This window comes from Paroedura picta, chromosome 6, assembly GCF_049243985.1.
Source record: "Paroedura picta isolate Pp20150507F chromosome 6, Ppicta_v3.0, whole genome shotgun sequence".
Taxonomy (NCBI): Eukaryota; Metazoa; Chordata; class Lepidosauria; order Squamata; family Gekkonidae; genus Paroedura; species Paroedura picta.
This window is the reverse complement of record NC_135374.1, coordinates 45,948,030-46,020,118: the sequence shown is the minus strand read 5'-3', so window position 1 is coordinate 46,020,118 and position 72,089 is coordinate 45,948,030. Positions and strand designations below refer to the sequence as shown.

At 41.4% G+C, this 72,089-nt stretch overlaps 1 long non-coding RNA gene across 1 annotated transcript; it reads left to right on the top strand.

Moving 5' to 3' along the window:
• Nucleotides 1-20,300: 20,300 nt before the first annotated feature.
• On the top strand, nucleotides 20,301-69,533 carry LOC143840673 (uncharacterized). Its single transcript, XR_013232302.1, has 3 exons — nucleotides 20,301-20,335; nucleotides 36,397-36,473; nucleotides 69,504-69,533. It is a non-coding gene; the product is annotated as an uncharacterized LOC143840673 (long non-coding RNA).
• Nucleotides 69,534-72,089: the final 2,556 nt, after the last annotated feature.

Genomic DNA, 72,089 nt, shown 5'->3' with positions numbered 1-72,089 from the left:
AGAAACAAGAAAAAGACAAGGAATCTGAGAGGTAAGCAAAGAATGAAGATGTCTGACAGGAAAACTTGGAAACCTTCTGATAGAATATAAATCCTTGTTAACTAAGTACAGGGGAGTAGCTCAACAACTAGAAATGCATTTCCCTATGACAAGGGAAGATCATTTACTACACTCAGACCCATCAATAGTGATTAAACCCATGAACAGCATGGGTTAGCACATTGGCAAAGATATATATATAATTATTTGATTTATATCCTGCCTTTCTTGACTAGGTCATCTCGAGTTGGCTTACAAGCAATACAAACAAAATACCCCATAAAACTGAATAAAAGTTAAAAGCCACAGTGCCATACAGCAACATGTATCATAACCAATTTCCACAAATGGTGTTACAAAAACAGTTACCCTCTATCCCAGTCAGGTGTTACAATCTTCTGCTGCATCTTCAAGAACTAACTCACTGACGCACGGCTCTTATGCGCCAGGTATGCAGTGCTCAAAATTTGTAACTCTGGGCACTCCCCCACACACCCTCAACCAAACCCTTGGCAGACGCGCTCTGTCTTACAAGCCTTGTGGAACCTTGATAGCTCCATCAGGGCCCATAGCTCTTCTGGGAGCTTGTTCCACCAAGTTGGGGCCAGGGCCGAAAAGGCCCTTGCCCTGGAGGCCAGTTGAATGTCCCAGGGACCCGAGACCACTAGCAGATTTATACCTGCAGAGTGAAGAGCCCTGTGGGGGGCATAAGCAGATTAAAACAATCTAAACAGGAAGTACTAATCAAATGAAAGTTCTATGTGTTGCTGCAGCCATTTATTACTGCATGCACAAGTGATGCATTAAGTACATGTTTTTCCTCTCACACATTACTCTGAAGAACACATTACAGCTACCTGCTATGTGTAGCTAAAGTCCTTCTTAAAACAAAAGATGTCAGCAAATGAAAGTATTGGAAAATACTTCCAATACTTCATTGGAAGTATTGACTTCATTGAAAAAGCTCATATTACCCAGTGACCAGAAATAGATGATGCAGAAAATAATTAAAAATCTACTTCAGTCTTTTTTGATAATTCCCAGTGTAGAGTGATCATTGTGATCCCTGCAGCAGTGTGGCACTATCTTGGACTATTTTCTCTATCAGCACTAGACGACAAAAGTCATGGACTGCTGCTAAACACTGATAACATTTACTCAGAGTTTCTGAAATGAGGCCATCCAAACATTCATTTGTGGCTTGCCCGGTGTTTAATGCAAGTTATGAAAGAAGGCAAGCTTCCAAATACATCCCAAACTATTGTTTTTCTGAAGCCAAGGAATGGTTCACATAACATGATGAACAGCCATCTGATCATTGCTACTGTGACTTTGTATAAAACCAGGAATAGTGTTAAATTTTAATTTTCATGAATATTAAAATAAACTAGTATGAATATAAAATGGCATAAAACATTCTTCATTCTGTTATGTGGCAGAGACTATAGTTCCAGCTGGCCCTTAGCTTGGCTCTTGGAAACATTAAGCCCCTTCAAGTCAGCAGTGGTCTGTTATGCTCAAATGTAATGTGAGTGAGGTGTGCTAACATGGTATGGACTAAATTGGGGACATTTCCGCACATCTGTAAAAATAGCGTTATGTCAGCCAAATGGTGTAATACTAAATATAATAGCGCCTCCTGGCCCTTCACCATATTTTTCCTGTCTCTGCTGCCTTTTAACACCTTCCATATCGCCTGTATGAAATGGTGGAAGAGAGCAACACAAGTTAATATGACACTCTCTTCCACCTGTCAATCAAGCCAGGCAGCCAATTCCCTTTTATCAAGCTTTAAAGGTCCCGCAGTGCCCGCTTTTTTAAAAAAATGCATACTTCTCCTTTGCTATGCCTATGCATCTATCATAGATCATAGTGCTTTTTGAATGTCACCCCTTCATGAATCATGAGTCTTGTTAATTTTAAAAATTAATCTCAATCCCGATTTGGGGGAGGAGGCTTTAGAGAAGCATGCATTGTGCTACAACATTTGGAAAAAATTCTTCTGGCATCACCAGCATGCTTGTCCACCTATTCATTGTTCTAGGATTTCAGATATTTTAAAAAAGGCGTTCCCATTCCCAGGAGCGGGGGGTGGGAGTGAGGGCAGGACAAGGCAGATGCCTTTCATGCATTTGAGCCTCCATAACTTCTCTCTGCTGGTTGCCTGCTTGTTGCTCTCCATAAGGTAGCACTACATATGTTGGTGAATCCACTTTTTGGGATTCATCAACTAGCACGTTAAAATGGAGGATGTAGATGGCCATCTACTGCCCGGATGCTGCATGTTGGCAATGTCATATGGGGGTGGGTGGAATTTAATGACAATGAAAGGTAACCATTTCACTATTTTTAACAGGTGCAGAAATCCCCTGGGAGTTGAAGTATCTGCAGCATCACAGAATGGACCAAACATACTGTCACAAATTAGGGGGGAAATGATTTCCTCAGAATTCCAGAAGAGGTTTGGGTCATTTCAGATACACACAAGGTAAAATTTAAGTTGAAATCAACTATTTGGATTGGCTTAGGAACACCTGAAACTAGAGGCAAAGCCCATTGCACCCAGGAATATAGCAGGTGCTAACACATATACCTGCTCTGTGATCTTCCGGAGTTCTGCCCCCCCCCACTCCCTGGTCATTATTGAGAGGTGAAGTGGTTAAAGAGTCACAGACTCTAATATTAAGAACTGAGTTGGATTCCTGACTACTCCCTCCATATGCAGCCAGCTGGGTTGCCAAATTTCTGCCTAGAAACCTTTAAAAAGATGAAAGGAAGAAAGGCAGGATAAAAGAGAGAGAAAGAGAGAGAGAAAGAAAGAGGGGGGGAGGAGGGAAAGAAGGCATCAGTTCTCCTGGAGGAAACAGCTGCTTTGGATATATACTGGCCCTCCTACCCCCTCCCTGATACAATAGTGTCTACACGGGTCATCACTGTCCCCACCTTTCCATCAAAACCCACAACTTCCAAAGGCAAGGCCAGACTGAATGGGGAGGGGTGGGTTGCCACTTTCCCACCCCCCACCATCTTCCAAAGGCCAAGCTGGAAAGGCTGCGGGTGAGGGGGTGTGAGCTGCTACCTTCCTGCTCCCTACATTTCCCAAAGGCAGGGAAGGCTGCAGGGGATGCCTCCTTTCAGCCTCTTCCTCCAAAGGCCAGGCTGGGTAGGGAAGACCATGGGGGAAGTTGCCTTTCCCACCCACCCCCACATCTCCCAAAGGCTGGGCCAGTCAGGAAAGGCCATGGAAGGGAAGCCTTCTTCTCACCCATCCTCCACATCTCCAAAAGTCCAGACTGCTTGGGAAAGACCTTGGGGGGGGGGGGCTGCCTTCATCCTACCCCCATCTCCCAAAGGGTAAGCAGGGCAAAGAAGGCTGTGAGAGGGGTGGGTTGCCTCACATCTCCCAAAGCAAGGCCAGGGAAGGTTGTGGGGAGCAGCCTCCTTCCACTCCCCATATTTCCCAAAGGGCAGCCTGGACAGGTAAGACTGTGGGGAGGCTGCCTCTCCATCCCCCCACATCCCCCAAGGACCAGGCTGTGTGGGGAAGGCTGCTTAATTTCCCAAGCTCTCTGAGGAAAGGGATGAGAGGGTAAAGCAAAGATTGCTCAAATGGCCAGTTGCATGGCTAGGGGAGGTGCTGTGAGCCTGGTCCAGGTAGAGGGTGATTTTTCTGCAAATAACTTGAATTTTATAATGTTTAGTGATGAAGCAAATAAAATTCCAAAATGTTGGGATTAAAAAAACATATCCTGGAATGTTCTTAATGTTTCAGTTTTTGAACACAAGAATCTGCTTTATATTGAATCAGATCCTGGTCCATCAAAGCCAATATTTACTCAAACTGGCAGCAGCTTTTCAGGTTCAAATGTAGAGGTCTTTAACATCACCTTCTACTTAGTCCTTTCAAAGGGAGGTGATGGAGGATTGAACCTCAGACCTTCTATATGTTTTGCCACTGAGCCACAGCCCCTTTGGGTCAGGTGCAGGAGGAAGGAGAAGGGATGAACATGAACTGGCTAATGAACTAAAAGATGTTGTGAATTTTAGCCAGTTTGTGGCTTGTGAAGTGATTTGAGAACTGAAAAACCACCATAAACTTGAATGGCATTTGAAGCAATTTGTGAACAGTAGAATGTAGGGGAGGGAGCTGGGAGGGAGCTGGCCTACCTAACAACTGTTGGTTGTCATCTCCATACTTCTACATTTTAAAATTACTAAAGTCTTGCCTAACAACTGCTGACAACTAACTGATAGGAAGTCAGCTCTACTGCCATTTGAAATAATGGGGCCAGTATTTCCCATGGGAGCTACAGAGAACAAACCTACCCACATGAAATAATGGGGACAACAGCATCAGCTGTTAGGTGAAATTTCAAGTTCCATCAATATTTACAGGGATGTGATTGAGTGGCCAACAGCTGTTTGGCGGGACTCAGCAACATACCAAGACTTCTTCTATGATAATTTTTTAATTTATTTTGCAAATACAATCCCAGCACTGGTGCTTATTTAATATCATACTGCCCCAGGCAGACTACTTATTTATGGGCATCTGGATGGAGGGCAGTCTCCTGAATTCTTGATTTCTGTCAGTGGACATCCTACTCGGTTGTTTGTTTTAACAAAGGGTGCTCATCCTCTCCCAAATATAGTTAGGCAGTCTTTTTCAGTCATTACCCTGCCCATATAACTGTAATGAAAAACTGGGAGCAATTGCATGACCATGCTCTTAACTCAGATAGGGCCTTAAACAAGAATGAGAAAGCATACATTGTTTGGGTTGGGGAATTTTTCTAACTTTAATTATACTGTTGTATATGATACATATTAAGCCTCTCAAGAGTGAGTTTTCCTGTGTGCATGTGTTCAGAACATACAAAGCAGTCAACACATCTTTCAAAGAAGTTCCCCTGTACATAGTTTACTTTAGAACCAGGGCCTATCATAGGGAGGACCCAGCAAGTCTCAAATTTAGACTTTTAATGTTATCTCCAAATTACATTATACATACAATTGCAGAGATGTGTTAAAATGATTAAAATGTGCTACAAATTTATAATACTGCTTTGGCATATCTTCATTTTTTGATCTATGGGGACACTCATAAAATAGAAGTGACCCAGTCCTGTCTTGACCTCTGACAGGCCCTGTTGAAAGCAGCACACTCAGGCATAGTATATACAGTTTCAGAGATTGCACAAAGTCCTTGTTCCAAAGGCTCAAGAGCCTCTTTGACTAGCAGAATGACTGAAAGATTCAGATCTGGGGCACGTTTTGTGCTACTCTGTCAATTTATGAGATGTACAAAAGGAAAAAGAAGAGCCACCCAACACAGTTAAAGTTGCACCCCCTTCACAGTCAAAGAAACACATATATCACAACTATCCTACTGCAGCACTTGTCCAGGCCCCTACAGATCCCTGAAATTTTATACTCCAGGTAGAGTTGCCAGCTCCTCCCTGATCCCCTGGTGTGGTTGCCACATTGAGATTGGGCCATTCCTAGAGATTTCAGGATGGAGTCTGTAAATGACAGGGACCCCAGAGGGATACTACACCATAGAGTTCCCCCTCCAGCATATCAATTTTGCCCAGCAATATTTATCTCTGTAGTTAGGAGATGAGTTGTAATTCTGAGGGGATCCCCAGATCCCACTAGGAGACTGGCATTCCGCAGTCCAATCCTTTCCCCATGGCAGCTAGGGACAGAAGACAAACATCATCATCTGTTACTCATATTGGACACAGTGAGCATTAACAAGTAAATATATCTTGAATAGGATTTCTTTTATTACCTGAGTGAAATAATTAAGGACACATACATGTACATGCATATATATATACACACACAAAAATATTCAGAGATAACAATCCCATCCCAATATGCTAATGTTCTGTGAATTAGGAACCATCCTTATCTTATTCCAAGTATGTGGCATTTTATATTTTCTCTCTCTCTGTCTCCCGCTCTGTGTCTATCTCTGTGACTTATTTACACCTCTTTTTCTGATAAATTTAGAACAAATTAACATCTTTTCAAAGTGTTACCCTCTCATCCTTTTTCTGGAAAAAGAAGCAAACTTAGAATTTTACTTCTGATTACACTCATTCATGACTCGTTTTTAAAGTGAGTGTAACCCAGCCTTTAATTATAGCTGCAGTATGTTCCTGAATGAATATCACATCCCATCTAAGCACCACGTTATGGTCTTCCAACCCTTATTACCATCCAATCGTTTTCACTCCTGTTGTAAGCCTTAAAAGTTTTGTTCATATCAGTTGAGAATAGAGAAGTTAGAGAACAGACAGGTAAATATTCTAGGAGGATTTTATTTTTGTTTGCTTATGTTTTTAATCATTTTTTTCCTGAAAAGCCAATTGCACACCACACTGCATGAATAATGCAATAAAGACCCTGCCCCCCCTTACAGAGAACACTCGGAAAAAGTTATATGTATCAGAGAATGGATGGGATGGAATAGAGTGTATAACTAGTCTACTGTATGCCCATTTTCCCGCAGAAACCTCTCCTTGTGCTGTTTTTTGTTTTTGTTTTTTTTAGAGAGAGCTGGTGTGTTAGTGGGGTTTAAGTATCAGAGTAAGGCTAGAATTCAAATATGTACCTGGTCCATAAAGCTCACTTGGGTTACTCAGTCACTCCATCTAACACCATTGTCTCTGCCTACACTGGCTCACAGAATTGTTGTGAGAATAACATTGGGAAGAGACAACAATGAATGCTGACCAGAGAACCTTGAAGAAAGGATAGTTCAACAGTAGGAGGTAGATTGCTTCAGAACTATGCTTTCTAAATAAACATAGGGCAGAATAAATAAGTACTAAGTTAGACACAGATGCATAGAGGGGAGCAATTGAGGGAGAGGAGTACTAATGCAAAATGGAAATTCTGAGGATAGATTCCCTCCCCTACTCTAATTCAAACTTCTATCCACCTGGAGGTTCTTGAACATAGAAAAGATTACAGGAGATCTAGTATGGTGCAATGGTTAAAAGTGTGGGAATGTTATGTGGAAGACAAGGTTTGAATTCCCAGTTGTGCCATGGGAGCGTGTTCAGTGACTTTGGGCCACACACACTCTCTCAGACTAACCTACTTTACAAGTTTTTGTGAGGATAAAATGAAGGCGAGAATGATGTAGGCCACTTTGGTCCCTACTGGGGAAATAGGGAAGGGATAAATGAATTAAATAGAAAAGCAAATATTGTTTCATACAACTACAATGTAATGTGTTGCTTGCCTCTTATTTATGTTTTAGAAATGTATATTCTGAAAATAAGCATCCAAGTTTCACAGGTCCATAAGCCTCAGAATGATATTTTATCCAAAGGGGAAAAAAGAACCATGACATTCTGATCTGAATAAATTGGACAAATCTGGACAAATTTTTTAAAGTTCATCTCAGTTGGAAGCTGTGCCATGTTTTCATCTTTTCATTTTCTTATCTTATTATGAAGGACATAAGGTATGGTAGTGACTCAGTATTACTATTAGGCATAATTTCCAACAGTTATGTAGGGGCAAGTTCATAGCTTTGGACTGCTGCTAGACCCAGGCCTATGTGTGAAGGCTCATGTTTCTTTAAAGGAATGAGGCAGTTTATCAGATCCAGCCAACACAATAACTATGACTGCTCCCTGAAAAGTGTGATCTGACCACAGTGATCCATGCTGTGATCAGATATTGAGCTTTAAAATCTTTGTAAAACACCTCAGAGCTACGATTGGTCCAAAATATGGCAACATGTTTATTATCAGGGGTTGGTTCCAAGATTGTATCATCTCTGTGCTGAAAAGAGCTGCATAACCTACTTGTTTCTCTGTACAACTGAAAATGATGGTTCTTTCCTTTAAGGCCCTAAATAGCATGAGCCAAGTTGGTTGTAGAAAGTGCCATCAAGTGGTGACACCTCTCTTTTGGAACAGAAGTCAGAATGTTTTTATTTATTTATTCATTCAAGTGTTTAATTGAAAATTTCCATCTTTTCAGAGGTTGTTTTTTTTAAAATAATTATTGCCTTCTCTAGCCTGTGACTATATGTATGGAGACTATTTTAGGGGGCTGAATATTATTCTGTACTGCCCTGGTAGGCTTTGGCTTTACTTTAAGGCTGTTCTTCTTTTTCTAGCATTGATGACTGTATGCTTTTGTTTTATGATTGTATTAGTTTATTTTTGCTTTGTGAACAATTTAAAGCAGGTGACTAGTGAGGCATCATATACATTTTTCAGAAAAAAAGGACCAAGCAGAGCTTTGCTCCTGTGTGCATTGTACAAAGTCATCACTGGCCAATGCTTCTGTGCACAGCATTTCTGCCAACTACATTGCTTGTTCTCGAACTTGGCTTCTATTCTGTGACACAGTTCAAAAATAGTTTGTTTTAATTGCCGTTGTTTAATGAAACCATGACTGACTTTCTCTCGCTGAAGAGTTTGCTTGCTTTTCCATTGCTGGTTTCACCACCTTCACTTTGTCCAGACATCTCAGCAGCTGAGGAAGGCAAGAGGGTGCAGGGTAGAGGTGGGGGCATGGTGTGGGTGCTGTTGTCAGTGTGATGATATCACTTCTAGAGAAAACATTATTGCAGGTGAGGGAACTGCATTTTCACAGTTTCAGAGCCACGGGATTGTGGATGGGGAAAGGTGCTGTGCTGCTATTGAATGACAGTTGTGTGCTGCAAATGCAGACAGCAAAGCAAGTTGGCTCCTGTGTTTTTTTGCCTCATGAGTTTATTGTTGCTCTCTGAGACCCAACTTCTGTTTGGGATATGACATTTTCCCCACTTTCATCTCATCCTCTTGGCTCCAGTTCCTTTCTTTTCTAGGTTGGCCTTGAGAATTATGCTTCAGATGTTCCAAAACTGGTAAATCCAGGGCTTTCCATTTGGGTCTATGGAACACACATTATATTGTTTTCACCTGGCTATTCTCTCTCACTTTGGGAGTGGTGGGGTCATGGGTGCTGGAACCAGATCTTGAGTTGGGTTTGTCCTCTCCCACTCCACTGCTAGACTACTGCTGACCAAGTATTAGGTTAACTTTTATTTTAACTGGACTGTAGCATTTACTTTTCAGTTTTGCTCTAGTCTGAGTTTCATACAAGGCTGCGTTGATTATTCTTTCTGTGTCATTAATAATTCCAGCCAGCTTCTGGTTCTTGTAAGCAAAAAGTCCATGTGGCATCAGCTTAATCAATAAACATTTACTTGAGAAACAGAGAAGGAGATCTTCCACAACCACAGGATTGGCAACCTTAGGAGGACATCACTGGAAAACAAGGCAGGATTCATCCAGTTTGCATGGGTTTATACACTGAGAAAAGTGGTTAATAAAACTACTTCAAATCATGGATACAGATACTCTAACTGCCCATAGTTAGTGTAGTAGCCTGCATTTGAAATATTATACAGAACATAGTTTAATGACTTTGGGTTATTTCTGAACTTATTCCATGTGGAGCTTTGTGCTAGAACCATTCCAGATACTGTACTGCTAAGCTTGATTACAAGAACAAGGAAATGTTTGCTGGTACACTCTGGGAGCAATCAGCAGAATATGATTGTGCCTAATCCCTTCCCCACAAAGCTTTGTGCCAGAGGCAAAGGCTTTGCTTCTATCCCCCATAAGGTAACAAGGCTGCAGCATTGTAGGTGGGAAGGCACCCCATAAAGCTGACAAGTCAATGAAGAGAAACAAATTCTGCATTGTCTGCCTTGTATCACTGTGGCCTGTTGTTTGAAGCATTTAAATTTCACCAAGCAAGGCTCCTGGCTCTTCAGTGGATGCTGGAAAATAAACTGTGGACTGTAATAAATATTTTGCATGAATAGTACGGGAGCTGTGCAAATATATATGTCTACAAAGTACAGTACTCCCAGTTCTCCAACCACTGAAATGAGTTTCCTAGGCATCACCGAAGCAGTCAGTACGAATTAAAATGAAATCCGGGGAATAGTAGACAACAGGAAGGCCTGGAGGATCATTGTCCATGGGGTCGTGATGGGTTGAACATGACTTTGCACCTAACAACAACCACAACAAGGCATCATAAATGACTTGAACAGCTGGTCACAGAGCCAACTAGAGGGGTAATGACCTCATACTTGGTTCTGAGCAAGTCTCAAGACCTAGTGAGTGATGTCAACCCATGGTGCTCTAGCAGTAAAAAAATTCCACTATATTAGTGATTATTAGGAAAGGGATTGAGAATAATACAGTCAATATGGTACTACCCCTTTACAGATATAGGGGGTGGTCTCATTTGGAATGCTATGTCCAGTTCTGGTCACCATATCTTCTAAAGGACATTACACAGCTGGAAAAAATGCAGTGGAGAGTAACTAAGATGATAGGGGGTTGGAGCACCTTCCCTATGAGGGAATGCTGAAGTGTTTGGGACTTTTTTTTCAGTTTAGAAAAGAGACAACCAAAGGGCGACATGATAGAGGTTTATAAAATTGGCTGCAGAGGAAAGGGCACGCAGTAATGGGTTTAAACTACAAGTACAACAATATACGCTAGATATCAGGGGGGGGGGGAAATCACAGTCAGAGTAGTTCAGCAGTGGAATAGGCTGCCTAAGGAGGTGGTGAGCTCCCCCTCACTGGCAGTCTTCAAGCAAAGGTTGGATACACACTTTTCTTGGATGTTTTAGGATGCTTAGGGCTGATCCTGCTTAGGGCTGATCCTGCATTGAGCAGGGGGTTGGACTAGATGGCCTGTATGGCCTCTTCCAACTCTATGATTCTATGATTCTAAAACTGGGGTCCATAGGTGCCCTGGGGCCCACCCTTTTCCCAGCTGGGAGAGTGGGTCCCTTGCCTTCAGATTCCCTTTTGCAGGAGGTGACATACCTGGAGCCCAATAGATACCTCTTTTTGGTGATCCCAGTCTCCTGCCAGAGGCAAAGGCTTCCTGCCTCCTGGCTATGAACTTTTGGTTTCCCAGCCAGGCAGGCTATGCTCGTTAATGGCTCGTCTCTTACAGAGACCCCCATGTTCCAGGCAGCCCAGTATACAAACTGGATCTCCCTGACCAACAGACTTGGTCTTGTGCCCCCTTAAACTGGCTGTGACAAGTGACTTTTTATAAACAAACATAATTTACATAGGGTTAGGGACAGGGTGGAAGGGATGTTGCTCTGTGAGGCTGCAGGGAGTAAAGAGGGTGTGCGAGGCACATGGTGCCTTAAATAGGCACCCACATGCCTACCTGCGTGCCTGCCCAACATGCCTGTATGCCTCCACGGTTGTGCACGCTGCTGAGCCCCTCCCCCACCATGTCCTCCTTGGCTGGCTCCACCATGGTGTCAAAAGGCAGCCCTGGTTTAATCGGGGCCACACGTTTTCTTCACTCAAGTCCTTGGACTGAGCAAACATCACAATAGAATAATGTGGCAGGATGAGCCAGCCATAAACTTTCAAATAAGCAGCAAATAGAAAGGAAGAAATACAGAGGGATAACCTTGTGTGTGAGGGAGGAAAGAGGGTGAATTTGACATAGGTCCCAACCCATATCCAGTCCAACTTCAGCAAGATCTTTCTTTAAAGGTGACAGGTTGCAGGCAGAGAGGACTAGTCAATATTTACTGGAAGATAGATTAAATATTTGTTGCGAAACCAAAAGAACTTTCTGCCCTCTCCTTGCACAGACTTAGGCACTATCACACTTACCAAGCTGGTTTATGGAAACCAAACAGGGTAATCAAGGTGATATTCTGATCAAAAGCAGAATGAGAACAATTAATACATTCGTATCACAAAGCTTAAAGCCCTGCATTGATCATTGATTTGAAAACATACGCTTAACAAGCCATACGTTCAAGCTGTTCTTCTCACAATGTGCCAAAATGATTTTCATAAATCTGAAGAAAAAATGTTACTAAACAAAATTTGTGGAAGCTGAATAATATTTTGTAGACAAATGTATTATATTTTGAAACCTAGGCTCTGCGTGAATCCACATGTAGTTTTTAAAAGTTTTCCTCTGAGATCAGATGACAGTCAGGATGGGACAAAAGAATAAAAGGAGGAGAGAGAGAGAAGGGAGGGAAGGAGGGATGGAGGGATGGAGGGAGAGGTAGGGAGAGAGAGAAGAAGAAGAAGAGAGAGGAATATGGAAGGGAAGAAAAAGAGATGGTGAGATGGAGGGAGAAAGAGAGAGAGGAAGGTAAGATAGAAAAAAGAAGGAATGAGAGGGAAGAAAAAAGAGTGGGAGAAAGAAAGAGAGAAAAAGACAAGAAGAGAGGGGTAAGGAAAGATAGAGGAAGAAAGAGGGAGAAGGAGAGAAAGTAACATAGGAAGAAAGGAAGGAAAGAAATAAGGAAGGGAAGGGCAAGAGAAGGAAGGAAGGAAGGAAGGAAGGAAGGAAGGAAGGAAGAAAGAAAGAAAGAAAGAAAGAAAGAAAGAAAGAAAGAAAGAAAGAAAGAAAGAAAGAAAGAAAGAAAGAAAGAAAGAAAGAAAGAAAGAAAGAAAGAAAGAAAGAAAGAAAGAAAGAAAGAGGGAGGGAGGGAGGGAGGGAGGGAGGGAGGGAAAAAGAGAGAGTAAAAGAAGGGAGAGAGGAAGGGTGAAAATAGAATGAAAGAATGAGACTGGGAGGCCTGGGTTGTGGACCCAACTTTTTAGCTACCTGTGACCTGCTCCTTCAGCTGATGCCCTTGGACTTCCTGAATGAACCCTTAACTCACTGGACTAAGTAAAGACATTCATTGCATTCTGTCTATCCCTTGGCATTCTGTTTTTGAAATACTGATTCTCTCTGACTTCCTATCAGCTCATCTCTGCTTTCTTCCATCTGAGGCAAAGGAAGCAGCTGGCTTCCCTCCCTTGCTTGAGGGAGATGAAGGGTGGGACAACTTACCAGTAGTAGGGTCTTACAAAAAGGCTGACTCCTCTTCCACCCAGCAAGCAACAGGAAGAGGAAGAAGAGAACATTTAAGTCCCACAATTGGCCATCATTGGGAAAGTGCTCTCTCCCTAGTGGTGGCATGCACTCAGGGAGGACTAATCAGGGAGGGAGGGAGTTCTCGGCACTCAACTTGAACGTTATTATGGTTAAAGAAAAGATAGTGTTTATTAAGTGAATGTGAAGGGATATACAATATAAGAGCATTTAAAAATCTTGGAGGGTCCATATCCAGCCTGTGTTGAGGCAGCTGCATTGGTTGCCAGTTGCTGCCTGGATCAGTTTCAAGGTTTTGTTCTAACCTTTAAAGCCCTTTGCGGTCTGGGCCCCACATATCTGAGAGACCGCCTGTCACCCTATGCCTCCTGCAGGGCTTTGTGCTCTGCGGGTACTGACTTGTTGGTGATTCTTTGCCCTAGAGTAGCATACCGGGCCTTAACCAGCACTAGGGCCTTCTCGGTCCTGGCCCTGACCTGGTCGAATGAGCTCCTGGGTGAACTGCAGGCCCTGCGAGAGCTTTCTGTGTTCTGTAGGGCCTGCAAGATGGACCTCTTCTGCTGCGTCTATGGTTGAGGGCAGGGCAGTAAGGAAGATCACTGCCCCCCCTCCTCTGTTGGATGCTCTTAGGGTGTCCCTTCGAGTGCTAGTGTTATGGTCTCCTAGCACTGAGCTATGGAACATCAATGCCCCCCCCCTCCTGGCACACATGATTAGATATTGGTAGGAGGGTTCGGATAGGTTTCACCATCTGTGGTTTTTTGTTTATTGATGGATGTTTTAATGGGGTTTTTATCTGAGTTGTATGATGGACTATTGTAACCTGCCACAAGCCAACTTCGGGAGTGGTGGGGAATAAATCTCATAATAACAACAATAACAACATTGACAACAACTATAAAATGATAAAGCTAAATACCTATTTTACAAGCATTATTTCTCCAAATTCAGATGTTATCTGACCAAACTGAGTCAAAGTCCAAGGCACATGTTTCTGACACAGCTCACCTGGTCCCAAATCAAGAGGTGACTGATATAATGCAGATGTAATCCAGACAAAGGGCACAGATTAGAATAAAAAATCCTGTACGTGCTGCTAAGCAGGTGAGCTCAACCAGTTAGGCACGTTTCTGGTATAAGACCAAGTACTTTGCTACTGTAGAGGGCCCAATTAGGCATGCCACCTTCCCTCATTCAAAGGCCCTTACCCTAACAAGATAGAATCTGTAGGCAAATTTCCCTCCTGGTTCTCTTTGCTTTGTAACCTGTAGGCCCCATGACTTCACCAACACTTGTCTCTTACATGCCTCCTACCTTTATTCTCTAAAACTGCAATCAGCATGACTTCATGTTCTCAGACATTGAAGCTTTGGTGATCTTTGCTAAGCCAGAAGCCTGAACTAAGCCAAGAGACTGCTAGGCAAACCAGTGAGAAATGTGAACCCCACTAAGAATTGGAGTGGTGCATCACTGGCAGAAATTGCTGCAACCTGAATGCCTTACAAAGCAAAAACAACATGGAGTCTACAGCTCAGCAAAGCTATTTCATCACACGCTTCTACGAACATCCCTACTACAGTCATTAGGATAACAGTGTTAATCCCAAATCTTCAACAGGAATGTACCAAAGGTGCTAAGAAGCTGAATCCAGAGTCTAGACTGAGCTAATATAAATGTCATGGGAAATTATGCTTGTATCACTGAGCTTGTGTAATCTGAACCGGAAGAATCCAATTATTTTTCAAAGCAGTTAGAGAATCAAAGGTTTTTAACGTATCTAAGTTCTTCAACCTTAATCACTTCTCATCCAATGGACTTAAAAGTCTGACCAGCTGAGCCACATGTTTTCCCTAGGAATATTATCTCAGTGTAAGATAAATCTTGTGAATGAAATGGACCCTAAAGTCAATATGGCTCTTTCCAGCTTCATAGAAATTAATGTGTGTTCAGTGAAAATATGTTTGAAAGAATGGCATATGCCACTCTGTGGGTACATTAATTGGACATGTATCAGGTGCTCATATTTATGATATGAAGAAAATAATTTGTACCACAATGCACATTATGGTGAAAGTCATATTTCCTGTACAATAAAAGTGGCAAGGATTAGTTTAACTTTTTTATGTTGATATCATTGCCAGCACACAATAGATGTTTCTGACTCCACACAATGTTCACAATCATAACTGTTTCTAGTAGATAAAACTCTGAATTGCTGCTTGAATGCCAACAAAACGCAAAGCTCCAATTAAAGGAACAAAGTCTGAGTCCAATGGTACCAACTAAGTTTGATTCAAGGTATAAACCTGGGTGTGCAAACACACTTCTTCAGTTATACTCATAAAGAATTTCCTCAATCATTAAATAAAGGAAAGTGGGGGGAGGTAATTTGCCAGGAAAGGCTAGTTATAGTCAAGATGCTTAAGTAACTGGGTGATTATAGCTGAGATTGGATTAAACTGGTTGATAAAATGTGTGAACGTCAATAAATGAGCATACAAATACAAGAATTAACAAACAGATGTGAGAATGAAGTTTGAGTCCAGTGGCACCTCCAAGACCAACAAAGTTTAATTCTGGGTATAATTGAGACTTACGAGACTTGGCATATATAGATCCAAACTCCTTTATGTACACTGAAACATATTTCCTCAAATGTTACATATAGGTAGGAGAGGTATTAACTAGGAGGGACTAATTAAAGTCAAGATACATAAGTAACCGAGCAATAAATACAAATAAGATTGGAATTACACATTTGGTAAGAAATGTGAATAGTGGCAAATTGGCAATAAAGGAAACAGCAAATTAGCATAAAGCTTACTGAAGATGTTCAGGGACTAAACAGAAATGACAAGCTAAATTTATAAAGTTACCATTTGTCTATGATAACCACTAGGCAAGCTAATCTCCTGAAAGCAAATTTAATTCCATTCAATACTGTGATGTATCTAGAATCATAGAAAAATAGAGTTGGAAGCGACCTCCTGGCTCATCTAGTCGAATCCCCTGCACTATGCATGCATAGATGTATATATATACATATCTATAGGTGTCTTCTTAGACAGTCTACTGATCTGAATTGCTACCTTTTAAATCTGTTGACAATTAAATGTCGATGTCATTAATTATTTCAGCATTGGTAAAAAAGACACATGAAAGCAGAGGGAAGGTGTAGTTTACCAAAGAGAAGGTTGGAAGGGGAGAGAATGTGATAATTTCATTATGAATGTTTATACCTTGTATTAGTAGCACTCAGCTGTACAATCTCAACCGGCATGCCATATCCCTACACAGGTTTGGATACTACTTGCTTTTCTATTTACTAAGCTTCAGTGAATCAGAATATCCTCTCCCTGTATCCTGTTTGCTTCTAGTGTTTTAAATCTGTCTGAAGAATACGTTAGTCAAGAATGCGGAACCTCTTAGCACTGCTGCCCACATTTGAACTCTCCTCCTTTCACTGCATGATTATAAGAGCCACTCCATTACTGAAGTATCTTCTAAGGCTTTATGCCTGAAGTGTTCAGTTAAAAGGAAAAAAAATACAGAATGGAAGTACTGTTTCCAGCTCCTCTAAGCAATATATCTTGCTTCTGGAACTATCTGTAGAGTTTCTTCCTTTACCTGTTCAGAGTAATGAATCCATAGAGATGATATGTACAATGGGAGCCAAACTAGAAACACCCATCTTCTACTTAGGAATACTTATTTCTCTCTTGATTTCAATTCAAGGTGCAAGAACCTGTACATGTTTTTGGTTCTTTTATAGTTTGCCTGTTTTCAAGGATGCCAAATAATTCCCTTGTGAATTATCAATGTATCTAAATCTTACCACAGCCATGTGAATGCTTAAATCTAGAGAGAGGGGCCACGGCAGACAGACAAGACAGATATTTCTCTAAACCTAAGAAACCTCCCAGAAAAATCTGAAATGTAAAAAATAATAAAATAATTAAATAAAAGGAGCTCCTGACTTTAAGAAGAAAATGTCCTCAGTAACTGTTATTGTCATGTAATGGTTAGCATTTCAGATTAGGTTTGAGACCCTAATTAGGTTTGAGTTAGCATTTCAGACCTAGGTTTGCATCCCCAGTCTGGGGAAGCCTAATGGGTGCTCTTGGACAGTCATGTACTCTAACCACAAGCTACCTCACAAGTTTGTAGTGAAGATAAAACAAAAAAGAAAAGAAGAATATAAGCTTTTTTGGTACCATTGTGGATAAGGGCAGAGTATAAATGAAATATATAAATGTAGCTGACTAGGGGGCAGATAAAAGGTAAGCAGGTAGGTGGGTAGGTGTGAAAGCAGGTAAAGGAGAAAATATGGAGCCTTCTAGCAAATTCCTGAAGGTCTCATTGCCAAGTCTCTCTCTTTGCCTCAGCTTCTTCGGGTCAGTAACCCTAGCCTCAAGGGATCAAATTGGCTCCCTGAGTGAAAAGCTTCATGCATCAAGCATACATCCATGGGTTCTGCCCAGTGAGTAGATAATCATACATATGGCACTCCTGAATTTACCCTTGAATTCACCTGACCTTTCTCCCTCTCACTGAAAAAATATGCTGTTTACTTTTGAACATTTTAAAGCCTCTTGTGTGCCATTTTCAGTAGCTTTAAGAGAGCAAGCTTGCCTCTTCCCTCAAGTTCCGAGGCTGAGTCAGCATCAAAATACAATAAATTGAGACAACGTTGTTTTTTGTTTCATGGTTCAGCCTTGAACCAAACCTAAGAAATGTGATCCATGCCCATCCCTATCTATTTCCATAGCAGGAAAGATGCAGCAACACATCACCCTCCATGTTGAGGTGGAGCTTGTATGGCCTTTCTTGGGAAACTCAGATTGGAGATGTGATCTTCTGCTCTCCCTTGCACTCTCTGGCTAAACTCACAAACTAAACTCCCCCTGTCTGAAATCGTATTAGAAGCACAGGTCACACACAGGTCTCAAGGAAAAATCCCAATATACATAGGTGGAGAATCCCAGTTATCCTCTCTGTCTCCTTTAAACTAATTCCCCCACCTATTTGGGTAACACATAATAGGAAATGTGTTCTGCCAGACCCTGTTTCTTTTACATGATTCTCTGCTTTTTTAAAAATATACAATTGACACAAAAACAGGCATCAGTGTTAATGACAGTTTTTTTTTTTCCTTACTGCATTTTATTAGCATTTATTAAGCAAAAGGCAAGCCAAGTGTGTAACTAGAACTTTCAAACTGATCCAGAGGTGTCTCAAAACTTGGTAACAGATATTGATGAAAATCATCAGAGGGCAATCAAAGTGCTCACAAGCATTATATTGGCAAGTGTTCGTTGTTAATGCTATGAGAAAAGGCAGATTCTTCAAAGCTCCTGATGATGACCAGCCTGCCCATCTGAGATTAGACTTCTGCCTTGGAAAAGCTTCCATGAATTTGAAGAAAAGGGGATTTGTTATGGAAATCAAATCTGGTTGTCTTGATTTGTGCACGCCTTGCTTTCTTTTATATGGGGTGTCATATGCTTGCGTTCATTTGTAATTTATGTAAAGAAGTTCCTTTCCTCTGAAAATTTGAATATAAAACATTTTTATAGAGGACAGAAGTGAAAGAAAAAGGGACTGAGACTGAAAGACAAAATGGTCTGCTGAAATGATGCAGCAGCAGGATCTCAGAAGGGAAATTGCAGCACTTAAATCTCTCCATCCTAGCAAATTTGACAGAATTGCAGAAGACACACAGATGTTATCAAGTGATGATTGTGCTATTAAACAAAGGCCAGAAAATATTGAAGATGCATCATTATACGAGAGCGTGTGTGCATGTGAAAGAGAGAGGGGGAGAGAGAACTGAGGCGGGTGTGGAGAAGATGAAAGAAGGAACGAGATATTAAGATGGACCTGAAGATAAATAGAGCATAAAATGGGATAACCATACTGGATGATTTTCCAACACTAATAATAATTATATTTGTATTAAAATGAAAATATAGTACCTAATTAGGAATAGAGAAGTTAATAATCTGCAAATGACAATTTGTCCAAGAACAGCTGAATGTTTGGATAGTTGCATTTATCTACCTTGCCAGTAGCAATTATTAGGGCTGATGACAAAATTAGAAATGACTTATGAAGTATTGACTGCATAATATTTGACTGCATCTTGTGCTATATCAAAGTATCTCCTTAAATCAGTGCCCTAGATTTCTACCTTATCAAATCAGAATAGCTCCCCTGAGCAAACAGTGCTATGCTGATTTATTATATCACCTGACATGCTTGACCTTTATCACTTTTCTAGAAGCTAAGGAAGCAATCCACTTAATGCTTTTCCTGTGCAATTGAAATTAATGGGATTTGCACAGGCAAAATGCTTTGTGAATTGTATCCTTGGACAGTTTAAAATTGGAGAGGGGGGAAGGTAAGTGATTGATCAGCTACTAGAAGGACAACTCCATTTGGGGGAGTAATTATGCAAAGAATTTGACCATGAAGCAAACACTGGCAAGTTTTCAATGTTGTTAAATGCCAGGAAGTGCTGCAGATATCAATGTTTAGTACAAAATGTAGGTATAAAGGGAAATGAGTAAGTGTAGCTGCCATGCCTGTCTGCTAGACAGCTATCTGGATTGTATATTTACAGTTAGCATAGCACTAAACGCAATTAGACATAACCTGCCTATGTTTATTTGTGTTTTGCTTCATTATGATTCATAGTCTGATTAACATCGTTTTTGGATGCTTTTGATTTAAGGCCTCCTATGTGAAAGCAGATTCAATAGTTCTTTGAATATGCTATCTATTCACTGGCATTTGTTTAAACTCTGCAATCAAGTACTTTATTAAAAAGGCGAAACCCCAAGGTTCTAGGATGTTAATGATCTCATGTGGAGCACAAAGCACATTTTCAGCTTTTATCTATTTTTATCAGGAACAGTAAGTTACTATCAAGCACTGGCCAACAATAATCTGAATCCATCTGGAGATGAAAGCTGTCTCTGTAGGCAAGGAGAATTATAGGTTAAGTAACATGGGTGCTGAAGATTTTATTATACTAATTAAAGATGTGTCTTCTCTGCCTGAACATTTCTGCTCTAGATTCTAAAACCTTTACTGCTACAGCTCTCTAGATGTGAGAACGATTGGCTTTGTATCAGACATGATAAAGTCCATTGTCCAAAGATTTCTTTTTAGTGGATATTTCAATGACAGTGTGCTGCAACAGTGAAAAAGGCATTAGGGATTGCAAGGAAAGAGTTTGAAAATAAAATGAGTAATATCATAATGTCCCTTTATAGATCCATGGTCCAGCCTCACTTGGAATATGGTGTATAGTTCTGGTCACCACATCTCAGAGAACACGCAGAGAGCTGGAAAAAGTACAGAAGAAGGTAACCAAGGTGATTAAGGGCTTGGACCATCTTCCTTATGAGGAAAGGCTGGAACTTTACAGTTTAGAAAAGAGAACTAAGGAGGGCATGATAGAAGCGTATAAAATTTATGTGTGGGTAGAGAAAGGTAACAGATTTTTTATTCTTCCTCTCCAAAAACACAAGACTGTAAGAGCATCCAATGAACTTGGTGGGCAGTAGATTCAGGATAGACAAATGGAAATACTTCTTTCCACAGAAAGTGAGTAAAATATGGATTTTGTTGCCAGAGGATGTAATGATGGTTACAGGAATAAACAGCTTTAAAGGGGGATTAAATAGATTCATGGAGGATAAGTATGTCAGTGGTACTAGCCATGGTGACTGAGGGAAATCTCCACAGTCAGAGGAACTAAATGTTTGAACCTCAGAGCTAGAAGGCAAAATTTAGGGAAAGTCTCAGCCTCCATCCCCCTCTCTAGAGGAACTGATTGGTTACTGGATGCTGGGACCCCCCCCTCCCAATTTGGTAACATGTCAATATATTGGCAGCAAACCATTGCACATAAACATTGTTTAAAGGCTCAAATGTTCTGCTCCAAATACAGAGAAAGTCAGGTTACATCTGTACAAAAATTTTAAATTAGCATACGCATGTTACTCAAACATTGCAAACTGAACTGTAAATACTTCAGTCATTCTCAAATTGCCATATGGGTACTGAAGTAAATTCTGACCATACACCAAAATAATAATTGCCATGAACTGATAAATGCTGCCAACTTCACAGGTGCCAAACAGCACAGGTGCTTGAAATGTGGCTGTTTAAAATATTGTATGTTGACTCTGGATCATATGTAAGCCCATTGTGAACTATGGTTATGCCAGCCGGGTTCCAAGTTGGTCATTGTTAAAACAAAAATGCTCGTAATTCAGCTCATTTCAAATAGTGAACAAATAATAATTAATGTAATCATATGTAGTACCTGAGTCAAGATAAAGTGATCATTACTAGCAAATTAAATTTGAATTCATTTGCTAAAATTAAGTCATTAATACTTGGAGCAACTACAACATGGTATTCCTTACATCCAGTTGAGCTATGTGGCCCAGAAAGTTACCAAAGTGGATGGTACTGAAGTCATGCAGAGAAAATATCACTATGTATCTCCATAGATAATTAGCTAAGGAAACCAAGGAATTTTAGAAGAAAAAATCAAACTTGAAATCAGATATTAAAGGATGCAGGTATCATTCATTCAAAGATATCCTTCATCTTATTTGAGTTATGTAACTAAATTGGAATAAAGAATTTCACTGAAGTCTCCATAAGGCAATTTTGATTTTTTTTGCCATAATGTAAAAGACTATTAACCATATAGAATAATTAGATACAATTGTAAGAGATTATCCGAATGTGGCGAAGAAGAAGAAGAAGAAGAAGAAGAAGAAGAAGAAGAAGAAGAAGAAGAAGAAGAGTTGGTTCTTATATGCTGCTTTTCCCTACCCGAAGGAGGCTCAAAGTGGCTTACAGTCGCCTTCCCATTCCTCTCCCCACAACAGACACCCTGTGGGGTGGGTGAGGCTGAGAGAACGCTGATATCACTGCTCGGTCAGAACAGTTTTCTTAGTGCTGTGGCAAACCCAAGGTCACCCAGCTGGTAGCATGTGGGGACCACGGAATCAAACCCAGCTCACCAGATTAGAAGTCCTCACTCCTAACCACTACCCAAATTGGAAGAAGAGATACACAAAACCTTGACCATGGCAAGAGCCTTGTCTCCTGGCTCCTACCATGTTGAATGAGCTACCAGAGGAGATAAGGATCCTGATGGGACTAAAACAGTTCTGGCATGCCAGATTAGAAGTCTGCACTCCTAACCACTACCCCAAACTGGCTCTCTGTCAATAGTGGAAACGAAGGATTCATCCTCTACCACAAGGGTCCCGAACATTTTTGAGTCTCTTGACTCAATATTAACATGGGATCTGTGGGATAACCCCAAAATGGCTGCTGCAGGAGGTGGAGCCAATCACAAAATGTCAGGGGAGTAAAGGTATGCATAACTTTAATAGCAAGTCTTCAGCATTTAAGGAAATGCTGTATTTAACAGAATGTTTTAAAGAGAACATATTGGTTAAAATATTTTCTTACAAAACACACAATTTGCCTTCAGTTGTGTTTTAAAGATACATATGTTGTTGTGGCAACTTTATAAAAATCTGTACAGTCAATCAGAAGCACTGCCGGACAAAGGCCCCACCTGGCCCCATCCACTCTCTAAATATGTTAGGGGCAAATATAACTTGGGCAGTTGAACTACCACTTTGCTTTGTATGTTTCCCTATCTCAGGCGGCAAATGCACCTATATGGACAAAGTACTGTGGAGCAGAGATTTTTCCAAGGGAAAACACTGAGTGGAAAAGAGTTAAGAAATTCTTGCTTCTGCTTCATCGCTTCAGATCATGTTTCCATCTTCTACCAAAGGATCAACTACCCCAGTTTACTGCTCTGACTTTCCACCAAGCACTCACTGTGATATATAGCGTGGCAAGTTAATAAAAAGAACAAAACTTGCTGGGTATTCAAAAATAACCTCCTTTTCCCCAAGGAACTTATGGAATTGCTCAAAATCTGAACAATCCAGTTTATATTTCTGAAAAACAACTTTTAATAAAATTATACACCAGTTGCTTTATTTTATTGTTCTTAATTGTGATAACCACAGCATGTATCCCTATGGAAAATAGAAGCTGTTGGAAAATACATTACTGTTGCTTTCTAAGAGAGATCCCCCCTCACACAGCAAAGCTTAAAAGAAAATGAAGAGCTTCCACATAGCTACTATCCTAATCAGAAATATCTAAAAAAAACATCATGGGAACTACATCCCTAAGGCCCATTCTGCATGGTGGTGCGGTGCTGTGCAGTAGAAAGTTCCGCAATTTACTGTGTCCCCACGGGGGACATATTTCAGCTCTATAATGGGAAGATCTATCTTGGTGGTCAGCATTGTAATGACTTTTAGAATATAGAAAAATGAAAGCTATGGGGATGATCCAACTGAAATGATCTAACTCAAATTATCATAAAGATAATTGAAGAATGAAGCATATACTCATTTGTTTTCCTTAAAGATCCATAGGACCTAAAACTGCCTAACTGTTTGGATTATGCCTGGTCATACAACCTCTTCCTTTGCAATTCTTAGTATCTGTATTGTATTCCTAGAATTACAGAAGTAGATGTTATGATGCTATTTAACATGTATAAATTCTGTAAGTACAACAATAATTTGATGGCTTTATTTTACAAATTACATGAATTTCTATAGTATTGCAAGATTGTATTTGTTTTACAAATTGATATTGTCTGTCAACCACTACAGCTATTTTTTTTTTGCTGGCATTATTTGATGTTCTAAAACATTTAACAGAAATATTAACAGAAATGTTTAAACACTGGTCAAGAAGCACCAAAAATATACTCCTGCAAAAAGAATAGAACAGCATTCTGACTGCATGGGGACCTTGCTCTAATTATGGGAACTATTTTTGTTAAACTATTAAGTCTTTGGTTCAAGTTTGAAAATATGCAGAATTGTATAGCTTTACACTAGGGAAAACATTGATAGTACTTCTAACTCTAGATTGAGAATGTGTGTGTGTGTGTGTGTGTGTGTGTGTGGAATTGAGCAGAGTATATTGACATAGTCTACCTTCCAAAGCAGCCATTCCCTTTATAGTCTGGAGAGCAGTTGTATTTTGAGTAGATTTCTAGGCCCCATCTGCAGGTTGGCACCCAAGCCTTCTAATGATAACTCTGTAAAAAAATATTTTAGTCAGATGATTATAGTATTATATTGTGAGAAAAATTCAGCAATGACAAAAGGGCCAGGGCTGAGCAGGGTACAATGGTTGGAACCACTGGAGAACTCGGAAAGCTTAAGGGACAGGGGGAAGGGCTGTCTTCAGGGGACCAAAGGGGGGCAAGCACACCCAAGGCCCCAGTTTGGAAAGGATGTGGAACACGTAAGGCCAGGTATCCAAGGGGATTTGACTCCTTGGTGGGGCAGGGCAGGAGGCTTCTGGAAGGAGGTTGGGGAGGTACTGGGCAGGGAAGATACTGATGTGAACTACCTCATGGCTGGGGTGAAGGCATTGGACAACGATTGAGCTGGGCCTATTCTGAGACCTCTGGAGTCTCCCAACAGGAGAGAGGAATTTGCCAGGATGGCAGAGGGTAGCACAATCCCAGAGGTGCTTGAGAGACCTGACACATACACCCAGGATAAAAATTATGTCCATAAAGTGTGGACAGCATTTTGCCTCCTCTTTCCCTGTCAGTGGACCCCATGCACGGGGGAGCCTAGGTAGGATCAACATAAATGATGAGGGGAAGGAGCCTGAAGATGCTTTCCAAAAGCTGTACTAGCCTCACTAATGAGAACAGCAATGGTTAAGGGGTATGAAAGAAGACATATTGGGACCTGCAGGAGCAGTGGTGATGATGTGTGTTCAGGTGACCAAGGTGGTGTCAGAGAGAGATAAAAATGCAGACAGTGATGATACCACTCTAATGAAAAGCGAAGAGGAACTAAAGAGCCTCTTGATGCGGGTGAAGGAGGAAAGTGCAAAAGTTGGCTTGAAACTCAGCATCAAGAAAACAAAGATCATGGCATCCGACACTCTCAATTCCTGGCAAATAGATGAGGAAGAAATGGAGGTAGTGACAGATTTTATTTTCCTGGGCTCCAAGATCACTGCAGATGGGGACTGCAGCAAATAAATTAAAAGACACTTGCTACTAGGGAGGAAAGCTATGGCAAATCTAGACAGCATCCGGAAAAGCAGAGACATCACCCTGCCAACAAAAGTGCATCTAGTCAAGGCTCTGGTCTTTCCAGTTGCAATGTATGGTTGTGAAAGTTGGACCATAAGGAAGGCAGAGCATCAAAGAATTGAGGCTTTTTTACTCTGGTGCTGGAGAAGACTCTTGCGAGTCCCTTGGACTGCAAGGTGAACAAGCCAGTCAGTCCTAGAGGAGATCAGCCTTGCCTGCTCCTTAGAAGGCCAGATCCTGAAGATGAAACTCAAATACTTTGACCACCTCATGAGAAGGAAGGACTCCCTGGAGAAGAGCCTAATGCTGGGAGCGACACAAGAAGAAGGGGACGACAGAGAATGAGGTTACTGGATGGAGTCACTGAAGCAGTCGATGCAAATTTAAATGGACTCCGGGGAATGGTAGAGGACAGGAAGGCCTGGATGATCATTGTCCATGGGGTCACGATGGGTTGGACATGACTTCGCACCTAACAACAACAACAACAACAACAACAAAAACAAATATATTTCAAACCAGGAGGGAAGGTGGTATGATATAATCTACTTTGCATTCAGCTTGCGTTCTGTTTACAGTTCCATACTTTTATGAGTGCTTTTGATGCAATGTTTATGTTTTCTTCACCTCCAACACAAAGCTAATTCAAAAGCTTAACAGTTCCATCAGAGTTTTTGGCCTTATGCTTTCCCCACCTATGGGAGACCAGTCCTTCACTTTCCTACTGTCCACTGTTAGCCCTCTCTATCTGCATCTTCTGCCTCTCCTCAACTCCCCATTGGTGTACCATCTCCACTGTTGTTCCAGTTTTCCATCTTTTATTTATTTATTTATTTTGCATTGGGCTGAAGGTCTAGTGAAAAGACTTGTGGAATACTAAGCTTGTAACAGTGAAGTTTAAAGAGATGTGTGCCCTCTGTTGAGAATGCTTTCTACAAAGGAAACAGACCTTCAAGCCAATCTGCCTACTTGTCCCACCCCTACCCAGCCCAGTTATATTTGCCACCAAGGCACAGCTTCTTTCAGGATTTGAGGAAGTGAGAAGTTGTTCAGGATACAGACAGTTTTAAAATATTAACTTTTCAAAAGCAAAAGAAGAAAAAGAAGAGCTGGACTGGCATGAAGGCAATCTGGTGGTAAATTTTTCTGCTTTGACTTTTAATATACATAGTTCAGTTTTGAGGGCATTAGGCTGAAGATTACTGGCTTGATCCCAGGTTTAGATGTTAACTTCCTCCCCTTCCCCCTTCTTAGTTCTGTATGTTGATTCGTTTCACATTATCTGCCCTGTACAATATTGGAAGGGCAGGTTAAATATGTTATTATAATGATTATTATCTGTAATTTGGACTTCATTATTTAAATTGTCTAATAACTCACTGGGTTTTAGATAAGGAGTCTGTTTTATATTCTGGGGTTGAGACTTGCAGGGAAAAAGTAACTTTGAACCCAGATAGACTGCCTTTCCCTCCACACTGAATAACTTCACACTTCCATCTCCCTATCTTTAAATAGGACAGGGTCCTATTAAATAAAAGAGTAAGGCCACCTGGGGAGGAGTTAGGGCGGGCCCTGTCCAGGATAAAAACTCAGAGGGCCCAATCAGTAGCCGCAAAGTGCCTTCCTATTGGCCCCTCACCAGGACAGACCAAAATTCCATTCACCCAGCCCAGTCTGGCTGCCAGTCTGCTCCTGACCACCAAAGGGAGAGGCAGTCAGTAGGGCTGCAAAGGGGGATGAGAACAAAGGCTATTCGCCCCAAGGCTGTCCTAACTGTCAAGTCCAACTGTAACTTCCCTCAGAACCCTGACAGAGCTGGCAGGAGGCTGCAGAGTGCTCCCCCTCCCCCCCTTCAGGCCTGCTGCGAAGGAACCTCTGACAGGCCCTGACTGAGGGAAGGAGGCCTTTCCAAGAGCAACGCAGGGGAGCCTGAGGGCCTTCCTTTTGAGGGGGGGGGGACTTTCCCCTTCTGCCAAACAGTTGGCTGACAGGGAGGCCACAGAAAAGCCCCTTCTCACTTAAAATACCGCTCTGGCCAGGGGTTAGACACAGCCAAGCCATGTGTCTTTCTTCTTTGCAACTCTCTGCAGATTTGAGGCCACTGCACAGCGTTATTCTGTAGAGGAAGCTGGCTCTTTTGTCTCCTGTTTCATCTGCACAACAACCCTGTGCAGTAGGCCTCAAGTCTTTCAATTCAACAACAACCTGTGTGGGGAGCCTTAAATGTTTCTTCTCTACCACAATCCTCTCCAAAGTAGCCCTTTCTGCCTGGGGAGCTGATCTTTATACTCTGTAAGTGAGCTGTAATTCCAGGAGCTCTCCAGGCCACACCTGTAGGTTGGCTACCCCTGGGTTGGAAATATTCCTGGAGGTTTGGAGGTGGGACTTCAAAATCGTACAATGCCTCAGAGTCCAGCCTTCAAATGAGCCATTTTTGCCTGCAGTTGGTAGGGAGTGGTGCAGGAGTGTCCCTCCTGGCCTATGGGTTATGGCCAGCCCTTATCAGCAACCGTTTGTATTCTGGGGCGCAGACAGTCAGACCAGCATCAGTCCTGTGAGTCTGGAAAGTGCAGGAAGATCTAAATAAATATTTACAGCCTGAAACTAAATAGAGAACAAGTAAATGTCTGGAGACACATCGTAACTGAAATAGTAACTGGCAAATAACCTTGGCTGGGCAAATAAAAAAACAGTATTACAAACCTTACTAAGGTCAAGACTGCTGTATACAGACAGTCTTCCTCTTAGGGTTGCCAGCTTCCCTGTGAGGCTCGCTACCCCACCTCCCTCATGGGGAGTCTGCTATGGGGAGAGAAGGGGAAGACGATTGGAAAATGCTTTGAGACACGTGAGGCCTGCTGGGTCACTGCGGCCCATTCCCAGTTCTCTCAGATCTCTCACAATGCTACATACCTCACAGGTTGACTATTGTGGAGAGACAAATGGAAAAGGTGTTTGTAAACCGCTTTGAGACTCCTTTGGGTAGTAAGCAATAGGGTACAAAAATCTGTAACCATGAAAGAAGCATGTGGGCATATAACATTTTACCAACAGTGAAAATATGGGAGACAGAAGGAACAGGGTGGACACCTGTGTACTGTGACTACCCCATGTGTATTAGGGCAGAGGGGCATTTCGGTGAATGTGGCCTAATTCACACAAGAAGGGAAATGACGCAGAACTGGGGGGAATTGGTTGCCATGTAATCTTCCCCTAAGAAGAGTCTCCAGTCTGATTTTCCCTTCACATATCTGAAGACATGGCTCTGGAAAGCTCATCTGTAACCACTATGCCACAATTCCCAAAGGTCAGTCCTCTCCCACAATCAATGAACATTACACATCACAGGTTCTTGACACCCATATCTCCACACCCATGGCCTCATTTGCCACCATGCCATCACAACCTCCCACACAACACACATGACAACCCCATGCCCTTACAGACTGGACAACTCCTCCCCTTCCTCTTCCCACTGCCAAGCTCTAGCGCCCGTTGTATTCTTGGAGACAACGGGCTTTGCCCCTAGTTACAGTATAAAACGGCTTATCTTTACACAGCCCGCGGTGCCGCGGGCGCCGTGGACTGAATAAAACTGGAAGGGCTTAGGATGGAGGAGTTAGGGCGGGCTCTGTCCGGGATGAGGAAGGGTGCCGATTGGCCCCTTCCTCCGGACAGACCATCGCCTGCCGATTGGCCCGGCCGATTCCCGCCCTGCCGGCAAGGGAGCCCCCGGCAGGCGCGCGGAGCGGGGCTGGCGGGGGCTCCCTGCCCGGCGGCCTGACGCGGCGAGAGGCGTGAAGTGCCTCTCGCCGCGTCAGGCTGCCAGCCAAGGGAGCCCCCGCCAGCTGCGCTGCACGCGCCTGCCGGGGGCTCCCTGCAGGGAAAGGCTAGCGCCCATTGTATTTCCGTATACAATGGGCTTTGCCTCTAGTACATTTGATAATTTAGAAGCAGGTTGTCTCAAGGATCAGAGGGGACCTTCACATGCAGGGGCTGAACCCCCGACCTGTTTCCTCAAGGCAAAAAAAGACATGAGTCCTAATTTTCTTTCCACCTCCCTTCTGCCCAGCTGACACAATTTAACAGAGCAATGAGTTAAGGCAAATTCATTTTTAATATTAAGTACTTTATCAGTAAACACTAAATATTGGCATTTAAAAAGCCCCCCCCCCTTTATTAACCTGATTCCTCCTATTTTGCATCTCTAGAAACCCCACTTTAGATCCTCTCAAGCCTCCTAAATATTAGAACTCAGGAGAGAGAGGTAGCCAACAGTAACATCATCTAATTTACATTAAAAATATAATTTCTGGGAGCACAATGGGAGGGGGATGAGCAATTTGGATAATCTCAAGCCTCCCTCCAATTCTCAACAGAGGGAACACATCTCTGAATTTTAAACAGCACACACAAATACACATACTATATAAAGCTTTCCCCGAGGCACCAATGCATCGCTAGACTTAATCCATCCATTCCCTAAAAATAAAAATGAACTTGACAAGATGGGGAAAGCAAGCAATGATGGGTGGTGGGGGGGAACCTTCTGCTAAGATGGCTACTAGACAATAAATACACTTGGAAGAATCTCTTCTTAGAATGCAAAACTCAATGCAAAACTGACCAATAAGGGGAGACAAACCATGCTGTCCCTCCCAAACCATCAGTGCTGCCTGACTGTCCATTATTTCTCATTGGTATGCAGAAATCATGTTCCACAGTTCCAAAGAGAAAATTGGATTTTAAAAAGATGCAGATTTCAGGTACAGGATTTGAATTAAAGGCAAACTGCTGCAAATTTAGTGGTAATCAGAAGTAAGATGTATGTGTAGAAAGGGCCCGACTGTCCAGAGTGTTCAAGAATGAATATAAACAATGGTGGTTATATATTAATACTGGGAATTGTAATGTCACATCTGTTATAACTTCCATTACATTCATTTTGGCTGTATGACACACCTATTAAAGCCAAGGAAGTATTCTATCCATCTATCCGTCTGTCTTTCTGTCTGTCCGTCCGTCCGTCCGTCCATCCTTCTCTCTCTCTCTCTCTCTCTCTCTCTCTCTCTCTCTCCCCATCCATCCATCCATCCATCCATCCATCCATCCATCCATCCATCCATCCATCCATCCATCCATACATACATACATACATACATACATACATACATACATACATACATACATACATACATCTAATCTTCTATTAATGCAGTATTTATTTTAAGCCTTTACATAAAATAGACCTTTAAACCTTTACATAAAAACCTTTACAGAATGATTTCTCCTTTTCCAAGTTTCATTCAGTAAAATGTAAAACCCAGGGACATTGTATAGGCAATGATCACACTGAAGGCTTTTCTCTTTCAAGAACTGCCTTGGATTTCTATCTCCTCTCCCTTTATTTTATACCAAGAACTTTAGTTTGCATCTCTGTGTCTCATGTAACTATCACTAGAAGTCTAATTGCTCTAGAGGTATATATTGGCTTCCAATTTGCTTGAAAAGGCACAAGTTCTTTTGTAGGAAGGACAAATAATTTATAGCTACGATATCATTTAAGGATCAGTTTGAGCAGGTCATTAATAATGCAGGTATGTTATCGCTTTAAGTCAAACATAAGTACTTTTACTGAGGTAAAGAAAAAACAAGTCAACATGCTGCAATGAGAAAGAGATGACTTGTACTTCCTTCACTCTGCTTTGATTTTAATATAAAACATCTAATCAACAACACATCTTTAATGCTTTAAAAAAAATTACAACCATACCATTTGTATTATGTACCTCAACTGCCATCCCTCAAAAAAGTGGGTGGGTTTGGAATATTCAGCTAAGCTTAGAATGCCACAGCCCATCTCCTTCAAGCTGAGAAGAACACATCAAGTGAGTGGTTGTCTGCTGGTTAGCTTCCTAGGACTAACCAAGGCACTGTTTTTGACCTTTAAAGGTTCCATTTTTCAGTGACAGCCTCTCCCTATGTCAATCTTACCAGAGAGTGACTAGCCCAGCTTGCCCAGAAAGTTTCATGGTTAAGAGGAGAGTTTTTGAGACTTCTCTACAGTGGCTTACAGACTCTTTGAGGACTCACACTGCTAATGGCATGATGTTTTTTTTTGTGTTCACATTCTATTTTAGGGGAAACTACAAAAACCTACCTTTTTAAAATCTTGCTTTTGAGAGGCCTGCACAATTTACAAGCTGCAAGCCACATAAAATCCATGATGCATCAACAATCAAAGTGGTTAATCAGGAACTCAATACAGCTTTGGAGTTTTTATTTGTTTTTACTTCTTGGCTGGGACTGTGTGGAGAAATCAGTTCTCCACCAAGAAAAACAAATACTGTTTACAATAATTTTGGAATATATTATTATCTTGCAATTGTTTGGGTATACAGGTTTGATAAGGGCCTAGCAGCAAGGTTTCAAATTGCAACAGTGGATTTTCATTTGATGAGGCAAGTGACTGTTACTAAGTGGAGGTTAAAAGATGATTAAAGAAGAGCTTTCAAGAACAGAATATGGTTTCAGTTAGGAGGAATGCTTTGAGGGGCTCTTAAAGTTTGGATTTCAGAGCTAATGAGAACAATGCTTGACCAAGCATTATTTATTTATTGTATGCTGTGTATATTGTAGCCAGGAGATCCAAGGATTGTCTGATAGCAAGGTGAGGAAAATTCAGAGATGGTTTGCCATTTCCTGCCCCCATGCACTGACCCCTATGGTTTCTTGGAGGAACTACCCAAATCCTTGGAGGTCTACCATTAGCTTCTGAGATTTGATTGATTTAGGCTTGACCAAGTGACAGCAGTTGACTGGATGGGACCTATCTTAGAGTGTACATGAGTGGCAGTTGAGAGAGAGGGGAGAGAGGTAGCAGAAAAGCAGCTGGAAGGCCAAAGATCTTCAGGAATAAGAAGTGAAGAAAGCTATTAGCTGAGACCTTCCAAGAGCTGGACAAGTGAGAGGCAGGAGAAAATACATAGTCAAGGAAGAGACTAAATGATCTGTGGCAGAGTCTGTCTGACAACATGGGAAGAACAAGTCAACAGTGCCAGAAGAAAGACTGTAAAGTGCCCTGAGGCAATCCTATTCAGCATCAACAGGAAGCTGCCACAACAACTGGGATAGTCTTCAGCAGTAAATGTATAAATTACAGGCTGGGGTGAAGGAATACAAAAATCTTTGATTTGCAGTTGTGTATATGGCGAGTATGTGATTGAGCATGAGTGTGTCTTTCCAGGGGATCTGATTGAAAGTGTGGTGAGGCTTGCAAACCTTTGGGGTTTTATTTCAGGTCATCATAGGCCAAACCTAAGAAGTCTGTATATTTGTTAAATCTCTATGCCGCCCCTCTCCAGGTTATGTATGAGTTGCATCTGGGGATTAGTTTTATTTCTTTTTATTGTGGTTAATTCATTATAGATTTTATTTCTGCTATTTTACTGGGTACTCTGTTTGGGACTGTAGTATTAATGACCTTGAGTATGGCAATAAAGCAGCATCAAAATGCAGGAGTGAATATATGAAGGCAAGCTGATATGAATAAAAGAAGAGGGCAAGAAATATTCTTTACCTCTTCTTGATAAAGAAGCATATTGTCATTTTAAGCACATCTATGCTACCTGACCTGATGATGACCCATTGGTATACTAGGGTCAAATGCAACAGCTTTTACCCAGATCAATTACCAAAATTCAGACTCAGAGAACAAAGTATCTCCTTGAGCTTCATACTGTTATTTCATGACAAATCTCCCTGTTTTGTTGTTGTTGTTGTTGTTTGTTTGTTTTTTAAAGTATCAGTCATTTTTCTAGCCAGGGGGTACTCATGGAAAGTTACACCTTCAATGAAGCTAGAGTACTACAACAATGTTATGGGGAAAACTTCATAAAATAATGATGTAATAATGTAGAGTGCTAAAACATAGGATTATTGCCTATGTCATGAACCAGTTCACTATCAGTCCTAGACAAGAAACTCTCTCTCAGTTCCCTAGCTGCACTATGTATGTCATATCAGCCTTTGTTGGAGGACGGTTATGAGGATTTCAAGAGGATTTCAAGTGAAATGCTTGGAACACTGTAACATTATATATTTTAGATAATTTGAATTTTTCTAATCCCAAAGTGAAAACAAGCATAGGTGATGCTCTGTGATACTGCCAATCAGGAATAGGGTCCCACTCAAGATCCATTGTGTTATGAAAGGTTCCTTCAGGGTCTGCTGTGAACTCATCTTTTGATCACTAGTCCCAATACAAATCCCCAAGGGACCCCCACTGCTGACATCATACCACTGTGAAAACTGACCACTTATTCTATTTTCTACTTCCTGTTTTTTAAAATCAATTTCTAATCCATAAAAGCTTTGTCCTCTGATCCTATGAATTTTGCTCAGGATAGGGTTGGGCGATTTGGCCACCGAAGCAGCAAGTTTCCGCCCATAGCAGCCAGCGCTGTGGTGCAGGCATGGGGAGGCATGGGTGACAGCATGGCGGTGAGTGCACACACACAGGCACAGAGCTCTGCGCCTGCATGTGTGTGTCAACCAGGGAGCCAGCACCCACACTTTCCCTCCCACCCACACCGTGGCACGGGCTGCTATGAGAGGCAACGGCCACTTCGGCGGCTAAATCGCCCAACCCTACTCAGGAGTTCTTGGTGAGGGGCTTTGTCAAAAGCCTTCTGAAAGTCAAAATCATTTTTGTCCCCATATTTATTGACACTTTCAAAGAACACTAAAAGTTTCATGATTAAGGACTTAATTTTGTAGAAACTCTCTTGATTTTTATTCAGCAGGGCTTGCCTTCTATAAGCTTAATAATTTTATCTTGTTCTTCATCAGTTTACCTGGAACAAACTGGCCTGTAATTTCCCAGATTCCTCCCACTCCAATCCTTAAAAAAAGAAAAGAAAAGATTATTGCATCGGCCACTCACCAGTTCTCTGATACAGAGGCCAATCTTATGGTCATGTTGCGTATTTTAACTAGAAGGTCAATAATTTCACAGTTTGAGTTCTTTAAGAACTTTAGGATGGATACCATCTGGTCTTTGTGATTTGTTAATTTGCAATTTTATGAGCATCATGAGAAAGGCAGGGTTAGATGAGTCACAAATTGGGATCAAGATTGCAAGGATAAATATCAACAACCTCAGATAGGCAGATGATACCACTATAATGGCAGAAAACGAAGAGGAACTAAAGAGCCTGTTGATGCGGGTGAAGGAGGAGAGTGAAAAAGTTGGCTTGAAACTCAACATCAAGAAAACGGAGATCATGGCATCTGGCCCTCTCAATTCCTGGCAAATAGATGGGGAAGAAATGGAGGTAGTGACAGATTTTATTTTCCTGGGCTCCAAGATCACTGGAGATGGGGACTGCAGCAAAGAAATTAAAAGACACTTGCTCCTGGGGAGGAAAGCTATGGCAAATCTAGACAGCATCCAAAAAAACAGAGATGTCACCCTGCCAACAAAAGTGCACCTAGTCAAGGCTAGGGTCTTCCCAGTTGCAATGTATGGCTGTGAAAGTTGGACCATATGGAAGGCCGAGCGTCAAAGAATTGAGGCTTTTGTACTCTGGTGCTGGAGAAGACTCTTCCGAGTCCCTTGGACTGCAAGGCGAACAAACTGGTCAGTTCTAGAGGAGATCAGCCCTCTTTGTTGGTCTTAAAGGTGCCACTGGACTCTGATTTTATAATGGTGACAATAGTAATAGTAACAGTAATGCTAATCAAATAGTATAGATTCTGGTACATGGACTCCAGGGAGGGAGGTTCAGGGGTTTATTGGTGTTGTAGATTCTAGCTGGTGGAGAAGCTCCCTTTTACAGGCCCTGTGGAACTGTTTTAGTCCCATCAGGATCCTGATCTCCTCTGGTAGCTCATTCAACATGGTAGGAGCCAGGAGACAAGGCTCTTGCCATGGTCAAGGTTTTGTGTAACCCTTCTTCCAATTTGGGTAGTAGTTAGGAGTGAGGACTTCTATTCTGGTGAGCTGGGTTTGATTCCGTGGTCCCCACATGCTACCAGCTGGGTGACCTTGGGTTTGCCACAGCACTAAGAAAACTGTTCTGACCAAGCACTAATAGCAGGGCTCTCTCAGCCTCACCTACCTCACAGGGTGTCTGTTGTGGGGAGAGGGAAGGGAATGTGACTGTAAGCCGCTTTGAGCCTCCTTCGGGTAGGGAAAAGCAGCATATAAGAACCAACTCTTCTTCTTCTTCTTCTTCTTCTTCTTCTTCTTCTTCTTCTTCTTCTTCTTCTTCTTCTTCCTTCCATAGCCAATCACACTAATGGGGCCTATCTACTAAAGCAGGGTGTCTAAGTCAGTTATTCTATGACTGAAGCATGGGAACAGTTAGGACACAAATGGGTGGAGAGTACTCCTATGGGACAGAGAGATTGCTTTTTCCTGCTATGGCAGTGATGAGAAGATACATTACTACAGGAATTCTTCCTCACCCACTAGGGTACAAACCACTGTTAAGTATCATAAGTAAATATAAGTAACACTTCCCCACACCTCAGTCAGTTGCTTTTGTTTGTTCTTTTCACCAAAATCTATGTATATTCACCTAGGATTCTTAGTCCATTTCCATAGGTGATCTGGTACTATTTCCCTGTGACAATAGGGTACTTTACTTTCCAGTTGCATATCTCGATCTAGTTCTGAAAAACAAAAACAATTCCTAGTTATATTTTTCATTTTCACTATACTGTGGTGCTGCTCATGTTTGACTAGGAATGTGCATTGGGGACTATTCCCTGTAGTACCCAGAGGAATCACTTGTTTTATACAGAAAATTCCACTTTCTGAGAAAGATAGGGATGGAACTCCATTTCTGCTACATGAAGTAACCAGTCTGCAAAAATGTATGAATTATTTTGAACAGAAAAGGCTTTGTGTGTGTGTGTGTTCAAAGCCACTTCTCTAGGAAAGACAAGGTGAACCAAGAATCTCCAAGTGAAGTGGCAGCTATAAGAATATATCTATATTGTTATACTATTGAAATACGTTTTATTTTATACTGGCAAGAAGTCAAAATTAAATCACATCTTTGCACTTTGGCTGCTGCTAAAGAGGGAATTTCTATCTTTGGCCCCAGTTTTTGATTTTTTTAAAAACAAATAGCTTATGGTCTGTATAGAAAATGAATCTTCATGAAATTTGATGAACCCCCAAATAATAATCAGTGCTTCCTCTTCAGTTTGAGAATAATTTCTTTCTGCTTTTGAAAGGGTTCTGCAAGCAAGAGCACTAGGCTTTGTAGTTCCATCGAGGCACACATGGTAGATTACAGCTGCTATCCCCACAGGTAAGCCATCACATGTGAGAACCAAAAGAAGTTCTGGATCAAAGTAAATGAGCAGGATTGATCTGATCAGTGTTCTTTCTTGCTTCCATCAAAACTGACTCTTCTTTCTTTGTCAAAGCATAACCAAACTGTCTGATGGTTGCCAAGTTTGAGATGAATCTTCTGTAACAGTGCAGTAGAACTAAGAATGACAGCAGCTCAGACACATTCTGGGAATGCTGGGGCACTGCAAAATGCTTCAGCTCTTGTCTTTATGCAATGTATATGCTATGTGTGAATACATTGCCTCAAAATAAGAAACTTTCCAGGGGGAAAGTCTTTAACATGAACCCATATTTTTGTATACTACTGACAATTGTTTTTGGTTTTCGACATAATTTGCAACATTATTTTTTAGGTTTTCTGTATGATCTGCAGCAGTATAAAAATGACCATGCTGCTCTATTTAAACTCTGCAGCACTATAACAGTTCCTTTATAATAGCAGGAGCTTCTCTGCTTCTTAATTGCTTTGTGAGTCACTTGCTGGGGTTGCCATAAACCAGCTGCAGCTTGATGACACTTTTCACTCACACACACACAGTTTGGGAACATTTAACTAGGGGTTTATATAGGATTGACAACATCCAGATGGGAGATGCAACTCTCTAGAATAAGGGGCGGTATACAAATTGAGGAAGAGCCTCTTGTGGTGCAGAGTGGTAAGGCAGCCATCTGAAAGCTTTGCCCATGAGGCTGGGAGTTCAATCCTAGCAGCCGGCTCAAGGTTGACTTAGCCTTCCATCCTTCCGAGGTCGGTAAAATGAGTACCCAGCTTGCTGGGGGGTAAACGGTAATGACTGGGGAAGGCACTGGCAAACCACCCCGTATTGAGTCTGCCATGAAAACGCTAGAGGGCGTCACCCCAAGGGTCAGACATGACTCGGTGCTTGCACAGGGGATACCTTTACCTTTTATACAAATTGAACTAATAAATACACTAATCTCCTAACTACGGAGATCAGTTCCTCTAGAGAAAATGGCTATTTTGGAAGGTTACCTTTATGAGATTATACTCTGCTGAGGTCCCTCCCCTTCCCAATACTTTGCCTCCCACAGCCCCCTCCCCCCCAAATTTCCAGGAATTTTACAACCTAGAGTTTATAATGGCATGACTACTCCGAAAGGGCCTTTCAAGGCAAGTGAGAAGCAGAGGGTGTTTCTCATTGCCTTCCTTGGAGGTTGCCCATCCAAATACTAACCAGGACTGACCCTGTTTAGTTTCCAAAATCCGATGAGATTGGGCTATACCACGCCATGTTCCCATGATGACTCTGTCTTTTCCACATATTCTTACCGTCCCATTATTCTGGGAATATAAACAATAGGAGTTGCCCCAGTTACTGAAATTCACCAGGGAGATTACTTTTTGCTTTTGCAACCCTTCTGGTGACCTTTCTAGTGGCTCACACTATACAAATGGTACAGTGTGCAATTTATAGAATTTGGGAATTACATGTTCTGTTACATGCAGCCTTTTATCCTTTATACCAAGTCTACTTTTTTGTACTGCAATCTTTTATTAATTTGTGCAGCCAATTTCAACCAAGCAAATGGGCCTGCACATATACCACACAGCTTCCCTAGTATCTTAATCTAATTAGTGAGACTCCAAAAATATTGTTTATATTTCCCTTAATGTTGATACATAGACTTCATTTGTTTTTGGGTCAAGTTCAGCCATGCATAGGTGGGAGATGTTGAATCTGACTCTCAGCATGGAAATAGCAGTTATATGGCTCTTTTAGAGACACATGGCTTCTATGCAATGGCTGCCTTGTAAATGGTCAGTTATTCTTCAGTTGTCTTTGAATATCTTGAGGTGCGTTTTAACATACATGGGCTGCATGTCCTTTCTTCTGCACAGTTATAGTACACTATACGGATAAACACAGTTTTCAGCCTGATGTGACATTTTAAAATAATGAAAACATGGTTCCCTTTGAAGTGTGAGGGACTGCTTTGTTGTTCTCCTCTATGAAGCACCAGGCTGCATTTCCATTGTTTTTACAGTCTCTTTTCCCACTATATTTATTGGCAGTGGTATAGTTTGTATTGAAATTAGAGAGCTGTTTTTGGTAGATTCAAACACCAGAGCTATCTCTACTGTCTCCTCTAGGGAGCAGATTCTTATTTTGCACCACACTTAATAGTTTCTCAACTCAGAGATATTAATTCCAAAAATAAACTGATATATCTCAGCAAACCCCCAAACTGACATCTGTCTGACTGCGAAAAATGCTGACGCAGTTTCTTCTTCTATTTAGTGTTTGAGGTGGAATTTACACTGCTTCTCTAGGAAACTGCTTAAAGGTGCAAAATGGCCTATCAACATTTTAACATTAAGTATCTTTATAGTCCAATTGTTCAAGTGCTTATACGAAGGCTATGTTTTCCAGTTAGTGTTACTGGCCATAGCTACTGACCTTTTGGAAGACTTTGGGGACAATCTGCTTGGCATCACACATTTTTGGTAAATCCTAGCTCACAGCCCCTTGCAATCATATCACTTCCAGTTTTTCCACCAGAAATGATGTTGCATGTCAGTATGACATCAAGGAGTCCCCTTCATTGTTTTTTGCTTGTTTGTTTTGCTACTGGTCTGTCAAATGGCAGTGGGTAACGAGAAACAATATCAGGGTCTCCTAATATAGTGGGAGACCTGGCCCTCTGCTTTTAGCAAAACAAAGTCACATTTCCTACTAACTTGAGAAACATGGCCCTCATTTCTAATCCCACTTGTTTTAAATACTAATCCAAACTTAAAACCTGGGATTCTAAATCTTTCCACTTTCTTATTATACTGTAAACTTTCTACACTCGTCACCAAATCATAGAATCATAGAGTTGGAAGGGGCCATACAGGCCATTTAGTCCAACCCCCTGCTCTACGCAGGATCAGCCCTAAGCATCCTAAAGCATCCAAGAAAAGTGTGCATCCAACCTTTGCTTGAAGACTGACAGTGAGGGGGAGCTCACCACCTCCTTAGGCAGCCTATTCCACTGCTGAACTACTCTGACTGTGAATTTTTCCCCCCTGATATCTAGCCTATATCGTTGTACTGGTAGTTTAAACCCATTACTGCGTGTCCTTTCCTCTGCAGCCAATGGGAACAGCATCCTGCCCTCCTCCAAGTGACAACCTTTCAAATACTTAAAGAGGGCTATCATGTCCCCTCTCAACCTCCTTAATAATTTATAAATACTTTTGCTAAGTTTTGACTATAACATCACCTCTCAGTTAACTTAATTGGAGATCAAATGATGCATTTACTGGAAAAGAACTACTTGCAAAAAACCAGATCAAGAGCACATTGCTAACTGCAGGCCCCAAACAAGAACTTCTAGTTTGGCACCCCACACACTAAACCACAGTGGCTCTCTGCATTGCTTCCTTCCCTCCCCAGCTGGCAGTCTTCTGGGTAAAGTCTTCCCAAACTGTAAAATCTTCTTGTTGTTAGCTGCGAAGTCTTGCCCAACCCATCGTGACCTCATGGACAATGATCCTCCAGGCCTTCCAGTCCTCTACCATTCCCCAGAGTCCATTTAAGTTTGCACCAACTGCTTCAGTGACTCCATCCAGCCACCTCATTCTCTGTCGTCCACTTCTTATTTTGCCCTCAGTCACTCCCAGCATTAGGCTCTTCTCCAGGGAGGTGGCCAAAGTATTTGAGTTTCATCGTCAGGATCTGGCTTTCTAAGGAGCAGGCAGGGCTGATCTCCTCTAGGACTGACCGGTTTGTTTGCCTGGCAGTCCAAGGAACTCGCAAGAGTCTTTTCTAGCACCAGAGTTCAAAAGCCTCAATTCTTTGACTCTCGGCCTTCCTTATGGTCCAACTTTCACAGCCATACATTGCAACTGGGAAGACCATAGCTTTGACTAGACGACTTTTGTTGGCAGGGTGATGTCTCTGCTTTTTCAGATGCTGTATAGATTTGCCATAGCTTTCCTCCCCTGGATCAAGGGTCTTTTAAAACCTATGTGGTAGCAAATCACTCAAGTTTGTGATATACCTGACAATGCCAGGCCTACCCAAGTTGTACAAGTTGTATAGAGGATGCCACTGGGCCCAGTGGAATTGTATGGCATCAAATCATTTGGTAGCCACCACCACACATGGATGAGTTATGTAAAATTAATGCAAGCAACTTGCCTAGTGGTTGCTACTGGGCCTGGCCCCCATGAGTCTTGGCTACAAGGCAGGAAGGACAGGATTATTGATTGACTGGGAGGCCAAGCAATCCCCACAGCAGCCATTGATAACTTGGAGGGCATTGTGTTATATATTTTATGCTTGTTTAAAATATGTTATATACTTTATATTTTAAATGAAATTAAACATTTGAATTATCTTAATTTTCACTGCAAATTCCAACCTATTGGTAATCCCCAGCCCCTAGAAGTATAATTGGTCCTGACCAGAGCCAGGATCTTTTGGCCCTGGCCCCAACCTGGTGGAATGAGTTGCTAGCCAAGATCTGGGCCCTATTGGAGCTGACAAAATTCCAAAGGGCCTGTAAGATGGCACTCTTCCACCAGACTTATGGCTGAGGCCATCACAAGCACAATATGACATCAGTAATACACCTCCCCCTCCATCTTAAAATCTGGACATAAGATCAGTGACAGAATTATTCTGATCAGATCTGGGACACTCAAGAGGGTTTTTTAGGATAAAAAAACATTTAAATTCCTATTCAATGCTTTTATATTTACTTTGTATATCTGTTTAATTGATGTTAGGCACCCTTAGCCTGTCTTATAGAGGGGTGGCCAATAAATCTAATGAAGAAGAATACCTTGGGCATCCTGAATTGAGAGGAAAAGTGGTATAGAAATATATATGTCTTAAGGTTTGTGGAATCTTAAAAAAATGTTGCCTATTCTTTACTGTGTGATGGATTTAGCGTCTTGGTTTTGATGAACAACCCAAAATATTTCTATTCAGTTTCTATCCCCAAAAAACATACGTTAAAACTAAATGCATGTTGAATATAGTCTTACATGGGATATTTTTAAGGCCAATAGATTACAGGAGGTGCCTTCTGGGAGTTTATACCACTTACTGAAGAATATAGTAATATTTGTGACGTCCTTCAAAAGGCAAAAAAACCCCAAAAAGTTGAAATCCACATTCCTCTTGGAAGCTTTAGGAATACAACTGGTAACAAATGGGCATAGCACATTTGTGAAGTAAATCTGAAAAAAGTACTGTTTGCAATTGCCAATACTCACTTTACAGAATTTATGTAGTTAAGTGTAAGAGAAATTGTATATCAACCTGTATGGGTTTATTTTGAGGAGGGGGTGGTGGATTTCAACAGTGTCATCTTACAGTCTTTACATTTACAAATGAGATACAGCCTCCATGTCTCCAGTGGTAGATATTATTTGTCACACTGTGACAAATAGTTTGGGGCCATTGTCATCCAGTGTGGTGACAAATAGGTTCCTAAAATCTTTCTGAGTCTACTGCATTGGTGAAGAGTAACAGTGAAAATTTCTACTGACAAGAAAAATCCATTTATTTGTCCGTCTTAGAGGAAGCAGATATCTACAATTTCAAACAAAATAATCTTTCGTTTCGGTTGTTCCCTCTACAGGAAAAAAATGTATTGGTCTTTAAAATGCCCCTAACTTCATTTTATAATTTCTACTCAAATCTGAAAGTGTCATTCTCTCCCACCTTTTCTCTCTTGTACTCTAAAATTCTATATCAACACTTCCATCAAAAGTGTTTTTCAAATGGATATATCTCCTAAAATATAGAATACATCTACAGAGAAAGAGAGAAGGAGAGAGAGAGAGAGATTATCCTGAACACGTAGTTGCCTTATGTTGGTGTCTCACAGTCGGCTGACTGACAGCTCTTTGGGATAGTAAATAGAGGTCACCTATTACCTGATTGAATTTAATCTGTTTTTGCCTAAAACATTGTTTAGAAAACATGTTACTTAGGTCTTGATGAACATATGAAGCCACATTATGCTGAGTCATACCAATGGTCTATTGAGGTTGGTGTACTTAGACTAGCAGTAGCCCTCCAAAGTTCTTATGTGGATGTCTTTCACATCCCTTAATATTTGATCCTCTTAAATCAAGATTCTAGAGCTTGAATCTGAGACTTTCTGCTTACAAAGCTAATTCACTACACAAAGCCAGGGAAAACTTAAAATGCAGATGGGAAAAAATGCCACCATTTCTGAAAGAAGAATACTCATTAAAGATGCATGGGGTATCCAAAGCTAAATGGAACATTTGCATAATCCATAAAACAACCTTCAGAATTCACAGTGTATTCTGTGTACACAACAGAACTTCAGCAGTAATCCTAGCTGAAATCATGCACACTCTCAAGTTTGTAAAATGACAAAAGTTAAATGGTGTGTTCCCTTGCATTTATCTTATGTGGCAGAATACTGCACAAGGATGCATAGTAGCCATTTTATCAGAAGCAATAAGCAGCATCAGTCATTTTATTGGAAGGGAGGCACAACTGAAAATTAGGCAAACATTTATTTACAATATTTATTTACATTATTCATCTTTCTCACTTGGACTTGAGGTGGATTACACAGACTGATGTAATACAATCAATGGATGGGGACATTAAGTAAATGATGCAATAGGATTAGGGCTGTAGAACCAACCAGAAGTCTAAAAATAGAGACTTGAGTGAAGCATAAGTATTAATATGACACATTAAATGATGCAAAATACCATAGCAGGATTCTAGTTTTAATAAGCAATACATGGTAGGATAGACCACAATACCTAATAAATTTCTTAAGTTACTTTGTGAATGGCTGAGCTGTGGCACTCTGCACCATCTGGTATTCCCAAAATGATTTTGAAGGGAGATCCATGTACAGTGCATTACAGTAGTCTAGTCTGAACATCACCATAATGTGGGTCCAGATGCCGCTAAAACCTTTGTGTAAATATACAATGGAGAAATGGTCTGATATATTTGCATGTATATATTAATACATCCCTCATGAACAGTTCTGAGATTTTGTGGTATCAGTGAATATTCCTCAGTATTCTAATTGCAAGGAAAAATCATTCAGAAACATAGAAGCCTGGAAAAATGAACCATTATCAGCCAGATCTTCAAATCTTTGGTAGCCAATCTCATGGTTTTATAGGCTGAACATTTATTATGTCATGAAACAGAGAATAAGCAACTAATGCTTACATAGTTGGAAAGAGGATTCCCCAAATCATAATTGTGAACCACTCATATCCAATAGGTAAATAATAATAAAAATACTACATACAGTATCAGTCAAGATCTGGAACTTCTGCAAGGTTCAGATATTTTCTGACTGGTAGCAGGATGCATCAGTAACAAGGAACTAGCTAATTGCCCCATTCTATTTCTTAGTTCACATTAAAGTATACCCTATGTACTTTGTTATACATCAGTGAATACCTGCCCCCCCACCCCCCACTTGCTCACTCTCTCAACTGCCCACCTGCTTGCAGCCTTGTACGGATGGGTTTCTGTTTCAAGTCAGGGGGGGGGGGGAAGCATAAAGACTCAGGTTCAAATCAATCTGAATTCAGTAGGATCAAAAGCAGGAAAAGAAAGCTCCATGCAGATTCAGCCCAGGTCCCATTCTGAGACTTCTCTCTATTCAGAGGAAATGACAAAGACAACTGGAGCAGGGACACAATCCTGCTGTCATGTCACTTATTAGAATCATAGAATCATAGAGTTGGAAGGGACCTCATGGGTCATCTCGTCCAACCCCCTGCAATATGCAGGACACTAACAACCCTATCGCTCGTCCACTGTAACCTGCCACCCCCTTCAATTAGTAAAGATAAATTATTGATGACAGTTTGGTTATATATATATATATATATATGTATGTATGTATGTATGTATGTATGTATGTATGTATGTATGTATGTATGTATGTGTATATATATATATATATATATATATATGAGTTGTATGATTTTTTTTTAATGCACTAAGTTTACCATAATAAAGAAAGAGAAATTTGACTGGGGCAGAATAGATTTTCTGTGTTTATGTGTTTGTATGTGTGCGTGTGTTATTAAAAAGAATTGTTTTATTTATAGACAACTCTTTGTTTCTCTGGAGATTAATGGTAATACTTTTTCTTTTCTTTTTGTAATCCATATTGACATACCTGTGGGAGACATTTTGAAGAATTGTCTAAAGTATCTGTGAAAGCATGCATTTATAGAACATTTTAAACCTGTTATTCTACATATGGATTGTAAATGTGTAAAGCATTTTAAAGGAAATTAATTAATCTTCCAGTTTTTTTTCTATACATGTTTAGTCCTAAGCAGAGTTGTTACTGAGCTAGGATTAAAGCTTAAGGAGTTGCTGCTTACAGCCGGGGGGGGGGGGGGGGTTGTTACTGAGTTATGTTAAAAGGAAACCTATATAAATCTGAAAGTTATTGCAAAAAACTTGATTATTTGTAAGGATATCAAATAGAGTTTTGATAGGACTAATATTTCTCACAAGCTTTCTTGAATGAAACTGAATCATAGTTTATTCCTGCCTAAAGTGAAATTTCACATTTGTTTGGAGGTTCCCAGTCAGGCAAACCAAAAGTGCTTGGGAAGGTGGTGGGTTTAAATATTGTTACAGTGAAGGCTTGTGTTCAGGGATGATTTTACCCCCCCCCCCACTTGCACTAGCTGGCCAGGTGGCATGAACCAATGGCCTCTCCATAAGCAGTGGCAGTTGATGGCAGAGATTAGAGAGGTGTCACAGATCTGAACAAGGGCAGCAGTGGTGAAAGGGACACGGCTGGGCCTTGACATGTGCTTTAAGGGAACTATAAAAAGACTCAAAGAGCAGAGAGAGTATGTATATGTGGAGGCAGAGGATTGGAGACCATTGGGTATGTCACTTTCAGATGCTCAATTTATATGGGAATTTGAAATAAAATAATTGCCCACCCCCACCCCCACCCCGGATTCCTGGTGAGTTTGAGGAAATAAAATAAAATAAAAGAGCCTCCTCTCACAGGGAAATACTGAGGTCACCAAACAAATAGCTAAATACTATGTCATAGCATGCAAAGTACATCAAAATTGTGTTATTGGAAATTTGTGTCAGACACTCCTGACATGTTTTTGTAGTTCTACTAGAGGCAAAGCCTATTGTACCCAGGATTACAAAAGGTGCTAGGATGCACACCTACACTGTGGCCTTCGTTGTGGAGGACTGGCTGGAGGCAGATGTGACTGCCCCAGCGGCCCATTCATGCAGTATCAGAATGGGTAGGTGGGACTCACAGCACTTATAAAGGCACTACATGTGCCGGTCCTGGCCACTTCACACAGGATGCTGTGGAGCAGCTTCCCTCCCAACCACCCTATGTTAATGTGGAAATAGCCTTGTTCCAGTGTTTAAGGTGGATGTTTCCTGGTTAATATTTCATCATAGCTGTGCGTTCTCATGGAACAGAGTCTGTTGGCAGGGAGATTCCCTGGGGTTCAGGGCCTCGATAAGAGGTGGCATGTAAATGAGCATGGCTTATTGAGAGCCAGTTTGGTGTAGTGGTTAGGCGTGCGGACTTCTAATCTGGTGATCCAGGTTTGATTCTGCGCTCCCCCACATGAAACCAGTTGGGTGACCTTGGGCTCACCACGGCATTGATAAAGCTGTTCTGACCGAGCAGTGATATCAGGGCTTTCTCAGCCTCACCCACCTCACAGGGTGTCTGTTGAGGGGAGAGGAATGGGAAGGCGACTGTAAGCCGCTTTGAGCCTCCTTCGGGTAGGGAAAAGCGACATATATGAACCAACTCTTCTTCTTACCCAGTTGGGAGGCCAGGGGCTCATTGCCAGGCAGCTTAGGGGCAGCCAAATAAGGTAGGTACCCATTGGCTCCCCCACATAGGTCATTTCCTGCAGGGTGGGCTTAGGTAGGCAGGGGGATCTACTCTTGCGGCTGGGAATGGTGTGGATCCCGGGGGTGCCTCTGGACTTCATGGGTTGTGATGCAGTCTGCTGACTGCTAGGTCAGGCTCCTTCTCCCATGTTGTGCCAACCCTCCTATCAGTATGTAATTGAGCTATGGCCATATTTATGTGAAACATCTACTAGCAGGGTCCCCCAAATGGAAGCAGTAGACAGATGTAACATCCGTCGTCCCATATCCAGAGACCATGCCAGTTGATGGGCAGCAGTGCCAGAGCACTGAGGTAATGCTCAGTGTTCTGGCATCATTGCTACCAGTCTTCCAAGGAGGACGAAGGCAGCTGTGGGAGACTGCCAGGGGGGGCAGCACAGCAACGAGCAGTATTGCCTGTTGCTGGGCTGGCCCAGCCCCTGCTGTGCTTCTGATGCTGTATCCGCCCTCTGGAGAGCTGGTGCAGGCATGGAAGACTGGCAGGAGCTGGGCCAGCCCAGAAACGAGCAGCACTGCTTGTTGTTGGCCTGGCCCTTCTCTGTGCTGCCTAGACCGTGCTGCCCTCTGCAGAGCCAGCAGGTAAGGGTAGGGGGTGGGGTTGGAGGAGAGAAGGGAGGGGGGAGGGAACAGGTAAGGAGCCAGCAGGTAAGGAGAGAGGGTGGGGTCGGGGTGGAGGAGAGGAGAGGAGAAGAGGGAGGGGAGAGGGAACAAAGATTCTCGCTCCTTATATAGAAGAAGAAGAAGAAGAGTTGGTTCTTATATGCCACTTTTCCCTACACGAAGGAGGCTCAAAGCAGCTTACAGTTGCCTTCCCATTCCTCTCCCCACAACAGACAACCTGTAGGGTGGGTGAGGCTGAGAGAGCCCTGATATCACTGCCCATTCAGAACAGTTTTATCAGTACCGTGGCGAGCCCAAGGTCACCCAGCTGGCTGCATGTGGGGGAGTGCAGAATTGAACCTGGCATGCCAGATTAGAAGTCCGCATTCCTAACCACTACACCAAACTGTTTCACATAAGGGGCGAGAATCTTTGTCGGTAGATTTTATATACCCAACATTGATGATTTTAAGCCAGTAACAACTGACATATTAACTCAATCCCACTTCTTGTGGAATATACCATGACAAATTCAAATGAGTAGCCGTGTTGGTCTGAAGTAGCACAATAAAAGTCCAGTAGCACCTTTAAGACCAACAAAGATTTATTTAAGCGGTGAGTTTTTGAGTGCTAGTTCTGAGGAAGAGTGCTTGCACTTGAAAGCTCATGCCTTGAATAAATTTTTGTTTGTTTTAAAGGTTCTACTGGACTCTGATTTTATTATACCACTAGCTTCAAAGCCGTTCCTAAGAACATGCTTTGAAAGGGCCCCCTGCCCTGGCCAAGCAGCATAAGGTGGCTTTGATCACAGCCAGATCAAGTGGGGCAGGTGGGGACTGGGCAGCTCATTAGGATGCCTGGGATAGAGCTCTTTAGCAGGCAGTCAGCAGGCCCAGCCTAGCAGGCCAAGAGGCCCTCATTAGGAGGCCCTGCTTAGCAGGCCAAGAGGCCCTCATTTGCAAGCCCTCCACCATGACCCTTTGCCCAGTGCCATCTCCCCTTACCTGCTGCTGGCTCCAGGCACTGACGTGCCTGAGAGCATAGAAGCTAGAGTCCAGGGATGGAGGACGGGAGCTATAGGGACAGGGCCAATCAGGGCAAAGCTGGCTGCACCCTGATTGGTCCTGTTCAAACTTGGACAGCCAGACACATCCCACCCCTATGCTGTTTCATAAATATATAGAGGAACAACAATGGATAAGGATCTTTGAATCTTTGGATACATGCCATACATATTTATAGGAGCCACAAGGGGGAGTTTGATGGAATGAATGTGAGTGGCCCACCCTGCTTACCTGTGTTCTACTCAAAGTTAACATAGCCTATGCACAATTAAACTCAGTGCAAGTATTGTATTCATATTGACAGAAACATACTTATGCAAAAGCCAGCATGTTCAACTCCTGGCTCACTGTCTCCAAGCACATATATGCATGGCCTTACTGTTGATAGGCATGTGTTAACTTCTTGATAAGCATGTGCTAAATTTTTGATAAATGTGTGGTAACTTCTATCAGAAAGGATGTGCTATAACCTGACACATTATGGGAGCACTTATTTCTTATCATGCAGGCAACTTCATAGATTTGGAAATGTGAGAAGCAGTCTTGACTTAACCTTTGTTCTTCAGCTTTATGATCTGATAAATTTAAGTGATACGCATGCAGATTTAAGACTCAAATAAACAGGGCCAACCAATATCTAGAAACTTGAACTTATTTCCGTTTTATTTCATTTGGAATGATAGAAAGTATAGATTAGCTTCATTATTTCTTTGGCTCAGCTCCTAAAAATACTCCGTGTAAATGTTTTCATTTAGGATACATTTATTTAGGAATGAGGAACTTTAAAAAAATCCCTTTGGAACTACTGTGGAGGATGGGGGGGGGGGACTTGTTTGTTCTTTTAGTGTCTTTGCTTTGTGAACACAAAGACACATTGGGGACATTAGAAACTGAATAGCTGTTCATTACTCAATTTAAAAATCATAAGAAAAGCCAAATACTGATTTCAGATATATAACTGTATTTATGAAGGTGCCATCAAAGTCAGTAGCTGTCCTGTATACATGGAAATATAGTTTCAGCTGAACCTTTTAAATGTTGCTCAGGAAATGATGCCAGTGCATTCCTCTGTCAAATAGCTATTCCATTAGTTTATAGAGCTCCTTATATGTTGTGATTCTAGCAAACTGAACTACAATAATGTATCTTTTTCTTCAAAATTTAGTTTGGTTTTGACAATTTCTCTAGCCAGTCAATATAAATAACTTCCTTGAAAAAGCTTATAGACCTTTCATAAGCACTGCATTCTTGGGTTTTATTTGTTTGCCTTTCATAAGATTATTCATTTTAATGTATTTACCTGACAAAAATAAAGTGAAGGACGCACTATCAAATATCTAGCTCAGAAAAGCAGAAAGAATGACATAGGAAAGGGAATATGATGATCTATTACTTTTGTGCATGGGGATTTGTTTCAGTCCCCCCACACATGCACTTAATTAAAAGTGTTTCATGACTGAATTGTTTCATATGGTTTTGTTTCATTATTGTTGTTTCATTTTCATAAATCTGATTTTTTTTCCATTTCCCATTTACTTTAATGCGACACCCTCCCATTTTCTTGTGTTTGTACTTTCAAAGTTTACCATCCAAATTGGAGGAAAAGCCAGTCTCTGGCAGACTTTAAGATATGCATATACCTGTGTTTCAGACAGATAGAAACAATGGAAGGTACCCATGTTTAATATTAAGATTTATGGGGAAAACAATAGGAAAGATTCCAAAGCATAACACAGACAGCATTGCAATGACTTATCTTGGAGAACAATAGTACGAGGAAGAGGTAGACTGTCAGGGTAGCAGAATGGATGGCACAATGAAAGTAAGGAATCTAGGAAGGCAAGCAGTGATATGAGGCTCCTGAGATGCATCTGGTTGGATGGGGGATTTATTTATTTACAGTATCTATACCCTACTTTTGAGCCCTCATCTGGGTCTCCATGATGTAAAACAGGCCAAAAACCATTAAAACCAGCAGAAATAATATAAATCATTAAAACAATTAAAAATATACATACAAAAACACAACAAAAACAATTAGACAATTAGAACATAGAAATACATGAAGGAGGGATCACTGAAAGAATGTCAAACATAACCAAAAAATTTTCACCCACTGGTGGAAGATAACACTAGAAGAGAATGATCTCACAGTGGCCAGATCTTTTTTCCATAGAAAAGGCCACAGCTGGCTAGCCAGTCAAAGCTGGTAAAAGGCACTCCTGGGCATAGCTGCCACCTGCTTATCCAGCAGTAGGCCTGATTCCAAGATAGCCCAAACTATGAACATGTTTATTTAAGAAGAGTGCAACTCCATGCTGAATGGGTTATACCTTAAATTCTGGGTCAGATGTTCCACTCACCAGATTCACTTCCATTTTGTCATGATTACCTTTCAGTATCAGTCCAAATCTACTCCAAAACCTCACATAGGCTTCTACAGGGTTTCTACAGCCTTCCTGGGATTGTCAAGAAGAGTGAGGTAGAATCACATCATCTCATCCAATGGTTTAATGTAGATGATAAATAGCATAGTGACCAATATAAAATCTTACAGGACACTGCAGGCTGAAGGCCAAGGAGCTGAGCAGCAGAACCCCAACAATAGCTTTTGATACATATACTCCAAGTATGACCAGAAAAAAAGATCTCAAGGTTCTATCCTAGAAAGGGGGTCTAGTAGGGTACCATAACTGATGATATCAAAAGCCACTGAAAAGGCCAGGGGACTAAACAGTCATGTTTCTTCTATCCATCTATGGTGCTGGTCATCCACCAGGATGTCTAGGGCTGTTTCAATTCCCTAGCCATGCCTGAAACAACATTGGAAGGAATCCATATAATGTGCTTCATCCACAAATGTTTGAAGTTTTCCAGCTGGCATTGGTACAGTCACTTTGCTCAAGAATAGAACTGCTCGAGCCACCAGGAGAAGGTGGTATACAAATGTAATGCATAAATAAATAAGCAAACAAACATTTTAGATTGGTTGATACTTATTGAAAAAATTATGGATCCAGGGTAGATTTCTTTAAGAGGGATGCAACACAACCTGTTTTTAGAAGAGTTGGTTCTTATATACCACTTTTCTTTACCAGAGGGAGTCCCAAAACAGTTTACAATCACCTTCCCTTTCCTCTCCCTACAACAGACACCCAGTAAGGTAGGTGAGGCTGAGAGAATCCTGATATTACTCCTTGGTCAGAACAGCTTTATCAGTGCTGTGGTAAGCCCAAGGTCACCCAGTTGGCTGCAGGCAGCGGAGTGGGGAATAAAACCCAGAGGGTTTTTGTTGTTGTGGTTGTTGAATGTTCTTAAGTTGTTCATTATAGCGCTAGTGTGGTACCATTAAGATCAATTGACCATTGAGACCAAAATGAGATTGGTGTTACATAGAAACTAGGAAAGAAGTAGCTCATTGGGCTGCAGGTGCTCAAGGCATCAGTGATTGGTGTGACAGATGTTGCTTCTTTCCTCTTGTTACTAAGTAAAAACACTCAATTTAGAATTCTCTGAAGAAGAATGCATGGTAGAAAAGGGCAGGGAGAATAGTGGCATTCAAGAGAGCACTATGGACTTTGCACACAGCATACCCTAGTGATTCAGAAGTGCAAGAAAGAGGTGAAAACCGAAAGAAAGCAGTTTTCATCAATTCTTGTTCAATCACACTTCTCGAGTATGTCTGAATGGTTATATAAAGTCTGCTAGTAGTTGGTTACTATAATGTGTCCATCTCAAATGACAAGGGGGAAAACTCATTAGCAACCAATTACTAGAACAGAATACAAAGGCAGTTTGAAAAAAAAACCCATATATTACAACATTGGAGAGATAAATGCCCACTTCAATAATCCAGTTAACTGAGTTTCTTACAACTTTATCAATATTTGAATGTACATCTTATATCAATTGTGCATTTTAATATGCCCGGAAGAAGGACAAAGAGTTGTTTTTATACCCCACTTTTCACTGCCTGAAGAAGTCTCAAACAGGCTTACAATTGCTTTCCTTTCCTCTCCCCATAACAGACACCTTGTGAAATATGTGGAGCTCAGAGAGCTCTGACAGAACTTCTTTCTGAGAAAGCTCTAACAGGATATGACTAGCCCAAGGTCACCCAGCTGGCTGCATGTGGAGCATTGGGGAGTCAAACCCAGCTCTCCAGATTAGAGGGTGCCACTCTTAACTAATACACCAAAATGGGTGTCGTGAATGTCCAACTGAATGTCCATTTATTTGTTTCCAAAATATATACCCTACTTTTCTGTCCTTAGAAGAGGCACCAATACAGGTAATAAATTAAAAATTAAAAACATAAGTAATACCACACAAACACCTTCCTAAAATAAAAGCTCCAGTAAGGATGACTTGGCATCATGACAAGTGATAAACAGGTGGGTTAACAAGCATCTCTAAATATTTTTTTTCAAAAAGCCCTGAATAATTCAGAATATGTAAGTAGGTAAAGAAAGAAAGAAAGAAAGAAAGAAAGAAAGAAAGAAAGAAAGAAAGAAAGAAAGAAAGAAAGAAAGAAAGAAAGAATCTCTGCCCATAAAGTAGTCAAGACATTTCAGATCAACATCTGTGATGAGTCAAGAATTATACATACAAATGCATGAAACTACTATTCAGCTATTCAGAGGTAGCACTGTTCTGCATATGACAGTAATAGAACGAAGAACTCACTGTACATAGTCACAGCTGAACCTATCCCGTTAAAATAGCCTTTGGGATTTTCCAGCTGTTGTACTAAAACCTCTCTCAGAACAACCCTTACCATTTCATTGACTGGCAGGGTGGTATAAGGCCAATCACGACGTGAGTCATTTCCTTGGCATAAAACAGGCCACCGTTTTATTAACTACACCAAACTAAGGGTTGGCCTGGCACAAGGGCTGGCCACAAACTGCAGCCTCCACTAATTTGCAGCTACTCTTTGTGATGTAGAATGAAAAGCAATGGCCATTCTATTTTATTTTCAACTGAAGGAGATTATTATTTATTATTATTATTTATTGAATTTCTAGCCCACCACCCCCGCAGAGGCTCATGGCGGGTTACAGTATACATAAAATCCCCAATAAAATTACCCCTAAAAATATAAAATACAACATCCACAAAAATACCATGGCGGAAAAGATTAACTAGAACCCCACTCACTATCATCTCCAGAGGTGGGACACAGGATGTCATGCCACTAGCAGACTAACATAAGAATAACCTAAAAATAGCCAAACAAGGGGGTCAAGATCTTCCTTAATGCACTGGGCTCAATCATAGGACTGGCAGAAGAGCTCCATCTTGCAGGCCCTGCGGAATGTTGAAAGCTCCCACAGGGCCCATAGCTCTTCCGAGAGCCCATTCCACCAGGCAGGGGCCAGGACCGAGAAGGCCCTGGCCCTGGTCGAGGCTAGGCACACTTCCCTGGGGCTGGGCATAACCAGAAGATTTGCACCCACAGAGTGTAAAGCTCTGCAGAAGGCATAGGGTGAAAAGCAGTCCCTCATGTATATGGATCCCAGAACGCGCAGGGCCTTAAAGGTAAGAACCAAAACCTTGAAGCAGATCCAGGCAGCAACTGGCAACCAGTGCAGCTGCCTCAGCACAGGCTGGATATGGGCCCTCCAAAGTGTTCCTGTGAGGAACCTAGCAGCCACATTCTGTACCAGCTGTAACTTCCAGATCAAGATCAGGGGCAGGCCCACGTAGAGCAAGTTACAGAAATCTATTCTGGAGGTGACCGTCACATGGATAAGCACACTTCCTGGTCTGCCCGCCTACAACCCAGCCAAAGGACCTCCATCTTGGAGGGGTTAAGTTTCAGGTGACTCTGCTTGAGCCATCCAGCCACAGCTTCCAAACATCTGGCAAATGGTTCCGGGGAAGAGTCCGGGTGACTGTCAATCAGGAGATACAGCTGGGTGTCATCCGCATATTGATGACAACCCAAGCTATAACTTCGCACCAGTTAGGCCAGAGGGTGCATGAAGATGTTAAACAGCATGGGGGAGAGGACCGAGCCCTGAGGGACTCCACACATGACCAAACTGGGCCTGACAACTCTTCCCCCACTGCCACTCTCTGGGTCCGGTTTAGGAGAAAGGAGCGTATACAGCTCAAGGTTGTGCCCCGTATCCCCATCCTGGCGAGGCGGCAAGCCAGCAGTTCATGATTGACCATGTCAAACACAGCCAACAGATCGAAAAGAACCAATATGGCTGAGCCACCCCGATCCAAATGGCAACGGAGATCATCCATCAGAGCAACCAGCACTGTCTCCATCCTGTGGCCAGGACGGAAGCCAGACTGGAATGGGTCGAGTGCCAAAGTTTCTTCCAGGAACACGAGGAGCTGGTCTGCCGTGGCCCTTTCATCTACCTTCCTCAGAAACACTAGGTGAGAGACTGGTCGGTAACTGGCTGGGTCCTGTGGGTCCAGCAATGGTTTCTTAAGGTGAGGACAAACCACTGTCTCCTTAAGCAGCTTAAGATGAGTGTAATTGCTGCCGATGAGTGTAATTGCTGCCAGCTGCATTGATGATCACTTGGTTCAACCAATGTTTTATCTATCCAAATGGATATTGAGTGACAGCATTACCCATGTATGGAAGAAAATTTCCCTGTTCATATGTTACAGATATATGTGCATACATCTGTTGGTAAGATGTCTGAAGGAAGACTCACTTTACAAATGCAATAAGGAACCAGTAACTGGATACTGGATACATCTAAATCACTTGTTCAGCTGGACATAACACAGACATTTTCCAACATGCATATTAAAAAGTGGGTACACTGTACACTGTACACTGTAAGAGCCTCTTGTGGCGCAGAGTGGTAAGGCAGCTGTCTGAAAGCTTTGCCCATGAGGCTGGGAGTTCGATCCCAGCAGCCGGCTCAAGGTTGACTCAGCCTTCCATCCTTCCAAGGTCGGTAAAATGAGTACCCAGCTTGCTGGGGGGTAAACAGTCATGACTGGGGAAGGCCCTGGCAAACCACCCCGTATTGAGTCTGCCATGAAAACGCTGGAGGGCGTCACCCCAAGGGTCAGACATGACTCGGTGCTTGCACAGGGGATACCTTTACCTTTACCTTTACACTGTACACAGATTGTATGCATATTCGCTGTAACTTGCTCATAGGCTTACACAGCGGAATCAAATGTGTTCAAAGCAAAATCAATTTATTAGCAAGATGATACAGGGATGACCATTGGTTTCAGGACAAAGGAGCTTGTGCAGTCTACAATTCTAACTAAGCAACAGTAAGCAGGGACTCCTTGGGACATACACGGATGGGGGCGGGGGGGACGTCAGACTGTTCCATTGTAATGTATAAATAAATACAACTTGAGTGAACAAGTCTTGTACAAATAGAAATTGTTGTTGTTCACTAAGAGTTTGCTACTGTGACCACTGAACAGTAATGTATCTTGGCCTGATACATGAAGAGTTCATTACATTTGATCATAAAGATTAAAAAAAAAACCTTTAGAACCTAAGAATTTCAGCATAGTACTTCCTTTGAGACAGAGACTCTGATGCCTCTTATCTCTTGGTTGGGGTTAACACAAAGCTCCTGCCACGGTGACCCAAGAGCAATTATCTTGCCTCTCTATTCAGGATTTGAACACCTGACATGAAGATGACCTTACTAAAGAGGCAGTATCTCTATGCACAGCCTCAATCTGCCACTCAGTCCTTCCTGAATCTCCCTCGCCTGCTGCCGTTCCCTAGAAACAGCTAGTGAATATGATCAAGTTTCCCATTAGAGTCTAATCTTTAGGATAGATCAGGTAAATGTCAGAATGTTATTCCTGTGCTTATGAATAATTCAAAAATATTTTAAAGTAAAGCTATTATTGGCACCATGGTGACCTGAAAGGAGTTTAATTTTTGAAATACTATAAATGAATTTGCTAGTGTTTTTAAAAAGGGGGAACATTTCTGAAAAGTTTTCAGTCTTTAGTACTTGGCCTTTTTACTATCAAGTCCCCAAATCATGCATTTTAGAGTTCTGAACAAAATGGTTATATGTTTAAGCTTCTGGATTTGGAATGTCTTGTTGCATATTAATTTGAATGACAAAAAATAGGGGCTGGGGATGTTTTTGCTGTTTGTTTGTTTTAAGCCAAACAATGAGTTTACCATAAATGGGGAAAGTGTGGCCTTAAAATATTATTCTGTCTGTTACAAGCTTCATTACAAGCTTCATTACTTCTTACAATGTTGCTTCCCTTTGTTTGCCCTGCAATTTCCAAGAGTATATTTTGAATTCTATCTTCTTTTTCTGTTGGCAAAGAATGACTTAAGATGATTTTTCAAATTCATTTTCATTTGAAAGTATTCTTATATAATAAATTTGTATATATATTTAGACATCTTGCAGTGCCATTCTAAGCACATTTTCCTGGAAGCTAGCCCCATACTATAGACTTGGTCCTGAGATACCAAGATGGCAGAGTCCAGGATTGGGGGCTTCTTGTAGCTTGCACAGAGCTACCAAAAGCTAACCAACAGGAAAATAAGATGCAAGCTTGCAAGGACTCATAGTTGAGAGTTGATGCAGAACTACCTCCATGACCCTCCTCTGATGAGGTGGGTGAAAGACATTTCCCTGTTCCCAGCCCTCAGAGGTCACCTGCACCTTTAAGCTCTGAATGAGAATACAAGCTCAGAGGCAAAATGCATGCCTCCTGGCTTGACACTAGTTCCCTTCAGATTGTAATGAGGAGTCTTTGCAGGACTGTGCCTGAAAAGCTGGCATGGAGCTATAAGGTCTCCCAAGAGACACTGTAAGTATACAGCAGATGGTGAATTGCTGACAATACTTTGCCTGATACATAAAAGTCTGACTTTTGAACCAGACAAATTTGCTTTTATTTACTTCTGGAACTCTGGCTTCGGACTGGAACAACTCTATACTTGGAAAGCCTCCCTCAGCTGTATTATCTCTGGACACCAGTGAAAGACACTGTAATCTGATACCAGGAGGTGGCAAGATATACACCCCCCCTTCTTGCCACTACACATGGTCATCATTTATTAATACCAACAACTCAGCTCCATCCACCCCAATGTAGTAGCTTCATCTATCCTAATTAGGCATGTGCCCTTGAAGCCACCTCGTGCATTTCTCCCTTGCACTAGTTGCTCACGAGCTGGATATGAACCCTGGATGGACTGGTTCCAGCCCCCAGGCCATATGTCTGCTGTGTTAAATAGATGAACTCAGGGTCAAAGGAGACGTGACAGTGGTCTTGTGGCCATCACAAGTATGCCAATTTAACATTATTTTACAATGCTGATAATTGGGCTTGTAGTGCTATAGGTTCAATCACTCTTGCCCACCATCCCATAACACATCAAATACTGAAACAATTGCAAACACCACTGCCCCACAGCTGTTTTGGCACTTGAAAAGATGCAGGGGTCAAAAACATTGTACTATGGGCCCTTGCAGCATAAATTAATAATTGGTGTCAACAGTATATCTCTACAATTCGCCCTCTTACATTTTGACTCAAGGAATATCACTCAATGGCAGAAATAATCAAATGGTGAAATAGCACTAAAAAGTGACCGTGAGTCAGCGAAGGCTGCAGTTGGCGCTGTGGGTGGGCAGGACAGGAAGGATGCGGCAGAGTATAGGATGCTAGGGAGGTGCAGGCTGGCAGCGTGCACGAGGCAGCAGTGTGAGGAGCAGTGTTGCGAGCTGCCTATTTAAGGCACCTCATGGCTGAGCTTGGCCTCTCCGCCACTGTGAGCCGTTCAACAGCATCCCACCCACCCTATGTTTATGCTTTCAGGTTTTTGTGTTTTATTGTCACAGCTGTGGGATAAGAAGGGTATGAGGTTGAGTTTTGGTCAGGGACCAGTTTGTGTACTGGGATCCTGGGGCTGGGGGTCTCAGTAAGAGTCCAGCTAATACTGAGCATGACCTTAACCAGCTAGTGAAGGTCAGGGGCTCAGAGCCAGGAGGTGGGAATGGTTGGATGAGGTGGACACCAAGCAACCATTTCCTGGCCTCCTCCCAGCAGAGGCCATCAAGGGGCAAGGGACCCATTCTACCAACTGGGAGGGAGGGTACACAGGATACTTAGAATCATAAAATCATAGAATAATAGAGTTGGAAGGGACCTCATGGGTCGTCTAGTCCAACCCCCTGCACTATGCAGGGCACTCACATCCCTATCGCTCATCTACTTGAACCTTCCATGCCTTTGCCTTCACAGAATCAGCCTCTCCGTCAGATGGCTATCTAGCCTCCTGGTTGAATGAGCTACCAGAGGAGATCAGGATCCTGATGGGACTCGAACAGTTCCACAGGGCCTGTAAAAGGGAGTTGGTCTAATCATATGAAATTAGACCATGCAAATTTGTTTGGACGCATTTGACCATTTGAACTTTCTGAACAAGCAGCTACTTGAGCAACTCTTCATTCTAAACTAAATTACAAAAACTTTGCACATTCTTGTTAGTTGTGAAATCGTGTCCGACCTATCGTGACCCCATGGACAATGATCCTCCAGTACTTCGTGTCCTCTACCATTCCCCGTAGTCCATTTAAGCTTGCACTGACTGCTTCAGTGACTCCATCCAGCCACCTCATTCTCTGTCATTCCCTTCTTCTTTTGCCCTCAATCACTCCCAGCATTAGGCTCTTCTCCAGGGAGTCCTTCCTTCTCACTAGGTGGCCAAAGTATTTGAGTTTCATCTTCAGGATCTGGCCTTCTAAAGAGCAGTCAGGGCTGATCTCCTCTAGGATTGACTGGTTTGTTCGCCTTGCAGTCCAAGGGACTTGCCAGAGTCTTCTCGAGCACCAGAGTACAAAAGCCTCAGTTCTTTGATGCTCAGTCTTCCTTATGGTCCAACTTTCACAGCCATACATTGCAACTGGGAAGACCATAGCCTTGACTGAGCACATTCTTGAATAGATGCTAAAGAAAGAGCAAAACAAACAAACAAAAATAAACCAGCCAAAGAAACTGTGATGGACTCCACTTCTGAGCATGAGCCAGCTTCAGGAATGCCACTGCCTGATCATTGTCACAGATTTTGTAAGTGCAAGGTTCTCACATACTACATGGTATGGTGCTCTTACGTGATGTGTAAACCATCCATGATGATCCCGAGAGAAATGTAAATAAAACAATCTAATAAATTGTCAGCATACTTTAACAGCAGCAACCCAAAGAGCTCCATTCTGCATTGTTCCATCAAAACTACTGTTCATTTTGAATTGCGAAGAAATAATAAAATGTGAGCATAGATGCTATACTAATACCCAGTTTCCAGGAGGAACTACTATCATTATTTATTAAATTTTTATACCGTCCTAACAAATGGCTCAGTGCACCACACATCAAAGTTATATAGACAATACAAACATATAATTTATACTATAATTAAGCACTTTAAAATTCCAACATTATACTAATCATTAAAACATAATTAACAGTTATCCAGTCTTTAATATTGGCTCATTCCAGATGTTCGCATTGGGCATTTCTGATGGGGGTTCTTGAGGGTTCAATAGATCTTATCAGATCACAATCCCAACAGAAAGCTTGGCAGAAGAGCTCTGCTTTACAGGCCCTGTGGAACTGTGCTACCAACAACAGGGCCCAGAACTAATGGCCAGGACAAAAAATGTCCTGGCCCTGGTTGAGGTCAGACATACTTCCTTGGGGCCAGGGAATTGCCTGAGCATAATGCTCTTTGAACATTGAGAGATAATTACCAGCTGGTATTTGACAGGGGTGTGACACTCACAATCACATAGCAAATCTGTGCTGGATTTTTGAAAAATCACTGGAATAACAGAAGGATGTCTATGTCTGCTTTATTGACTACTAGAAATCTTTTGATTGTGTGGATCACAACAGATTGTGGGAAGGCCTGAATAATTTGGGGGTACCAGTGTATTTGATCAAACTGATGCAGTCCCTCTACGCAAACAAAGAAGCCATTGTACGTACACCATTTGGTGACACTGATTAGTTCAAAATAGAGAGAGGAGTGCACCAAGGTTTTATTCTTTCTCTCTTCCTATTCGTATGCTGAGATCACTATGAGAGAGACTTAAAGAATCAAACACTGAAATTAAGATTTGAGGAAGGAATATGCTGATGCCACTACTCTCCTGTCAGAAAATAAGGAAGACCTAGAACAGCTGAAGTAAGTAAGAAAGTTGGTATTTTCTTATACAGTAAAAAGACAAAAATAATGACCACTGCAAAAAAACAGACATGTCACAATAACGATTAATTGTAAAGAGATCAAATGCATTCAAAAATTCATTTTTCTTGAATCACAAATTGATGTGACAACTGCAGTATGGAAATAAAATGTCTAATTGCTCAGGGTCACTCAGCAATGATGAGCTTGAACCAAATATGGAAAAACAAGAATATAAGCCTCTCTACCAAATATAGATTATCACGATATATCATATTGCTGATAACAATATGGCTACGGAAGTTGGCCAATCAAAAAATTAGACAAGGGAAGAATTGATTCATTGGATCTCTAGTATTAGAGAAAGCTTTTGCGGGTTCCATGGACAGCAAAATAACAAATAAAGAAATACTACCGTACATAAAGTTTGATGTATCATTGGAAGGCAAAATCACAAAACTCCGGCTCACTTATTTTGGCCACATCATGCAATCCAACTCAATGGAGAAAGCAGTTATGCTGGGATTGGTCAGTGAAAAAAGGAAACGAGACCAACAAAGGGTGAGGAGGATGGCTGCAATTGGGATGGATACAGGCCAGAACATTGCACGACTGAGGGAGGCAGTATGGGATCGGGGATTGTGGCAGTAGCTGTACCATGGGATTGACAAGAGCCAGACTCAACAGAATGGCTGACAACAACAAAAATGCTCTTTGCATTCCCATTAAAGAGAAACAATAGATTCCACCCTTGTAGCCCAAGGATTTTAATATTACCAGCACAATGCAGGAAAGAGCCACTTCTCATTTCCTCCCATATTTTATGACTGTTGTTACCAGTTGCAATTTTTATGGTATCCCAATCTGCTTTCCCTGGATTTCTTATTTCTTTTTTTGGTCAACCAGAAATATGAACTCAGGCAACAGTAGAAACATGTTTTTTTTCTTGTCTAACTACCAACAGGCACCATAAATTGGCCTAGGTTCACAAGGAGTGAACTTGGATATAGAGGATTTTACCTTTGATAATGTTAACATCTGTACTTAAGGCTCTCTTTTTTCCACATAAGAAAGAAAACTATGAAAGCTGAACAGCAGTAACAATTTTCATGAAGTTGACTCTTTAAGCCCTAAAGGCAAACTCACAAAAGGAAAAAGGAATTTTCAGCCTATTGATCTTATAATAAAGGGTGGGGAAAATGTGTGTGGGAGAAAGAATAGGTCATTTATGCTATAAAATGTTGCATAGGCAGTCAAAATAGGAACAAAAATTCATTTCTTTAGAACAAATAACAAGCAAGCAAAAATTAACCATCCAAAGAAACTTTGATGGACTACAGTTTTTAAAAGCTTAGAGATGCTGTGTAAACAGATAAAAGACTTGAATGGTTAATTCTTGATAGAGCCAGAGAGTCTTTAGTGATAAGGTTTTCCAAGATATCTGATTGGTTAGCATCAGCTGATCAGAGAAAAACATTGGAACTGGATGCTGAGGAGAATTCAGACTGGTATCATAGTTAAGAAGACTCAAGTACAGACAGTTTTGGAATTCAGCCATAACTGAAAGCAGTTTAGCACAGACAGGAAAACTGTGGAAAGTTACATAGAGATTGGTTACCAGTCCTGGCCCAGATCAAATTCAGGGTTTTGGTTTTGAACTTTTAAGGTCTTGGGCCCAGCCTATCTGAGGGACTATTTGCCTGCTCATGCCCCCCACAGAGCACTTCACTCTGCAGGCACAAAGGCCCTAAGGAAGCATACCTGGCCTTGTTCAGGGCCAGGGTCTCTTGGGTCTTTGCGCCAACATTGTGGAATGAGCTCCCAGAAAATCTGAGAGTCCTGACAGAGCTGTCACAGTTCCATAGAGCCAGAAAAATGGTGCATTTTTGGGTGCTCCAATATCGGATACTATCAAGCTTGAAAGAGTCCAGTCTAAATTCCTTCGGGCACTCCTCCAACTTCTATGCTTTGTAACCCATGGTGCATCTGGAAACAGGAATGTTAATATTCCAAGACAAAATCTGCCTGTCATCAATAGGAATGTGGCTGAAATTAATACATAATCCACAGGGTATAGTTTCTTTAACCCTGAATGACAACTTCCAATCATCTTGGACTAAAGGTGTCCATGGACGAATCCAAAGTCTGGGTTTCTCCATACACTTATTATCCAAATTAGCTCATGATCAAGCTGCATCATTAGTTAAGCAGCAGATACGGGCAATCAACGTCAACTGGACATGAGTAAAGCTCCAACTTTGTAGAATGTAGAATGTGTTAAAAGTTGTTTATTGTGTCTAAGAGTATCTGGAGTATCATGAAAGACATTATTGCTAAGAAAAATTGGCTTGGCCAGTCTTAGGTGACATATAGACAACCCTCCTCCCCCACCAACACATCTTCTTCCCAACATAAGCTATTCCCACAGCAGAAAGACTCTTATCTTCAAAGGCCAGCCAAACAAAGCAAAATTGGCAGTTTTACACCTAATGGCCAAAAGGCAGCCATAACTACTTGCAAGAACCATAACATACAGAATAGGAGACAGCATTGTGAAGGACATTTTCTGCTTACTGGAAACATAATATTCTCTCTCTCTCTCTCTCTCTCTCTCTCTCTCTCTCTCTCTCTCTCTCTCTCTCTCTCTCTCTCTCTCTCTCTGTGTGTGTGTGTGTGTGTGTGCATGTGTGTGCTGAGAGTCAGGAGAGGGAAAAGTTCAGGGCTACATGACAACAGTTTAGTATCATTAAAAGTGATGCAATATTACTACTCAGTCTCTTCACTGGATCTCTGCTAAATGGAAAATTAAAGTTGACCCGTTCTTCTTCAGTTTCTACCCAACTATTAAGTCAATAAAGAAGTCCACTGAAATTTCAATACAACTGGGGGCTGTAATACATTTCTTTTTCTTTCAACCACTGACATTTGGACAGATGTTCCAGTTGACTAGCAGGATGGCAAACTTGGCAGGCAAGGCACAACTCCAGTATTGGCTTTAGCATGGCCACAGTTTTTATTAATACACACCTTTCTACATGAGGGTTGGCCTGGCACAAGAATTGCCCTCACCTTGCAGCCATCTGGCTGCTTGAACGCACAAGGGCCCAGCAGCATTCTAGGTCCTGCTTCTATCCCTGGCAGGAGAGCAGACCCCTTTTGCCAGCTGGAACACCTTCCCTGGGAGATGACCTTATCAAGGGCTGGTGGACGCCCACCTCATTTGGCTTCCTCAGTCGCCTGGGGTAACCAGTATGCAAACCAGCCTGCCCTCCCTGCCAAAAAGCTCATTCTTGTGCCCCTAAACCTCAGCTGTGACAAACTGAACTTGAAATACAAACTTGGTAACACACAACTCATGAAATACAAAACCACATAATGGGTGGGTGGGAGGGAAGCTGTCCTGCCATGTTCAGAGGTGGAGGTTGGGGCTACCACATGTGGCACCTTAAATAGGCACCTGGTGGTCCTGCCTCTCCCATTTCTGTGCATGTGCATCAATCCAATGCACACCCAGCTGGGCCATGTAACCAGCGTGTCTTTACCAGCCTGCTCTCCACAGTATCCACAGGCAGCCTTGCTTTAAGGCAGCTGCCTTATATGGTTACAGAATAATGTGGATGCAAATAGTCATTTACAATAACATCCTGACAACAACCACTTGGCAAATTGCAAGTCATGTTTGCGTTACCATTGTTTGCACAAAACAGTTTTAATTAGTTTGAACTTTGTTCCTTGGATACTTATTTTAGGGAGGTTGCTGTCATCTACCCCAACTCTGATGATGAACAACATTAGGCTAGGGACAGCAGCATGGAGAAAACTTTGCAAATAGGTTGATGAGTAAGCAGCACTATCTACCTTGATTGTCATTGTAGCAATTGTGGAAGGGCTTCACTAGATCTGGGCTAAGGCCTGTACATGGAGATTGGATTATGTTCTGAACCAGCACCTCTATGGGTCGCTTTCAGTATAGCTAGTCAAGTACATAGTGATTGATGTAGTTAACAGGACATTCCTGAACCAAAAGATGCTACACAGATTTTTATGGCTTTTTAAATTTTCCTGTTGTGTCAAGTTGTCAAGAACATGTCCAGGAATGGTTCAGATGTGTCTCGATTAATTTGAACATGATAATTTTACATTATTAAAAATTGTATTTATTTGATTTCTATCCTGCCACTTTCTGTAGACTTTTCATGTGGTTGTGATGCTTTTTCTTTTCTTTTGCTGCAGCAGCCACCTCCTGTCACTTGACTGCCACCACATCCAAATCTTGAATGGAGACTTCCTATGCGGATGCCTTTGTGTGTCTTTGCTTGTTATGGTCAAACATGTTTCCCCTGCTGTTTACTAATGCTTGTTCAATTACTCTTCTAAGTCTCCCCCCAGTATGAAGCAATTCATTCTATTAGAGCATGACGCTAAGAGTTTAGGCTGATAGAATTGATTTTGAAATTTAGAAATCACTTTGGAGGTTGATGACCAGCTATGAACTAACCTTGTTGAATATGCATCTACTGAGGATGTACAACAAGCATTGAGGCAATCTGATCATCAGTTTGCCTCTTGTCTAACAGAGGATGCTAAGCAAGGTAAGTTTGCTGATGATAACAAGATCACAGGACAAACGACTGTGTTTATAATGCCTAATACAGACATCCTAAGCTAAGTTATACCTTTAGAAATCAATTAAAAAATTAAAAGTAAAATCATTAGTTCAAATAACAACAAACCTCTAACTTCAGACACATCTATTTTGCAATTTTCATTTTAGGAAATCTTAGCTATGTCTTTAACTCAGGTCTTGTAAATTTGTCGCACAATACAAGATACAAGTTCAATCATGGAAGAAAAAGACTTTCCAATGTGATTGTTTTTTTGTGTGAGAGAATTGATTTCTGATTTGTGCATGTCACAAATTTGTGAAAGAATTGATTTAAGATTTGTGCATGCTGCTCAGGATCCAAACCTCATAAGCTGAGAAAAATAACAAACACCAAATAGCAATAAATAATATGTAGTTTTTTTGACCTCTTTTAAAATCCCAGTTTTTGCAGTATTTGCAACTGCTATACTACTCTGTGATGTTTTATGCATAGTGGCAGCCATGCTGGCTGCTACCAGTTTCTTGTGGTGGGGTAGCATGCCCCACTGCTTATTGTGTGCTGATGATGGGGGAAGATTTTCCCCAGCATACACAATCTTCCCCAGAGATCTGCATGTGCATGCAGAACTCTGGGCACAAGGATTCCGCTATGCTTCACCATGGTCGTAGGGATATGACAACCCAATCCCACCTTCATGAAAGGTGCAAACATGCTCCATTGGACTATTTAATACTTCAGAGCCAATTGGGCATTTTCTGAGATACCATAGCCGGAGGAGGACAGACCAGGCACAGATCTGGCTGCCAATGGCAGCCACAGAAAAAAAGGGAATGTAAAAAATAAGCATTCCCCTGATGACGGATATCAGAGACCCTAACGTGGGTCAGGGGATGGGGCCAGGCCACTATCAATGCCTTGCATCAGTGTGAATTTGCCCCATTGCTGTGTGAGCACCAGCCCTGCTTTTAACTCCCTCATCAAAAACCCTGGTAAACAAACCTTAAGGAATCTTTTGAAGGTAAGAGGGTTTGCCATCATTCTAGTCAACTGGAACATCTGTCCAAATGTCAGTGGTTGAAAGAAAAAGAAATGTATTACAGCCCTTACCCCAGTTGTATTGAAATTTCAGTGGACTTCTTTATTGACTTAATAGTTGGGTAGAAACTGAAGAAGAATGGGTCAACTTTAATTTTGTCACATCTTCAGAGAACCCATTCCACAATGAGGGGATGATGATGGAAAATGCCCAAGCCCTGGTAGGTGAACAACCCAAAGTAGGGAAGTGCCCAGCTAGTGTAAGGTAGTGTTAGGTAAGCAGCCTCAAAACCACAGTTGGTACACTGATTCTGAATTCTGAAACTGTTTTTCTCCTGAGAGATCCCTATCAACACCCATTTTGATTGACTGTTTCCTAATAAAGATATAGAGGCAGAGACCTTTATTTGTCAAATAACTGGAAGACAAGATACCCAGAACAATATGGTATTACTTTTCAAATTATGGAATTATAGCATGCAACTCTAACAGCAGGAAGAAAGGATATTTCTACTAGCTACTACTCTCCCATCTCAGTGTGTTATTTCTAGTATTCTAGGATATATTTTAAAATATATTTTCCCATCATTCATTCGATGCCTAGAGGATCTCAGGTTCATTTGGGAAAAGTGTTTTCCATGAGAATGTTCCAAAAGACTTTAAGAGTTTTCTCAGAAATTTTGTAGGGTAAGTATGGTAGCTGTCACTTTTACTTTTATTATTGTAATCTTTAGTATTGTTTAATACCTTTACTTCAAGGATTTAAGACCACCTTCTCACCAAGTCAACTGGGAGATACTGCCACATACTAAATAATATTCATAGATGAAATTTATTACTTCCTTTGTAGAAGGATATAAGGAATATTTCCCTTTCTTCCTTTATTGTTTCCTTTACTTTATTATTATTATTCCCCCGTTGTACAATTTTTCATGCTACTATGAAATGCAAACTTATTTTTATCACAGAAAAATAATATGCACAATGATATAAAACATATTTCAATTTATTTAGCCCTTTCTGGGATAAAGTCCAATTATGGTCTTTAAAGTATTCCCTAGCTGATATTGTTCTTTTGCAGAAGTTTCAAACTATGCTTTATGATAAAATTGACTTTAAATACTGTATCTTGCCTCTTTGTTTATTTTAAGGTAGCATTCAGAAGGTATATTCTTGCTTAGTTACATTTATATGTAGGAAAAAAGATTTTGAAATCATAATCATAAGAAGCTAACCATATTCTAGATATTAATATAAGCAAGGCAATCTACATTTCTCTTGTTAAGTGACCCAACTTCTTTTACAAAAAACAAACTAAAATCAAGAGCTTTTTACAATTGTGTAAATTATCTTTTTTGTTTGATAAGAAGCAGCTTAAAAAAAATCAATGTATGGATTCTACCATGATGCACCCAATCATTCCTGTGGCTGATATAAAAGTTATGTGTAGTGAAAATTCTTCCTCTGATTAAACACCTGGTAGACAGAAGTCTTGTACTGAGTTCATAAACTCATTGGAGGATAACACTACATTTTTTGTGATAGGGAAACAATGTAACAGTTCCTCATGAAAAGCCAATCACATGGAGACATATTGCATATAATCTTTCCTCTTAAATAGAAGAAATCCTACCATATGTGTGTAAGACCTTATTCTGATTTGAAGTTTCTTAAACAGTGGAGAGTCCATTTAAGTTTGCAAACTTAAGTTTGCAAACTTAAATGGACTCCAGGGAATGGACTCCAGGGAATGGTAGAGGACAGGAAGGCCTGGAGGATCATTGTCCATGGGGTCGCGGTTGGTCGGACACGACTTCGCACATAACAACAACAACAAACAGTGGAGAAGGTAATTAAACTGACATTTCAGTATACTTTTGTAGTATCAGCCTAGTTTAATGTATGGACCATATATTTATTTATGAAGTTTTATCTTTCACCTCCATTGTGCTAGGCACAAATTAGCAGATGCAATGTGAATTTCTAGAGCAGCTACTATGAATAATATTAATTCTACTGAATGTATATTTGAAGAAAGCTATGCCCTGGGAAAGTCCATTTATACAGCTACATCTCAGAAGCTGATGAAGTAATCTGTAATTACCACAATTGGTCCTTCTCCCTATGACAGTCCACTGTTTCACATGTGAATCAAACCTGTCATAGACCAGATCATTGGCTCTTCCTCACCAAGAGAATAAGCCAAATACTCTGCAAGGCTGAAGTTGTGGAACCATACCAGCATGTTATTCTTTTGACACCATCAGAAGTTCCCTTCAGTCACGAGGAACATCCTCAGGAGTCTGGAAAAAGCTTATTCACTTGGACCATTTATGCACTGGAGGTTTCATGCTGTGCTATAGGATGGAGTTTTAGTCGTGGCAGGTTGCCCCACCTCTTCCTGCCCCCCACATGGGGTAGCATTTGGCCTGGTGTGCCTCATCCTCCCCCGACTTGTGCTCCTGCACAGGAGCTCAGGCAATGAACTTCCCAGTGCATAAATGGTCTTAGAGTGTCATCTTGGTTTCTTGACAAGGGACACTTCCTATCATTGTTTCCCCTTTCCAATTATTGCACTGTGCAGCAATATCTTCTATGTCTTTCTCTGCATGCATTTGTCATGGCTTTAAATATGGCTTTAAAAAACACAGTTTTTCAAGACTTTGTTACAATGGGATATCTTCTATATAAAACATGGAAGATTAATATTTCTGCTACCGTAAAACAATGTAAACGGATATATATGTTCAAGTTGTTGGAATTCTGCTGATTGAGAAGAACGTTATTTTGATGCTCCTGGCATCTTGAATTTTGTCAAGACAGGAGGATAGTGTGCTTCTCGCTAGGATTTCTTTGTTAAAGTGCCTAATTTTACAGGTCATTAGGGTACTCAAGAGGTTAATGTACCCCAAATCACTTCCCATATGTACAATGGAGCACTTTAATGATAACTCTAATGTTTTGCCTCTTGTAACAGGAGATGTATTATGAAAGTTACTGGGACAATGGACGAGAATGAATACCTTCACTGAGAGCTCCGAACAACCCTTTTAAAAGTCTCAAAAATGCAATTTGGGGCATGATTGAGAGTAAAACTAGGACCTTCAGATTAATCTGAAATGAAATTATGCATATTTACCTGCTCTTTTTCTCTGGCTTTATGAAATTGAGCCATGGAAACATTAAAAAAATTTAAATGGTTATTTTTAGAAGTCTGGCAGATGAGTGGAAGATGAGCTTTTCTGGATTCATGTGTGAGATAAAGGGATTATATGGAATATGAAGAAAAAGAATAAATGTCAAGGGATAGGCAAGTCCTAAAATTGAGGCTAATTGTCAAAATATAGGAAACCCCAGGGGAATTATAATCAATCTCCCATTTTCTTTGTTCTATTGAACCTGTTGCAGTTGGAAACTGAGAACTTGTTTGGAGCAATGGATGCGGGATATCAGTGCTGAAATTTTCCACTAGTCTGTTTTTGTCAATCAGAATCAGACCACATGTTTTCCCACCTGTGGAAAGAATGAATCATACAACCTATGCATGCAAGACGCTAATGAAAGCAATTCGACTTTGTGTTCTATTTCCCACAACAGCCTTTCACAAAAGCTTCCCAATCCAGTGCAGGAGGTCAGAGGATCCTCATGAGCACCATGTCATGTGACACAATATTCTGTAATAAGGACGGGAAAACTGATGAAATTACCATCTTTGCATAAACAGACTTTCGACCATCAAGCATCCTCCAGAATATAGGTGGGATGCATTCTTCAGATTTTGGCTCCTCTGTAAGCAACACAATTATCTAATGGTGACCCTCATCATAAGATTTTGGGATCAATGGGAGGCTGTTAGGGAAAGGAGAAGACAAGGACAATCCATATCCATGAGCACCTTACAGTCTGGGCCTCTCTCTATATTTTCCATAGGGATAGGAAGTATCATGAAATAATAAGAAAAGCTGTTTGTCTGGGAAGCAGAGTGAAAGAGTTAAGAACTTCGGTTGCTGTTTTGATCAATTTGCATTCCTGTATTGCTTCATTTGGAGGGGAAATGATCATGTACATTTCAGCATCTTAAAATCAAAGTTGGAAGTGGTCACACAGGTTGTCTAGTCAAATCCTGTGCTCAATCAGCCATGATCTTTTTTTAGTTTGGCCCAGAAAGCTCAAAGATGATTCAGAAAATGTCAGGAGTGCATTATACGGCTCTAGGTCTGGGGTATTGTTGGTTTTCTGGCAGCAGGGTTGTAAGTTCACTTTCCACTGTCCATTACCTAAGGTAAAGTAGAACTCTACATTAGCAAATGTTTTAGGAGAAGTTCAATGGTGATGCTCATGCTTTGATCAGTCTTTGGAATCTTCAGTTAAAATATCTTCAGTTTTGGGTCCTAAGATGTTTGAAAGAAAAGTATGTACATAAATATTTTAAAATATATACATAATGTGAACCCTGTTCACAAATTACAGTGAATGTACATTCAATCTCTGTACAGTGTATAATTGATTTTTTTAAATATAGAGATGTATTGAGTAATTCTCATGTTATACTCATGGCACAAATAGCTGAATGTATGAAACAAGCCCCACATTTATTCTGGTGCCCAGTTTCTTTGGTGATATGAATATGTCTTGGCTCTTTCCTACAAACAGATATCTACACATACAAATAGGGTGTATATGTGTTAACGGGAACCTGTGAACAGTGCTACTATTTAAAACAGGGAAGGTAAAAAGCATTTGAGGGAAGGTAAAAAAAACGTGAGATTTTAAAATTCATAACCATTCAAATAGACATCTAAGACATGTTCAGAGTTAGAAAAATGGATATTGACCATAAAGGAAGAAAAAGAGAGGAAGATAATGTTTGCTTTGCAGGAAGACTCCATCCATGCCTCAATAAGAACACTGACAATCCACCTTGACATAAAATTGGCTACAACTTTATTAACTCCAGAGCATTGTGCAACATGGGGTGTGGATCCAGCCCTCTTGTGGCCACCTAGCACAAGGCAGCCCACTGACATGATCAGGTATGCCACAGGTCCATCTGGCATTCACCAAGATCCTCAGACAGCCAGTGTCCTGCTGCTTCCCAGGGAGGTGACAATGGTTGGGAACCATCGAGGCATGAGCCTCTGTAGAATTCCCTTGCCACCCAGAAATGTGGCCCCAGACATCAAGACCCCCCTCCCTTCATGAGTGGAAGCTGCCTTGCTCTAGTTGGCCACAGTCTCTTAGAGAGGCATCCTCTGTTAAGCAAGTCAGCATGAAGGTGTGGCCGGCTCACAAAAGGATCCACCCCATGCTCCAAACCCACAAGTTGTGACAATAAATCAACCAATACATTAGAACAATCCAACATTAACATTCCACAACAAACTAGTTAACAACTGGGATGACAGGGTGGACACCCTCACCAAGGGGGAGAGTGAAAGAGGCCATGTGCTGCTGTCTGGCCCCTTATGAAGGAGCCTGGCCCACCTCCTCTCCTTGAAGTCTCTGTGCCTCCGACACCAAAGGGAAGCCAAGTCCACGACCCCGTCCACATGATGCCAGTTCCTGGAGAAGCATGGGGCTCCCCCTCTGCAGCAAACTGCACATGGGGTAAGTCTCATTCACCCTTATAGAGCTATTATGAACATGAAAGAGTTTGGAAGGATGGATGATGGTAGAACTGGAATAGGACTGGAAGGCTAAGACATTCCTTTCCATTTTTGTTCCGTTGTTTTCTGCTTTACATCTTCCATTTGTATAGATGTGCTTTGTAAACTTCCATTTGTTTCAGTTGTATAGATGTGCTTTTAAATAAATGATCTATATCCAATGTTTTACAAATCATATTCCCATAGTATTTCAGTAATAATACGTACACATACACATGCTGAATAATATGTACAAATAAATGCATATGCAAATGCATCAACCTGTGCTTTTTTCTCTACCCTAAAATTTATGAAATATCTACATAAAACAGACAAAATGTCTAAGCATCTAGTTCCACACTGACAAATCTTATCAAAACATATTCAGGCAAGAATTCTTACCAGGAAACATCACTATAGCGCAAGGCTCAGTGGACTTAGATCAGAATGACTGCAAAGAATGTCGGTGCTTGCACTCGAAAGCTCACGCCCTGAATAAAATGTGTTGGTCTTAAAGGTGCTACTGGACTCTGATTTT